Here is a 72,089-nt window from a genome sequence, read left to right on the forward strand (position 1 = left end):
CTAGCTTACACGTTTGCATCTGTAATGGAACTACCCATGGACCAATATCAAAAGTAGCAGATGCTATACTTAGACCTACTTGATGAGAAAAAATTGTGAGCAGAGGAACACACATAAGCATATTGGCAAAGGGTAGCCCAACATTATGTCAAATCAATAATCAAGTGAAGTTTCAAAATCAATGAGCTAGTGTTAAGATCAACTACCCCATGGAAGAATCGTCCTCGTGGGAAGTGGGCCCCAAATTGGGATGACCCATATATTGTCAAGAAAGTTTTGTCAAGCAATTCATATCGACTGATTGATGTTGATGGGGTTGAATTGTCTAATCCTATAAATGCTCTTCATTTGATGTCTAATGTAGTTGCATCAAAGTTTCTTTATCAACACAATTTGCTTTTATGGCTGTACTAGTCTCTGATTTTCTTTGATGCATGCATACTCTCCATGGCCCTTCATACTAGGGCATTATTTTTCAAAAGTATCACAAGTAGCAAGGAAATAGCCACAAAATGTTTTTAACAAATTTGAGAGTCTTCACATCTAGGTACATGTCAATTTTTTAGGTTTTTGTGAACTTTATATGTTACATTATTGTGCATACAAGTTCTTCAAATTTTACACAAGCTTTTCAAATTTTACGTACGACACTTAGACACACACATGCATTCAGATTTCACAAGTTTTCCAAAATTTGCACTTCGGTGCATATAGGTTTTGCCAATTTCGCACATTGATGCACACAAGTTTTTGTACCACGGTGCATACTCAATTTGAACTTCAATGCATATACGTTTTTCAATGCCTCACAAGCTTGTCCAAAGCTCACACTTTGATACACATAAGATTTCCAAATTTACAGATTTGTCAAATATGTACATCATACACACAAGTGTCCCAATTCCGAACAAGTTTCATGCTTTTACACTTGGTTTCACACCTAGGTGTACGAAATCCTCCACACATCAGTGCACACAAGTTTTCCATTCACACAAGGGTGCATACAAGTTTCAATTTTTTTGCTTTGGCACACTCAAATTTTCACAAGTTTCAAAAGTTTCCTACAAATTTTTTCACTTTCTTGTACATTTTCGCAATTCAATGCAACCAAATTTCACAAAATTTCAAAATTTCATGCTTTGGTATAGGATTTTGCACTTCAATACCCCCAAGTAAACATGCTTTGGCATATGATTTCGCACTTTGCTGCACCACTAGTTTACACAAGTTTTCAAACTCCTATGTCTTGGTATAACATTTCATGTTTCAGCGCCCCAAATAAATGTGCCTCGGCATAAGATTTTGTGGTTTGACACCCTTAGGTAAACTTACCAGTGCATAAATCATGTGTCTTGTTGCAAGGTTTCGTGCTTTGGTGCATATAAGCAAACATGCTTTAGTATACGATTGCTTCAGAATCCCGCAATTAAATGTGCATTGACATAAGATTTTGTGTTTTAGTGCACCCAAGGAAACATACTAGTATGCATAGGTTTTCAAATTTTTTTATTCTAGTATAAGACTTTCATGCCTTGGCATGCACAAGTACATGCACTTCAACATGTATTTCTGCCAATGCACATTTCTGCACTTCAGTGCATATTTATGCACTTCATTGTACATTTTCATACAAGCACTTCAAGTTTGATGAACATTTTGTACAAGCTATCATATTGTACCTTGCAGGGACTTAAGGATCTTAGTTTTCAAAAAGAACAAAAAAAATTTAGTCAATAATTTGATAATCATCAAGAGGCAAAAGTTTTGGCAAGACCATGTTATAAGACAAGAACAAAGCTCAAGGAAATAGAGGAAATAAAAAGTATAAAAAATGTAACTAACTTTATTCTCCTAGTAAAACAAGAGCTGATCGATAATTAATTAGATAACAAGTGACTAAGCTGACCCCAGCAAAATAGGCAAAACAAGCATTGAGAGATGGGCTCAAGGCAAATGTAGTTGTTCCACTGGTTAAGTAGTCGAAAGTGTCAAGTAGGCAAGAAGTTGATTTGCATCTATTCTGTGAAAATTGTAGGATTTATGAAGTGTTGTCTAGTTATATCTTCTAAAGCCTTTTGAGCTCAAGCAAGTAAGTCTGAGGGGTGTACTACACCTAGTACTATGCATTGAGAGATGGGCTCAGGGCAAATGTAGTTCTCCCTTGTCACTTGCATGGGGTTGTTCTAGCTTCATCTCCAATCTACTGTTTTGTTGGTTCCTTGTTTCCACCATAAAAAAGATGTTCACCTTGTGATAAGAAAAAATGAATATGTCAGAATTTAACATAATGGGATATAATCTACATAGATGATAAATTGAAGAAAATGACAAATTTGATTGCATATTGCTAGAAAATTAGCAAGATTTGACAAAACTTGACAAAATTTGACATGGTTGACTACATCATATGAACTAGACATGATGATTTAGGACAAAAGGATAGATCGACAGATTTCATTCTACCATTTTACATGTTTAGGACCAATGCCTGGACCAATGACAAAGTACAAGTGGGCAAATGATTCCTAATGTTGTTAGGCATGAGTGTATATTATAGACCACTCTTTGGTACACAGCTCACACTCCACAATGGCAAGACTAAGTGTATATTATAGAAACATACACTGGAATGTTGGGTACATGAGAGATACCATTGCGTTAGATAAACTCCACTTGGAATGATGCGAAGTTCGGATCGACCTTGACCTAATCCAAATAAGATATGACCATATGGGAAAATGCTTTCTGAGTCCATCTAGACAAAAAAGATGTTTTGATTAGATACTGACATGAGTTGAACCAATAAAAACTCGAGATGCATTTTGACATTGGATTTGGACATAGACTTGAAAGCATGGTAGGACATTCCATCTCATACATCCAGCGAGCAAGATAGATCAAGCAATTGATAATGCATTTCCTAGGTCTGGGTTGATTAGATCCCGATTTATCCAAAATTTGAGGTATGCATTTGTATCAAATCTATGGTACTAGCATAGACTCCTCCTCAGGTTTTCTAAATTTGGGATCTCCAATTCTTCTTGTTCACCCATCAATATACCAAAACTATTGTCCGTTTTGGTACTAATGAGAGAAATTTTCAGTTCAATTGGTTGGTCCAATTGTAAGGCTATATCTTGGACTAATGCCCTAGAAATAGCCTTGCAACATGATGACAGAGACATGATATAGGTAACAAATTGCTTTTGAAAATCCATGAGCAGATGCAGAAAATAGATGGCTCTATTGTATATATTCATAACAAATAGATTTGAAAATTTGAGATAGCATACGTGGTCTCCATACAACTCCTAAATTGAGAAGGGGCATGATAAATTATTCAACTAAAGGGAACATGGTTTCTCCTCAATTAATCCTAAATGCACACAAATATGATGCCAGTAGGTATGTTCATGAGAGGTTCATAAAATTGATGTCTGGCACTTGGATTCACTTGTACATGGTCTAAAAAATCCTTAGACGAATGATGATGGGTCCCACCAAGCATGCCATCTAATCAAACTCCTTCCCATAACTCTGTCTTTTGGTTGTAGAAACAGGGAGTTAAGCAAATCAGTAAATTTCAAATTGGGTTTTGGAAAAATTTCAAGTGAAAGGGATCCACCCATCAGTATGAGGTCCAACCGTTTTTTTCTCCTTTAACATGGGTAATGCGACCAAAGACTAAAGGTTTTTGGATCATGTACAAGTCATTTGGTTGATGCATATCCTATATGATTGTGCAAAGCTTTGGATTTGAAATTGAAAGTTTATTTTGAACTTAATTTTGAAGAAGTGATTTTAACTTGTTTGGGGCAAATTGGAGTAAAATTGGAACAAGTTGTTTGGAAAATTAACTTGTTTTGACAAATTTTTGAAAAATTAAACTTGTTTAAGGAAATTTGGATAAATTCTTTGGAAGATCGAAAATTGTTCAAATTGGAGACCGTTGTTTTGGTCGAAAATGTGCCATTTAAATTGAATTTAAAAATTTGCAAAGATATTGAAAATTGATTTGGACCGTGGCTTTAATTCACAATTTTGGATTGGCAATTTGCATTGGAAAATTAGATAGAACATTGGGAATTTGATTGGAAAGTTGTTGATTCTGTTTCATGATTTTTGTTGGAAATTGGATAAATTTAGATCAACTTGTGTTCAAATTTTGGAAAAAGGGGCTAAGTTAACTTAGCAAATTGAATTGATTTTGGACGAAAGATAGCTAAGTTTTTTTAGCAAATGATTGACTTTTGAAGTCTCTTTTTGCTACATCACATGATCAGATCTAAAAGACACGAATTTGATTTCAAATGGGTTCCCTTTTATGAGAAAAATTGTAATTGTTTAACTAAATATTACTTACTTTTTTTTATGAAATGTGGGTTCCAAAATATTAGAAAACATGTTACTTTCAAACAGATTTTGGCCAAATTGGTATCATGTTTTTGTTTTCTTTTGAAACTAAGTGAGATCTCCAAATTCTTGTTCCAATATAACGTGGTCACTTTTTGCAACTTGAACTTGGATCACTTAATTTTTAGAGAATGTCCATGTATGTGCAACTAATTTTGGTGTGTGTAAATGCATGAAAGAGAAGAAAAAGTACATGAGACATTTATTCTTCTCTCGCTTATAATCTCCCAACATTCATTCAACATAAACATAAACTCATGATTCACACGAAACCAAGATTGTTTTTAGTCAGAATGTGGGACTCTCGCTATGCATACTTAATATATTATTAAGCACAAGAGTAGAGATGCAGTTCAGAAGCTTGAGATTCAAATTAAAATATCAAAATAATAGAAAATCATATAAATGAAGTTAAAATCAATCTTCAAAATATAAGAGAATCATGGGCAATGTCCACTTTTGTCTCAAAATTACCACAAAATCAGATTTTATACTGATTTAAATGGCTGAAAATAAGAAATGTTCATTCTAAGAAAGCTTGATTCTTAGAAAATGATAATAAATTATTGAAAATTTGCTTAATTTTTAGTAAGTTAACCTCTTGCAAATATGTTCCCATCCATGTTATATATACACGTTGGGTCATGACGTGAGGTTTTTAGAAAACTTTATTTTATTAAACCAAATTTAATTTCAAATTTCAAATCAAGAAATTCATCCATTCCTTGGATGATTTCAACATATTGGATCTTCGCTTTTGGACAAATGAAAATTGAATTTTCAAATATTTTTTTTGCAACATTTTGGGATATTGGTTAATCCCATGCAAAACTAGAAATTGATGAATGAAATCAGCAACTCTCAAAAGTGTTCTTAAGGTGCCGATTTAGATAAAATTATAACTTCCTTCTAGTTCTATAAAAAGAAGCTGATTCATGGCTGACGTGATATTTCAAGAGCTCAATTTTTGAGATTTTAAGCTAGTTTTCATGAGATCATTTTTTTTTTCAGCGACATGCATGCATTTTTACGCATGTATTGTTGGAATGAATAAAATTTTGAGATGAAATATTGAATAATCTTGTAGTTTTAAACTATGAAGATCACAATGATGATTTTCTTTCTTTAAAGTCAGCTTGAAAATGTATCTTGCCTCTTAAAATGAGACAAGGGACCACTTATCTAATATTCACCACCACCCTTAATCAACTAAATCAAGAATGCATGAGTTCCAAATGACTCGAAATGGAAGAAATCAAGAAAATGCTCAAGCTTGTTTCTTAGTGTTGTTGCCATGCAAGGGTGGATCACATTCATGAGAATGCGTCTACCTTTAATGGGCTGCTAAATTATATATATTGCGACATCACTCTCTCATTGTGGAAGCCTCTCATGGTGGGGAGCTTAAAATAAGTTTAGACTAGCCATTTTGAAAGGGACATGGCCTTGGGGTCCTTTTCAAAATTTGATTCATGTGTTTTCTTTAAAAAAAAAACAATTTATTCATAAAGAATGCATTAAAATGTACATTTGACTGTAGTTCTCCCTAACTACACATCATTCCCAGCTATGAATAAGAGCAAAAATAAAACCCTCCCACAGATGTTGAACTTCAAAATAATTAGCAAGAAGCAGAGATAAATGAAGAGCAACCTGAAATCGCCCCTACCTTGTGGTCAGCTTTGGTGCTTGAAGCTTCTCTTTGCTTGTTCTCTGAATCAAGCAATCCTAAGAAATAACCCAAGCTTGGATTCAAGCTTAATAAAGCTAGAAGGAAAGAATCTTTTTGCTGAAAATTACAGAGATGAAGAGGGTTTCTTTACCATAAAAATCCTAAACAAGGTTCCACTAAAGTACCCAAGCTTAGCATGTTCGAGAGAAAGGGCTAGGAAATGAGAAAGAGAGAAAAAGAGAAAGAAGAAGGCTGGGCGATGGCTTTTTCTCCTCATTTCTTCTTCTCATCTGCTTCTTCTTGCTGGTCTTGGCAGTAACTTGGCTGCACTTTACTGCACTTGATCTTGGCTGCAACTAAGAGAAAATGTTAAAGAAATGGTTTATATAGGAATGTGATTGCATAGAGAAGGGGAGGAGGAGTCTGTGCACCTACCTTCTTAATTCCCTCTCGGGCACGCCCAAGCCTTGGGGAATCTACCCCCTTTTGATCTGGTGAATTAGAATAGGTCCAGCTAGGTGTCTATCTGGAATAAAAATTGATTTAATTTTTAGAAAAGAGGCTGAGGTGGCTGCCACCTCAACTAACCCCTAATTCGACCAATGAATTAGAGAAATCTGATTTTTCATTGGGCTTTGTCGATTCGCTTTGCTGGTGACGTGATTGCGCAAAGCACTGGTTATGAACGGGAGCTGCGGAGACTACACTAAGGTATAGAGTTGCGTCAGCTTAGGAATACACCATGAGTTGCTTTTGTAGACAAGGTAAATGAACTAACAAGTAAAGATATATAAGTGAAAAATGTTCATGAATATGATGTAGTCATAAATATAAAAATTAAAAGATAACCAAAATTTTTAAAAAAAAAGTCATCATGTTCTACAAAAGGATAAATGTATAAGCACTACCATGGCTAGAAGAAGTTTGAGAAAGCATAGAACCCCATAGCTTCAATGGCTTCTGCCTTGTGGATTTGACTTCGTCAAATAAGTCTTCCCCTCTTCCCACCACAATCGCTTCTGTTCGGGTGAGATAGCAAATCGGTGACAATTAAACAACAAATTACTAAATAAAAAATATTGCATACCAATCCCACAAAATAGGCCAACGCCAATATCTTCATAAATGCAGAAATCAAACTTCTTGAAGCATAAGTAGGTCTCAAAATGGTGTGAGGTAGCATCAACTAAGTTTGGAGGCAGAGTTTTATGTCTAACATCTAGTCATTTCTCAATATATCAATGTTCATATGTCTGCAACACAGTGTAGTCCATACAATGGTAGCATGGACAGTCTCTATGATAACAAAAAAATAGAATAAATCTTGTCACAGAAAAACAAAAGAAGTTGGGATATTCAAGGATTAACTTATTTACCTCTGTTCCACACCCTTTCAACTAGTCAATCCATCATCACTATTTGAAAGGTTATAATCGTATAGATTGGAAAAGACCTTTATTTACAAAGTATGGATAATATTCTACTCACTTTTTCCAATATTAAGATAAATTTCAGTTTGCATCAAACAGTATCAATTGGAATAAAAAGATTTCCACCTGCTTGCAAAGCCTTCAATATAGCATCTACATGTGAAACACAATGAATCAACACATCATGCAAGTTGCTAGAATTGACTATCAAGGCTTTGTACTTAGACGGCTAGACTTAGACACTCGTTAACCCACATTACCAACTTAACAACTTTTCCTTTCTTCTCTTTCCCTTCTGCTTCCCCTTCCCTTCTATGTCTCCCTCCTCCCTCCTGCATCTCCGCCTTTTCCATATGTCCCACCCTTCCCCTTCCACATCTCCCTCCCTTTGTGTCTCCCTCCTTCCCTTCCCCTTCTACATCTCCCTCCCTCTGTGTCTCCCTCCTTCCCTTCCCCTTCTACATCTCCCTCCCTCCCTTTCACCTTCCCCTTCCCTGTCGCCTTCCCCTTTCCCTTGAGTCTCCCTTTCCCCTTCCTCATTCCTGTCTCTTTCCCCTTTCCGTTTTGTGTCACCCTCCCTCCACACCTCCCTCCCTCTATGCCTCCCTCTACGCCTCCTTCCCTTCTCCGCCATCTTCTTGAGAAACCCACACTCTTCAATTCCCCTTGCCCCTCCTATCACCATTCTTCCACTCTATTACTACAATTCATCCCACTACTAATGTCTTGACTTGTAGTTCTTATTGCTTTCTCGTGTTCCCTTTCCAAGCATTTCACTACATGTCTTTCCACTAGGATCCTCTTCGAGTCTCTATGCCATCATTTTTTTTGGTTTTCTGCTCTCGTAATTGTTTATGTTATCAACTATCTTTTTGAAGTTGTTGTTGTTTCGAGAAGGTTTTTTCTCCATTTAATGGCCTTCTTTTTCACGTTTCATTCTAATTTGCAAGTCTATGTTATTAACCTCTACTTCGTTTGATGGTTGGATGGTCCTTGAGCTATTTAAGGACTAACCTTTATGGTTCATGCTATTTTCTTTTGCAGTTAGGATTCATGGGTGTTATATTGTTGCTGGTTACTCAAGAAAATTGGAATTTGACAATGTATTTGCAACAAAATCTGAAACAAGTAACTAACGCACAGAGTGGTTCTTGTAAAATCAAAATCTATGTATTGGATTTATGTACTAGATCTTAAAAACAGACAAGAAGGTTCATAAGTTGTACTTATTGGATCTGAATATCCAAAAGTCAAAGCATTAGACTCATTTGGTTACTGACTCGAATTCTGATCCATGTGGTTGGGTAATTGATGAACTGTATTTGCTTAATCAAGTATGAAATAAGATAGCTCTTCTTGAGCATCAGTTGAGGTGGGATTTTAGTTCTATTCATAAACAAACATGGAACTAAAAATACTTGGAACAAAAGTTTCAAGACATCAAACAAAATGGGGTACATGAAAGGTGAAACAAAACTTTCATCAAAAAGATACCCATTACTAAATAACGAGTTGATGCCTGAGTATTTAGTTCCAAGTATTCAAATGGGGCCTAAGGATTGATACATCTTTGTACCAACGCAAGCACGGTTGGAATCTTGATGACAGTAGGGGACATTATTGTATTCTTAAAGAATGATATTTTTATTTTTTGTATATATGGGTGCATTTATTGAAATAAAAATGGATTCAAAGAAAGAAATATATATCGCAAGCATGGAGACCCCTATCATGTGGTCGCATGTTAAGGGGTTGAATGTATGACCTGCTCCAGATATGCATAGTTTAACTTTAATGTAATCTAGTAGTTGTTAAAGGAAGACCCGACCTTGCACCCCTGAGAAAGCTACGAGCTTTCTGCTAATTGAAGATTTTCGAGGGCTGAAAACCATATTGTCTCTGGGCTGAAAACCATATAGAAAGTTACGAGCTTTCTAGCATTTTGTATTTGATCATACCTCTAAAAATATTGTCTCTAGTTTGTTCAAGTGTTATTTTAAAGATTTTGCATATATTTAACGTCATTAATAAGTTAAAAAATGGCAAATTCAAGGTACACTACCACAAGCCTGTCTATAGCGATTACATATTAAAATCTACCAAGGATAATGTCAAACAAAAAGAAAAAAATCTTCAATTCGACCATTCATGTAATCAAATAATAAGAAAAAAAAATCCTGAATAATGCTACACATGAGATCTTGGATAAATCACTTGCGAATGCTTAAGGCTATGATTAAAAATTTCAGGATCTTGTACCACAGATGGATCACTTCGTGCCACTAAACTGACCATAAAGAAAGAACATGCGGATTCCAACAGTTTCTCCACGAACATCTTTAGTTATGTAGGATATTCTGGCAAATCCTTGCTTGTGAAAAAAACTTGATGGTCACCCGACCTTGTGACAAAAAATCCATATCTTAGAAGATGTTTGATTACCTTAGACGAGAACCATATAAAGCCACGCATTAATGTAAAAAACTTTTGTATCCTGCAACTAGAAAATCTCAAGCCTACAAAGTACTAAGTAAATTATTTCTTTCGAGAGATCAATTCATTAACAATCCATCCAGTTGTTTATTAGCATTCTTACACGTACATTTAGGCTCCTTTCGTATTCAACACAATAATGCTGCCTGGGAGCGGCTGCAAATGAGAGCAGCCACTCTTTTCTAAGTTAAAAGAACGAAAGCATCAAAAGCTCGCACTTCGGGCAACGACATCGAGACGCAAACACTTCATTTCTTTTTTCGGATATTCATCCTTCACTTGCCGGCATTTGGCACACAAATTGGCTTTTTATTGCAATTGACAAACAGCACCTCTATCACTTGCGCACCTAAAAAAAACTATGTTCTTATTCCTTTAACTATATATAATGCACTGCTTATAATAATCAAATACCCGTATTTTTTCTTAAGAGGTGCATGTATTACCTTCTGGGTAAATAGAAGAGTAGAGGAAAGCAGAAGCTCTTATCCCATCATTCATTCTCTAAAATATTGATGTTGGATTTTCTTTCGGTGCTTTAAAGTGCCGCTTTAATCTATTTTCAACATGGATACATACATTACCTTGGAAAAGTGTCAATTGCTTACAAGAAAAGGATAAGTACGAAAAGATCCAAAAAAGTAATGTGATGTTATCGAACCAATCTATTCAGGGATGTGAACGACAATGACGATGGAGGGCCATGAAATAAAATGGTCAATCTACCCAAAGCTGAGGCTATAACAGTAAGATCATAATGACGCACCAGTACTTGGGACAGCAGCATGTGACCCACCTTCCAAATAATGCAGCCCTCTGGCCCCAGCAATCTCTAACAAACGGGAAAAAGAAGAGACTGAAATTTTACTTTCATAACTTCATGTTAAACAAAACAAGGAAACATGTGTTAAACAGAACAAGGAAATATGCGTGCTGAAGAAGCCGCCAGTCATCTTCTTGCTCACAGTTTACACTTTACTCTGCTCCCTCTCTCTCTCTCTTTCTCTGTACTTTCCTTTTGGCAGGGAGTAAGGAAGGAAAGGAGCCATTTTTCCAAAGGTTTGAGTCCTTAAATATTTTGGGTACATCTTTCTTTTGTGGGAGAGACAGATAAAGGAAAAGGGAGTGTGGGGAAGGAGGAAATATCTTCTTATTGGCACCTGATTTCAGTTTTTGATTTTTCTGAAGAAGTTCAAGATTTTGTTGTCTTTCTTTCCTTTGTTTTTTGGAAGGTTCAAGGGAGCCCTTTTCAAAAGAGAGGAGGAATTTGCATCTTTGCGTGGAAGTTATGAAGAAAAATGAGGATCTTCAGCCTTTTTGCAGACTAATGGTTAGATCTACACGTTTTGGAAGAACAGAAACTTAAAAGAAAGGCACCAATTGAATTTGGGGATTCATTTTAGCTTTATTCCTCCAAAGAACCCAGGTTCTTTGGAGTCAACTTAAGGAGAAATGCTTCCAATAATGATGCTCTTTCGGATCCCTTTTTGGTCCTGATTTCTGCATAGATCAGCTGGTGGCAGATGAAGTTGATGTTTCGCTGCTTCTGAATCATACTATTTTTGTTCAAATCTGCTAGTTCACTCGGTTTCTTGGTTTCCTTCGCAAAAAAGTGTTTTTTGAGTTGACGAGCTAGGAAACCCCAAAAAATGAGATCTCTGGGCCTTGTTTCAGTTGCCATTTTCTCCTTCATCCTGATCACTTCTGGAGAAGCCAAAATCAACCCTGTTCTGATAGCCTGTGGCCGGAATTCGAGCGTCACCATCGCTGGGAAAACATGGATTTCGGACTCGTCGATGCAGAATTTTACAGTAAGCTCCCAAGGTATTGCCGCTTCGACGCTTGCTCTTAGCGAGAATTCAAGTTATTTTGATCTGTACAGGACTGCTAGGATTTTCACTGTTCCTGCAAATTACACCATTAATGTTGTCGCTGGAAGTTATTTCCTTAGACTTCATTTTTCCCCCTTCACATTTCTGAACTTCAGTGCGAACGAGTCGTCTTTTGAAGTTACGTCAAACAATGTCAAGTTGGTTTCTAGATTTAGTCCTTCTGGGGAACTCAACAGAAGGAATTCATACTTGCAGAATGAGGGTAAGAGTTCAAACGTCACTTATTTGGTTAAGGAGTACGTTTTGACTGTGGAATCTTCCGAACTCTCTGTGGCTTTCGTTCCTGCAAGTGGGTCTTTTGTATTTGTAAATGCAATCGAGGTCATTTCAGTCATGACCGACCTCTTTAACCAGTCTGCTACTGAAGTAGCCAGTGGAACCACAAAGAACAGTTTATCGGAATTGAATGGTTTCAATCTAGAAACCATGTATAGGTTGAACGTGGGAGGGCCTGAGATTACACCATCACAAGACGCTGATCTTATGAGAGATTGGAAAACAGATTCAGACTACATGTTTTTGGCCAATGCTGCCTCTCCGGTGTTCAACTCTTCAAATATTAGCTACTCGAATCCAAATAATTCATTCATAGCACCATTACTGGTCTATGAATCAGCAAGAACAATGTCCAACAATGAAGTTGCACTGAAGAGGTTCAACATGTCATGGAAATTCCTGGTGGACACAGACTTTGATTACTTGATCAGATTGCACTTCTGTGAATTTAACTACAATATGTCACGGCAGAGGATCTTCAGAATATATATAAACAACAGAACTGCCTCTAACAATTTTGATGTGATTGCTCGAGCTGGCGGAGATAACAAGGCTTACCATGAAGACTATCTTGATTCATTGTCATCACAGACAAACACGATTTGGGTCCAGCTTGGTCCTGAAACAGCAGCTGGGGCTTTGGTTACTGATGCAATTCTTAATGGCCTTGAAATCTTCAAGTTAAGCCGAAATGGGAATCTGGCAAGGCCAATTGAGAAGAGTGGTGCAACTGCTGGAGACTCGGAAAACAAGAGTTCAAAAAGCAAAATACTCTGGGCAGCCACTGGATCAGGAATTGCAGCCATCACCATTTTATCAGCATTCTCTTCAATGTTTTTCTGTGTCTATTACCGAAGAAAAGCAGACCCAGTCAAGGACCCATCTCCTAATTGGCGGCCTCTTGTTCATTATAATCCTATTAGTAGCATTATGGATGTGAAACAACCAAGGACTCTAGCAAATCCAAATGGATCGAATAGCTTATCAAGGCTGGGGAAGAGGTTCTCAATCTTGGAGATCAGAACAGCAACTCAGAATTTTGATGAGTCACTTGTGATTGGAGTTGGTGGTTTCGGCAAGGTTTATAAGGGAAAGATCGATAGTGGAGCTCCTGTTGCTATAAAGAGAGCTAATTCACACTCTGAACAGGGCCTGAATGAGTTCGAAACAGAGATTGATATGTTATCCAAGCTCAGGCATAGGCACCTTGTTGCAATAATTGGATTTTGTGACGAACATGATGAGATGATTTTGGTTTATGAATACATGGCAAATGGAACTCTGAGAAATCATTTATTTGGAGGTGACCTTCCTGCATTATCATGGAAACAAAGAATTGATATTTGTATAGGAGCTGCTCGTGGACTTCATTACCTTCATACTGGTTTAGAGAGGAGTATAATTCATAGGGATGTTAAGACAACGAATATACTCCTGGATGAGAACTTTGAAGCAAAGGTTGCAGATTTTGGGCTTTCAAAAACAGGACCTTCGTTGGAGCATACACATGTTAGCACAGCTGTTAAAGGTAGTTTTGGTTATCTTGATCCTGAGTATTATCGGCGGCAACAGTTGACTGAGAAATCAGATGTGTATTCATTTGGTGTTGTACTATTTGAGGTTGTTTGTGCAAGGCCAGTTATAAATCCAACTTTGCCAAAAGAACAGATCAATCTTGCTGAATGGGCAATCCATTGCCAGCGGCAAGGGCTTCTCGAACAGATTGTTGACCCTCGGTTAAAAGGGAAGTTCAGGCCAGAATCCTTAAAGAAGTATGCTGAAATTGCTGAGAAATGCCTAGCTGATGAAGGGAAGAAGAGGCCCACAATGGGTGAGGTTTTATGCAGTTTGGAGAACGTTTTGCTACTGGAGCGATTGGCTGAAGTGGATGTGGACCCAACAATCCCTGCTGAAGCTCACGGCAAGGTAGATGAAGCAGAAAATGAAGACTAGAATCTATATGTAGGGTATCTTTTTCCTTTTCAGTTCCTTTTGTCGGTGTCTTTTTTTACGCCAATAGTTCCTAACTGGAAAATATACATAGGTCGACCATGTCTGGTGGTGATATCTAAAGAGCTCTATTGCTCAAAGATGGGATAACATGTATTGTCTAATTCATTTTGGTTGAATACCACTGTTATTCATTGTTTTGTGTATTACTAGTTTCCGAAATTCAAAGTAACATCTGTTCCATGACCTTTTTTTTTTTTTTATTAAAGTTTCATACTTAAAGCAGGATCCAGTGCTTAAACAAAAAAACTAGCGTCCTTCTCTTCCTTCGCTGTTTTATGTAATCAACCTTCCTGTTTTGCAGATAAATATCTTAGATGTGGTTTGATGTCATAATCTCTATTTTGCTATTAAGCACATTTATCTTTTCAGACATTCTTCTCAAATTGTCAATTTCTATGTCTTGGTATTTCCATTTCCATTTCATATGGCTTGATGCTTAACAATATCCTGAAAAGTGAGTTGATATGTAGGTACATCTTTTGGAATTTCATCTATATAAGCACATCAACAATTGATTGGGATATGTTGGCAATTTATGAGATATTTGGTTTCTAATTCAAAAAACATCTTATTCCTCCTTTTCTTTTCTCCTTTTATTACTGTGAATTAATGCTTTGCATCTCACTCTTTGTTTGTTTAATTGTGTTTGATCAGTTGGTTCATTTCACTTTTTATTTGTGTCCCTGCTGTAGTTTGAATGGAATGTGAAACCCATTTGGAGATACAGTTGTTCGCATGTACTTTTGCTTTCATCCGCTGTTCATTGCAGTGCGTCCCTGCTGTAGTTTGGATGAATGTGATTCCCAGAATCCCATTTGGAGATACAGTGGTTCCATGTACATTTGCTTTCATCAGTTGCATGGTTTTCATTTTCGTACATGTTAGCTCCTTTAAAGTTTTTTTTGTTTTTTGTTACTAGGCTTGCTTGTGGAGGGTTATGCTTGCTGCTCTGTGTGTGTGTGTGTCTGCGTGTGATGGGAAAGTGTGTATCATAATCCATATTGATCAAGCCAATAGATGTACTGTATTGTAACATACCATAAGCATAAATATATTTATTTTTTAATTCAAAATAATAAAAAATGAAAAATAGAAAAATAAATCAAGAAAAATGTATTTTATATAGAAAACATGTCGTACATAAATATAACATAATCATGATGTCATAAGCCATAACACATAAAGAAAAAAAAAAAATTAAAGTGTTATACATCACAAGATGAATTTATTCAATCATCAATGCAGACAACAAACAAAAATTATGAGTCAATATCCTCTTCATCTTTATTCTCATGATCATGATCATTTGCATTATCTTTTATCTTCACCGACATATGAAGGCTCTCCTACATGAGCATCCATTGCCCCCTTTAATATTCAACTGCTCAAGTTCTTTTTGTCAAATATAGCGGCTGGTTCTTCCTCAATCCATGAATCCAGCGCATTGAAGTTCTCAATGCTAATACAATAAAATTGAGGTCTATGCTTTCTTGCTGATTTTTTTATTTACCTAAAATAAATAGGAGAAAGATTGTGAATATATATTATAAAATGAGTGTATATAACTTATGAAAGAAGGTTATATTAGTTTATTACATTTGTCTCGGCCTCGTGTTATATTGTACATAAACAAGGTCATTCAACCTTTTATGTTTCAACATGTTCTTTTTGTTACAAATTTCTTGGAAATACTTTAATTCCTTCCATATCCACCACCACTGCACTTGGTTGATTGCAAAATTTCTAAGATTTGGGGAATCACTCTTAAATATATTGCAGGATTAATTTATCAGCAAATAAATATTTAAAAATGCTATGAAAATAATAAATGAATAGCAAATAAAAGGTAAATTGAAATTTTCTATGTAATACTTGATCACATGGCTGTTATGTTTCAAATTGTTATATTTCTTTCCATGTCACCTGCACAGTTATCATATGGTTCCATTTTATTATGGATAGCATTTTGTTCACTAGGTTCAATAACTAATATTTCATAGCAAACAAAGCATGATCTCTCTGTCCTTTTTAAATGTGGGAGAAAATATGATGACAAAATTTAAATAATAACCTGCCGCGTGAAAAGTTTGATGAAGACATGAAGTCGCCTAGTCCACATCTGGTCTATAATGTTCCATGCAAGAGTTTATAACTTTTCTTTTTCCCTTCATGTTGTCTTTAAACGCGTGGATTTCATCCTTATCTCAGATTTGAAATCTGAGGATTAGATATCTACCGTTTGCTAAAACTGTGGACCTCACCATGAAATCCAGCCTCGGATCGGCCTAATTTCTTCTTTTTGCTCTATTGACTGCTTCGCATATTTACCTCATGGAAAGCTTAGTCTTTCCAATCATCTCACTTGATGACTTTGATTAAAGATACAAATCTTAAACATCTTTATGCATGATTCCCAAAATTCTTTTCTTATTATAATATCCATAACTGCACAGGAATTTGTTTTGTGGGCATGTAAATATGCTGCCCATTCATCACTACAGAATATCTTCTTCAAATGATTTTTTTGCTTGACAACACTTTGCACAATCAAAACAATTGTACCAAATTTAGTTCGCGCATGTCAGGTCAATTCAATTCCATATATAAACATTTTCATGAGACTTAAAATATACGCATGTTTTTTAATATATTTTGAGATATCTTGCATTGTTTGACAGTTGATTTTGTTTCACACATATTGCCAAGATCTTAAAACATGAGGTTCGCAGAATCGGCAGAGATCGACTTATTATCGACTAAACATCTCATATATGGCTTTGCATTATTCATAATAAACTGTACAATATTCTCATTACTAACTTTCTGGACATCATCATAAAAAATATTACACAAAGTTTCAGCAGTGTTAGGAATGTTGACAAACTAAGAGCTTTCAAGAATATAATACCTTTAGTACAATATGCCAAAAAGTTCATTAATATTATTCAATGTGTATCAGTCCTTCCATCCACAATAATATTGCAGTGTTTTTTTCATCCTATTGTCAATCCATTACTATATGTCTTTACTTTTTCGTACGGTTGTATCAAGAATTTTACCTCTCAACTGATGATATGAAGACAGTTTATACCCAAAACCTATAGAAGTAATTATGTGTACCATAACTTGGACATAAAATGAGATAGTTGTATCAAAAGGAATACATACGTCATAAAATGATGTGACATGGATTATAAGGTTCTGATTGATGAACTTGAATTCTAAGATGATGTATCATGCATGCATCTTGTAAGAACTTGGCTTGATTATGTGCTTTGTGAAGCATTAGGTAGAATTTGGAACTTCAATTCTCAGGACTTGGGCGTTGCCGTTTGTAAATATTAATATGTTGTTTGTGGGTCCCTGAGGGGGTGGGCGCAACAGTCGGGGCAGGAGCTTGTAGGCAGTCAGTTCTCTTTTTAAATCCTTAAGGTGTCAAATCTCTGTGCTGCACAGAGCACCTATCTTAGTGAAATTAAAGAATTTGGGTCTGATTCTTATCATTGGACATAGTCAAGATGCAAAGTAGATTCAAACTTTCCTTAATCCTCAATGGTCTACATTTAATTTCCAAAGTCATTCCAGTGTATCAGGTCATTCATTTCAGGTTTTAGAATGAATTTTTCAAAAGTTGATTTTAAACCAATTCTCAAAGTAAAACTTAATTCCACTAATATCTTGAAACACCTTTTTTCAAATATGTTTTCAAATGCTCCATTTCAGGCTTAATGATGAAGTTCATACCCGAAGGTCTCAAACCAATTTTCATTTTCGAAAATATTTTCAAATTATTCATTTTCATGCCCTAATGATGAGGATCCAACCGTAGGATCCAGACTTGAAGGTCTAAATTCTAAACTTACTTACAAAATTAGTTGAGCCTTTTCCACATGCACTTCTGAAAATCTTCATTTATTTTCAAATAATCTTTTGACAAATTCCTCTTTATTCAAATATCTTTCTCAAATCAATTAGGAGTTTTTTGTGAAGTATATTACTTAAATCATCTTCAAATAATTTTCAAATGTTTCCTTTTCCATGAGTTAAGGGTTCTTTTAATAACTTAACAAAATCACTCGGAACTCTTCATTTAAACAAAAATTCTTTACAATTTTGTTACTGGAAGGGCTCTTTCTTCGGTTCCTTCAAATCATAATAAGGAGTTACCAAGATTTTCACTTGCATGTACTGTTTTCAAAATCCACAGCTTTCAAATAAGTCATGCTATTCCATTCTTGCACTTAGGTTTTAGGGCAATAATTAGATATTCATTTTTTTTTTAATCTAATATCTCCCTGTAAAGGCGTTAGAAACGGCTAAAACTCATATTAATACAGCATGTCTTACCACCTAATTTTTTCCTCCAAAGTTTAACAATAAAAGAGATTATAATACTAAAAAAATGGGAAATTGTCGAAATTTAGCCCCTGCAAACCGATCATGGCGACTGCAAAGGAACCTATCTTATTGTCAAAAAAAAAAAAAAAGGTAATTGTCAAAATATGGTATCATGATGACATCTGCAACATCTTGCAGTTCATCCTAGCAAGGTCTTATCACATATTTGCAAAGCTTGGATATCAGCAATTTAATACTTCAACCGCATTCAATTGCGCCATTCATCACCTTCTTACTGGGAATACAACCACTCAAGTTTCAGTTTCTCAATCCAAACAGTGTTATGCACTCCTCCTTGCAGCAACGCATAGGTTTCCTTCACCGGCCATATGCGGTGCTGCCCATACCCAATTTACATGCATAGGATATAAACACAGGACACTTTCGGGCATGGCGGACTTGACCTGCCAAGTAGATGCCATTTGTGCTTAACCAATAAGGATTGTACTGAACACCTTTTTTTGGACCTACCTTACCTCTTTCACTCAGTAAGTATAGTGCCCTGAACCAGTCTATCAACTGCATCTCATTGTTTCGAAATCTACCGCTCATTTTGAGGTGTGGCAAAGCTTGGATGATTGTTTGGAGCAACCTATCTAATTCATCTTAAGGTGACTTATTTGAGGTTTTTTTTTTATGCAGCCATCTAATGAAATCTTCCACCTGATCTAGTTTCTCCTCTCCACGCCGTGACTCATGTAACCTTGTGTTGGCTTTTCTTGCTACCCAGCTGTGGCATGGTTTTGACTTGCTCCACTTCTGGTGGTCCATGACTGCATGAAACGTTGTTATCCTCTCTCTCTCTCTCTCTCCTCTCTCTCCTCTCTCCTCTCTCTCTCTCTCTCTCTATATATATATATATATATATAATGCAACTAAACTAATCGGGCTAGTAGGTTATAGGATGGGTATGCTCCCTTTTCGATTCCAAGAACACTGACATCATTGAGAGCTGTTCTTTTTATTGTTAAATTTTCTTTCTTTGGAATGCACATCAATAAAAAATCATAAGAATTCATCATTCAATCCCTTGATGTCATGCAACTATTAATTTATGAGAGAGAAATTTTCTGGCATTCCATGTGCTTGTGGGTTCCACCCACATTGGCCGGTGGGACCCAACCTTTCATTTCGCTGCATTCTAAAGGCCGAGTAGCACAAAAAGCAGTCTTAATATACAGGTATCCCAAGTTTTAGGTTGTGTTTGATAGCCTTTCAGGTAAAGCAATTTACAATAGTGTAAACTTCAAGTAGGTTGCATTTAAATATTAAAACATGCTGGTTTGGATGCTATAGAGAACCTGATAGAATGTTCGGGTTGAACATGTGCCCTCCTGGTTCCTGGCTCACTTCAAAAAAAATTAAAAGGATTTACATGTAAGTTTTAAAAAATTTTATTTATTTTATATAAAAGTTTTAAAAAATAATATTTTATCTGGTATCAAAATTTAAAAACTTTAATTTAACCAAAAGCTTTTGACTCTGCCAATAAAACAGCAGATTGGGGTCAATACACATGTTCAGCCCGAACACATGTCGACTTAACTCAAGGGTCAGTACACATGTTCAGCCCAAACACATGGAGTGTGGACTTCATTCAAATTGGTTAAAGGTATTGAGTTGGGAGAACATAGCAGATCGACATGTTTCGATTTCAGATCAGTTGCACTTAAAGCGTTTGGACTGTTTGTCTAACAACTCTCATCGCTAGACAAGACCTTACGTCTGGTTTGAATTAACGTTGGGGAGATGGTGAGTGGCCTGACTTCAATTTTATGGGAAGTGCAATGTTCCTACATGCCAAATGTATGTAGCGTCCAACCTCTTCTTCTTTTGCCTCGCTCTGTTGCGTCCCTCTCTTCTTCCTTCTCTTCTCCCTCTCTCTCTCTCTCATTTGGACGTTTACAAGGTAGGAGGTTGGTTGGCTTAGCGTCTGCAGCCTCTGCAACTAAAACATAGGAATGGCGAGCTTAATCTTGCCTAGGGCGAGGGCATCCCTTCCTCTCTTCCTCCTTGTTGGCCATCTCAGCCGTCCGATTTCTTCTCCTTCGCCTTCCCGCTCTGCTTCAAACCGTAGGTTCTCTTCAGGTCCAGTGCCGCCGCAGTTGAAGGTGATCTCTCTCTCTCTCTCTCCCTCTCTCTCCCTCTCCCTCTCTTTCGTTCAATCAGTCACTTTTTAAGCTCTTATAAAGTTCTAGCTACATACTGAAAATGACACGATGTTTTTTATCGATGCCGATGTCTTTATACATGGATATCCCGGCCGTATGATTAGTTTCATGGAGGGAGGTTTCAATTTAAAGTCCGTGGTGTACCGGTGTGTACGCACATGTTCCCTTCAATTTAGCTTAAAGCCTGTTCTTCTACTATATTGGAGATGAAATTCGGGACATGTAATTGTTTTACTCTAATCTTTTCGAACATAAATTGTAAAGTCTCTGGGTTTCTTCTGTTATGAATCTCCAGTTTATGTGACGAATTTATTTACCGTAGAAAAGCGTATAATTTTCTATCTTTGCTCGCATTAATAGCTGATGGAAGAATGGGTCTTAGATGATCTTTATGTTTGCTGAGATCGTACTGCCCATAAATTTCCAGAGTAAGCATTTATTAGATGTTCTGCTTTTCGTGGAATGTGTCTTTTATTGGTTTCTGTTCATTTATAGGTGGTATCATTTTTTATATTCATTCTGGCTTTCCTTCTTAATCCAGTCAGTGATTTGTTGTCATGATTGCAGAATGTCGGGTTTATTGGAGTAGGGAATATGGGGTCTCATATGGCTAACAATCTTATTAAGGCTGGGTACACCCTCTCTGTACATGACATGTAAAGTATCTGCAACTTTCTTCGGGTGCTCCCTTCTCACTTTCGTTTTTCTTTTTGACCATCAGTATGAAAGTTCTCATCTTCTCATGAACGAGATACAAGTTCCTGACAATTTCTACACTTATTTTTGATGAAATGATTATGCACTTAGTACCATTCCTTTTTCCCACTAAATAGAAATACTGACGTTCTGTATATATGATGTATGAGATTTTCTCGCATAAACTTGGGTGTAAGAACTTTTTTGCATAATTTCTGCAGCCTGAGATCTGTTTGCAGTGGCCACGTCCATTTATTATTTTGTAATGTTTATGTAAGACTTAAGTTTATAAAATTTTGTAATATTTGGTCCTAAAAGGGATGCTAGGACTGTCAAGGTGGAGACTACTTGGTTTGTGCAAATGCACAGGCAACGTTGTTGGAAGCTATTGAGGCAAGGAAAGCATTATGACAATAATGAAGCCAGTACGAAATTATAGTACTTAATGTCCCTTGTGTTGCTTGAGGCAGATTACCCTTTATATCTGTGAGACAGGCTAGGTTTATAATGGAGTCTCACTGGAGCAAGTTAGGTAAGGAGGTCGAAATCCAACATCAAGGGCTCAAACTATTTTCTGAATATGATTTGTTGTCAACTTGACAAAGCTAGATCAGGTCCTACATCCATGCCTAGATGATAATGACTGCTTAGAGTTTTTAGCCACAAAACAACTAAAGTTCCTTCGAGATCAACATTTTCTGATGTAAAAAGAAAAAAGATACTTGTTATGGATTGGTGATATCACTGTATTTTTCTAATGATACTGGAGTCCAATTTTTTCCTTCAATTTTCTAATAAGGCCTGGGTGTGGGTTTGGTACTTTTATATCTTGTCTGGACCCAAATCTGAACTTGCCTGCCTAATTTTTATCTGTAGAAAACTAAGAAACCGAAGAGGCTTTGAGGGCCATTTGGTCTATTAGCTCATGCATTTAAAAAATTGAGAATCTGAATGAATATGTGATACTGTGGGCAGAACTTATGACACATAATGTATAAGTCAGTTTCTCCATTTGTTTAGATATACGTGAACCATATGCTTCATTCGCACTTTCCACCTCAAAGTAAGGCACAGGCTTCAGGTTTGAGTTGCTTGTTGCTGAAATTTTGCACACCAAATTCAATCCTTTTTGGTGTCCTTCACCCTGAAGTGTTTGCTTCACAATTCAAGGCACAGAAAACTATGTTCATACTGCCAGTCTGCTAGGACTCAGCTATATCATTGTTAATATCCTAAAGGCCCCTGCGGTAGCTTGATTACTGTCCAAGTTCTCAACTATATCATTATTAATATCCTAATGGCCCTCTGCTACAGCTTGATCATCCACAAAGGTCTTAGGACTCGTTTGTTCTAATAGTAAACTCTGAGTTGGTGAGGGGTGATTCATTGGCATCACTTTATGTAATGAGCTTAGCTGTGCATGTTTTACATTGTGGCAACTCTGATTTGTATATATGTTCAATACGAAGTGAAAAACATTCTATCTCTCAGGCCTTTCTTATTGCTGGGGATTTATGAGTGAAGATGAAATTTTATAAATATAATCCAGAAACTCAATTGTAGAAAATGAATTGCTGTTTCTTGATGTTTTTAGCAGAAAAGAAAATTGAGAAGTTGACATTGTCTGTTACTCTTGTACCATTTTATCTACGCTTCAAGGACAAGGAAAAAACTGAAATTATTTAAATTTTAAACTCATAAAATTTCAAATAGGAAAACTGAAGGATCATATCTTGATGCATAAGCTGAAAAAAGTTAACATTCTCTTTATTTAATATGCAATTATTAACAACATAACGAATGTGAACCCTCTAATATTTAGAGAATACACCAATTATGATGTTCCATTGCAATGCAATGTGGTGATTCAAGAGTTCAATAAAGGATATCTGGGTAGCAAATATAATTATTTGTGCATGTGTTTTGTACTATTAGACACTTGATGTTCAAATTTGACAGTTTTCAGTTGCTCGTGTTCTTGGCCTTTGGAACCATCTATGATTTCAGATGTGTCGTTAAGCTTCTGCCACTAGAGAAACATGACTTGAATATAGACTTTCCATGATCGTGTGGAGACATTATGTTTTGCAAACTAGAACTAGTACTTTGCAGTTATCTGAACTCACAATTTATATGAATAACTGAAATTTGTATTTGATTGGTAATCCAAGGTATTGTATAGTTACTGGGTAACATGGCATGCATATGACATAGGAAAAAAAGTTGGATCCACATCTTGCATGTAGCTGAATTCAATGTACATCTGACTAAAGCCTGGCTGTAAATTCACCTCCACATTGTAAGAAATGAATGAGGTTTTTGGATACTGCTTCCAATATAGTGTTTAAAATAATAATTTTATTCAGATCAATTTCTGTAAACAATTCAGTAAGCAGCAGATTTTGCTTTTGGTATAGAGACTCTAATGTACTGGAGAAGTTTTCAAAGATGGGAATCTGTACGGCCAAGACATCTTATGAAATCATAGAATCTTCTGATGTCGTGATTACTATGCTGCCATCCACTTCCCATGTACGTGCTTAATTAGTGCATTTTTGAATCTTCTTGCTTATTGGTTCTATTTTATAATTGAAATGCTAGTTTGAGAATTACATCTGGACTCAAGTGTTATAATGTGGATTGCTTGGAAAGCAGTCCACTCTTTTTCATATTATTGTGAAACACAAAAAAATAGAAAGTTCAGAGTGTAGCGATCATTATTTTACTTGTGTGAATGCTGGCATGTCTGCAGTTTGATGTTAAATTAATGCATGACTTTCAAAATGTCATTTGGATCAAGCTGTTATGCTAATGCAATAAATACAAGCATCGCACTGCGAAGCAATGTAAAAATTCATACAAATGCAAGCATCACACTTTATCAAAGAACACTTTTCTTTAGCCTTCCAAATGAAATACCTTTTTCGCTCTTATTTTTCTTCCTTTTGCAGCTTTATCTTTTGTTCCTCTGTGGAAGGGTTTGTTGCACTGAATTAGGTGTTCAATAATTTCCTTTGAGAGAATGATCATGCTGCATATCAATTTTTTACAATATGTCGTCAGTTTCACAAAATGGATTTAACATTCTCTTTGTGAACCTGCCCCATACAAGAGAAAGAAGATGAAGTTGACCATTCTTTCCAAATTATCATTGTCAATTTTTTCTGTTTTATGATATTCTGAATGGATATGAATTTTGTAGACAAGGATGATGTATGGCAAAATCTGGAAGGTTTCTTATTGATTGTGGATTATTATTCATTCAAGTTCCTGTTTTGTTCACTAACTGGCTGCTATGTCCGGCTTGAAACGTTTCCAAAATTTACTACTTGATATTTTCCCTAAACGAGTTGCATTTTATATTATCAATAAATATCACTATGTCAGTAACCATTATGCTTATTATCATACATTAGCATTGTTTCTTGAGAACTTTATATTTACTCTTTTCATTTTCTTACATCCTTTTGTCCTTGTAATTCATCATTGTCACAAAGTGTTCTTCATTCTTGAAACTTGCATCTTGTTTACACATTTTAACGACAGTGCTTCACAAATTGCTTTAAACATTTAACGTCTCTCTTGTAGTGAACAACTATAAGAGTTTGTTTTATTGTTTGTCACTTTTGTTAGCTTATGGAACCATGCACAGTGACTTTTTTTAAGCCGATAAATGGCCTTTTTGAGTTTGCATACCTTGGAACACTCTTCTTGTCGCTCAAAACCAGGTGGTTGTTGCATATAGACAGTTTTAAAAGTTTTCACATCAAGTTGAAATAAAAGCAAATTCTGCTGGACAACAAGAGATATAATTAGGCGAATAGTGTCTAACCGTGCCACAGGCGAAAATGTCTCAAAGAAGTCAACCCCATAAGTTTGTGTATAGCCTTTAGCTACAAGACGTGCTTTGAACTGATCTATTGAACCATCAGAATGATACTTGATGGTGAACACCTATTTGGAGTCAACAACATCGCAATTCATCGGTGGATCAACCAAGTCCCAAGTCTTCCTAGAAATAAGAGCATCCATTTTCTCCTACATGGCTTGCCTTCACCATGAATCTAATAATTCCTAGTGGTGAGAAAAAGGGATAATGTGACTAGACATAGCCCGATCAAACTGCACCAAATTTATACTCAGATAGTCAGTAGAAACAGAGTTAGAAATCGGATGCATAGTGCATTGTTGCTGGCCCTTGCAAATAGCAATAGGAAGATCAGCTGCAGAGTAGTCATCATTTATGTCTGAATCAGTCTTATCAGTAGAACTTATCCCTTGAGAAGATTCTAGTGGATGGTTTGGAGGGAGACCCTGACGACGAGAGTAGACTAATGGGGGATCAAGGAAACGGTCACATGACATAGGTGGAGATGAGGGAATAGACTCAAGTGACACTGGAGGAATAGGAAAAGGAATAGAAACTAGCATCTCAGACATAACGGGACTCGAAGAGGAGAAGTAAGGACGAGTCTTAAAGAATGTAACATCCGCACTAATAATTTCTTTCTTGGTTTGGGGATCAAAGCATCGATATCCTTTTTGATTGGCAGAATGTCCAATGAATACGTATTTGATTGCTTGGGCAACAAGTTCTTTTTTGTTTGGGCCTAAGATGTGTGCAAAACAAGTGCATCCAAATACTTTGGGAGGTATATGAAATCACGGTCGATCTGGATATAATATTTGAATGGGAATGCGTCCTTGGATGGCTAACGAGGGCAATCTGTTAATGAGGTAGCATGCGGTAAGAATAACATCACTCCAAAAATAGGTGGGCATATGAGTATGCTACATGAGAGTGCGGGCCACATTTAGGAGTTGCCAATGTTTGCATTCAGCGACACCATTTTGTTGTGACGTGTGGAGACAAGTATATTATGGTTGAATTCTATGATTGGCATTCAATTGAAGTAGGATCGGAGATTTGAATTCAAGAGCATTATCAGTGTGAATACTTTTGACAATGAAACCAAACTAAATTTTTTATTTCCTTGACAAATTTCTGAAGAATACAAATAACTTCAGGTCTCTCCCGTAACAAAAATATTCAACAAATCTAGTAAAATCATCAATCAAAACAAGATAATACCAAAAACGCGAACGAAAAGAAACCCTACTAAGACCCCAAACATCCACATGAAGGAGATCAAAAGGACTTTGACTAGATGGACTCAGACTCAAAGGAAAACTGCTTCGTGTATGTTTGCTTAATTGGCATGCATCACATAAGAAAGACTCGGATGCAGAAATATCTGAAAACATGCGACAAATTTTGGACACAGATTGATGACCCAGTTTGAGATGCCACTACAAATGAGAGGTCCTCTATGTGAAGGAAGATGCAGGAACATCTACTCTGATAGAAAAGAAATAGAGTCCCTCACGTTCATGGCCGCCACCAATCATCTTCCTAGTTTTTAAGTTCTGAAAAGAACATGAACCAGGATAAAAAATGACTCTACACTGTAAGTCATTCGTCAGTTGCTTAACAGATAACAGATTAATGAAAAAACGAGTAGCATATAGCACATGTGTAATGGTGGCCAAGTGTGGGAGATAGATATCACCGCTGCCCAAAATGGGGGACAACTAGCCATCAGCCAGTCTGACATGCTATGGTGTAGAGAACCTGATTAATGACGAAAAAATTTGTGGCTGATTACAAAAGTGTCTGGATACTTCTGAATCAATCATCCACATCATACCTGGGTCATTGGTAGGGGCACCAACAAAAAAGGCCGAGTCCATTACAGCAGTGGTTGCAGATGTCGAGGAGGATCTCTGAGCGAGAACAAGATCATATTCATCCTTGCTTAAGTTAAAAGAATATGATGTAGGTATAGGAGAACAAGTAGGAGGCTCAACCATAGATAATATTGCCTATGAGGAAGCTGCTTGGGATGAAAAAGACTCTGGTTCTATCTCTACCACGCCTTGGTGGACCAGCGGAACGGAGATGAGGATGCTTGTCTCAACATCGGTTCTCTAAATGACCTAATTTGCCACAATAGGTGTTGAAATCTATCATGACCTGCACCACGACCTATACCACACCCCCTAGCTCCAACATAAGAACTATGGCCACGTCTTCCACAACACACAACATAGGTTGTTCCACAAAAAACTACTCTAAACAGCATCCATGAACAGGTTTCATACCCACGATTGGCAGATCAACTTTGCTCCACACGATCCACTTGAGGATCTGATCATGCTTTCCACATAGGCGTAATTAGGTCCTCCTCCACGCAGCACGACCAGGTCCTATTCTCTTACCGCCTCCCTGTTGGTGGATTAAGAGGAAGAAGACAAGAAGAGGATAAGGAGAGAGAGGCGACGAGAAGAGGACGAGGAAAGATGAAAGGAAAGGAGTCGCCAGAGAAAAGAGAGTTGCCGGAGAACTTAGTTGGCTGTCAGCATTAGGGAACCCTCGGCTTTGATACCATGTTACGATCAGAGAGAGAGAGAGAGAGAGAACAAAAAACTTAATTAACTTTACCCTAATCTCAGAATTAAAAGAGATTAGGGCTGGCGGTAACAGGAATTACACTATAAGTCCAAATAAAATAAGATAACTTTAAAAGACACACACTTCAACTTCCTAATATTGCAGAAGGACTCTAACCGACAGTCAAAGATATTTAACAATTTGTTTGTCCTTTTCTCATTTCAAATTCTCAACGGCAAGTTACTTTTTCATCTGTTAGGTTGTTGAAAGCATTGCCACGGATATCAGTGACATATTCTAAATATCACAATAATATCTCACAAAAATTGGAATTATCATGGTAACTTGAAAAGTATTCCAAAATGAAAATATTATGATAATTTCACAAGATTTAAAACATTTCTTAATATATTTTAACCCTTTTTATATTTATTTTGCCATAATAAATATTTTGTACATTTATCAACGTTTTGTAAGAAAAATTAATGCTCATTTTATTTTTTTCCTGTTATTTTCTGTATGTTTTGACTTTTCGAAGTCTTGATATTTTTCCGAGAAAACAAACTTTCCAGTTATTACCCAATAAAAGCTGATAAAGCCTGATATGATATTTGTGGGCAGTAGTGATTAATGGTATTCTACTTATCCTCAACTATCCTGTCATTGCTATTTCCTACATCTTGTCATGGTTTGTTGCTTCCAATATGAAGTAATAAATAAAATTATTGCAGGTTATGGATGTATATACTGGGCCAAATGGTTTTCTTAATGGTCAGAATGCTTTGAGACCATGGTTATTCATAGATTCCTCCACTGTTGATCCTCTAACCTCTCGAAGCATTTCTGCAACTGTTTCGAAATCTATATTGAAAGAAAAAAAAGGTTTGTGCCAACATTCATGCAAGTACTTGATGTTCCATGCTAATGAGAAAGGGGGGTGGGGGGTGGGGTGGTGGTGGTGTGTGTTCATGTATGTCTAACTGCAGCCATTTGGCGCATTTTGAATATTTAAATATATGCACACACATATGCATGCTTGTTGAGGAAAAGCACTGACTAGGTACCATTGAACAACATACACCCATATGATGAGAAAATCTCAATTTAATCACCTATGGATGGACTTTTAGCTGAACAACGTTTCCAATAATGACTCTTATTTTGAACAAAAATTAAATGGTCATGAGTTATAGGTTTTTTCATTTCCCTTTAGGTAGTACTTGGCTGTTCCTCTTCAGCTGCATACTTTCAAACTAATTGGATCTGGCCAAAACTTATCCAGATCCAAACCCATCTAACATTGCGCATGTGCAGAATTTGTTGAAAGAAAATCTGTTAGTAGGTTGGGTAGTTATTTGAAATTTTAATAAGTTGTTCTTTTATTATTTCCTTTAGATATGTTGGACTATTTTGTAATTTCTGACTAATCTCTATTTAAGGGAGGTTAAGGTGAACGAAAAGAACCTTTTGTGGGTTTCTTTTCCACATGTTTCAACATTGTATTAGAGTATGATTGAGCCACTTCTATTTTTTTTTTTCTTCTTCTCTTCTTTTCCTTCCTCTCCCTTCAATCCATTGCATTGACAGGCCAGATTCTAGTCTGAGTTCTCTTGTCTTCCTTCATGCAAGGTCATGAACTAGAGTCAATTTGAGTCTTTCTGAAATATTAGAAAGTAGACAAAGGTCTACTTATTGTTTTAGTACATTTTAGTGGACTGAAATTGTAAATATGTAGTCAACACCCTAATCTCTTTAAATCTGAGATTAGGGTTACGTGAGAAACAACAGAAACCTTCTCTCTCTCTCTCTCGTGCAACATGGTATCAAAGCCACCACCGGTGGCAACAGCCAAGTAAGTTTTCTAGCGATCTCCGTCTCCAGCGACTTCTTCCTCCGGCGTCTTCCTTCTCTTTCCTCTTCTCGTTGCCCATCTATATTTCTTCTTACCCACCAACAGGGAAGCGGTAAAGAAATAAAGTTTGGGTGTGCTGCGTGGAGAAGGATTGGTCACGTCTATGTGGAAGGCGTGATCAGATCTTAAGGAGATATCGTGGCTGCTGTTTGATACGAGGAACAGTAGATCGTGTGGATATTTTTTTTAATGAGTAAGGCGTGATGATCGTGCAGTCCTTTTCTGAAAAAAAATAAAAAAAAAGGGAAACGTGGATGGTGTTCTGCCGATAGTGTAAGAGAAGACAGAAATCAACAGGTTTCTGCAGCTGTTCCTGTTTTCTTTCTCTCTGAAGGTGTAAACAGTCGGCAGAAGGCAGCAGAAATCAGCAAGTGGCAGCAGCCGTCTGAAGGTTTAAGCAGTCGACTGAAAGCATTAGTTTTTTCTTTCTCCCTGCAGGTGTAAACAGTCGGCTGAAAGCATCAGTTTTTCTTTGTCCCTGAAGGTGTAAACAGTCGGCTGAAAGCATCAGTTTTTTCTGGAACTGAAAATCCATTGCAGTCGACCAAAATTCAGTAACCTATCTTCTTCTTTCTGTCATGCTTTTCAGACGTGGGCAGTTTCTGTGATTACACGTGTTTGTTATCTGGCATGTGATATTCATATGATATTCTGATGATAGTAGAAAATTAGAAATATATTTCTCTGTGGTTTTTGATTGCTACATCCTACTAGTGTGTCGGTTTTTTCTATGGCTGAAAGTAGTAGATCAAAAAGTTTTCATGAATACAAGATGGCTGGTAACTCCTTTTCGTATGGAACCACAATTAAACTTGATGGTTCTAATTATGAAATCTGGTCGAGGGTATTTATGATGTCTGTGGCTGGTCATAGGAAGAAATATATTATTGAAGAAGATAAACCTTTTGAGAAAAAAGGAAAATATGCTGCGTGGGAGGAAGATAATAACATTGTACTGGCATGGATTATGAACAGTGGAGTCTCGCATAGCTCCAACAATTTTATACTACACTAAAGTTAAAGATATGTGGTCTTTCCTGTAGAAAACATATTCTCATTTTACTAATGTTATTAAAATTTTACAATTGGAAGAGGAGCTTTGTAACATACGGCAAGGAGATCAAGATCTGTCACAATATTTTGCCACATTGACTGTTGCATATGAATGGTTAAAAGCTCTTTGCCCACCTTGCAAGCACTGTTATGCATCACATTTTGAAACTGGTATGGTGGCAAAGTTTCTTTCTGGGTTATCTACAGAATATTCTATGGCGAAGTCTCAAATTCTCATAGGGAGTGATCTTCTAGACTTAGCAGATACTTATAATAGGCTGAGTCGTCTTGCAGTCACTCTTACTCAGCCTACGCATGACACACTAGTATGTACACTTGTGATGTCAGGAGGACGTGGCCATAGTTCTTTTGTTGGAATTAAGGGGCATGGTGCAGGACGCGACAGATTTCAGTGCTCCTATTGTGGTAAAATAGGTCATTTAGAGGACCGATGTTGGGATAAGCATCCTCATCTACGTTCTGCGGGTCAACCAGGACGTGGTGGAAGGAGGACAAATGCAGGGAAAGGGTCTTCTTCATCTAATGCAACTTCCTCACAGGCTACAGCTTCTCTGGTTGAGTCTCCTACCTGTTTTCCCCTACCCTCATCATACTCTCTCAACTTAAGCTAGGAGGAATATGATCTAGTTCTAGCTCAGAGGTCTATCCCTGCCTCGACTAGCAATGCAGCAATAGATGCGGCTTTCTCTATTGGTGCCCCGACTAGTGACCCAGGTATGATATGGATGATTGACTCAGGAGCATCTAGACATTGTTGTAATCAGCCACAGATGTTTTTATCATTTACCAACATGTCAGGTTGGCTGATGGCAAGTTGTCCCCTATTTTAGGTAGTGGTGATATCTACCTCACACCTTTGGGTACCATTACACATGTGCTATATGCTCATCACTTTCCTGTTAACCTGTTATCTGTTAAGCAATTGGCTAGAGATTTACAGTGTAGAGTCATTTTTTATCCTGGTTCATGTTCTTTTTAGGACTGACAAACTGGGAAGGTGATTGGTGGCAGCCATGAACGAGAGGGGCTCTATTTTCTTTCTGTCCTTGTAGATGTTGTTGCATCCTCCTTCACATGGAAGCCTTCTCCTTTGCAGTGGCATCTCAGACTGGGTCATCCCTCTGTGTCCAAGCTTCGTTGCATTTTTCCAGATATTCCTGCATCAGAGTCTTTCTTATGTGATGCATGCCAATTAGGCAAGCATACACGTAGTAGTTTCCCTTCCAGTCAGAGTCCATCGAGTCAAAGTCCTTTTGATCTTCTTCATGTTGATGTTTGAGGTCAAAGTCGAGTTCCCTTTCGTTCACGTTTCTGGTATTACCTTGTTCTGGTTGATAATTTTACTAGAGTTAGTTGGGTATTTTTGTTACGGGACATGTCTGAAGTCATCTGTATTCTTCATAAATTTATCAATGAAATAAAAACTCAGTTTGGTGTCATTGTCAAAAATATTCGCCTGATAATGCTCTTGAATTTAAGTCTTCTGTCCTACTTCAATTTTATGCTAGTCATGGGATTCAACCACAATATACATGTCCACATCCCAATAAAATGGTGTTGCGGAACGCAAACATCGACAACTTCTAAATGTGGCCCGTACCCTCATGTTGCATACTCATATGTCTGCCTACTTTTGGGGTGATGCTATTCTTACCGCATGCTATCTCACCAACAGATTGCCCTCGTCTGCTATCCAAGAACGCATCCCCATTCAAATACTATATCCAGATCGACCATTATTTCACATACCTTCCAAAGTATTTAGATGCACTTGTTTTGCACACATCTTGGGCCCAAACAAAAACAAACTTGCTGCCCAAGTTGTCAAATGTGTGTTCATTGGATACTTTGTCAATCAAAAAGGCTATCGATGTTTTGATCCTCATACCAAGAAAGAGATTGTCAGTGCGGATGTTACATTCTTTGAGTCTCGTCCTTATTTTTCTGCTCCAAGTACCACTGTGTCTGAGCTTCCCATGTCTGTTCCTCTTCCTATTCCCCCAGTATCACTTGAGTCTATCTCGTCCTCTCAACCAGTGTCAAGTGAACGTTTTCTTGATCCTCCAATAGTCTATACTCCGCGTCAAGGTCCCTCTCCAAACTGCCCACCAGAGTCTTCTCATGAGGTAAGTTCCAATGATAAGAATGACTCAGGAAGAAATGATGACTATTCTGCAGATGATCTACCTATTGCTATTCGCAAGGGCCAGCGGCAATGCACAGCATCTGATTTCTAACTCGGTTTCTATGGACCATTTGAGCACAAGTTTGGTGCAGTTTGATCGAGCTATGGCCAGTCACACTATTCCGACCTCTCACCACCAAGCCTTAGTAGATTCACGATGGAAACATGCTATGCAGGAGGAAATGGATGTTCTTCTTTCTAGGGAGACTTGGGACTTGGTGGACCCACTGATGAATTGTGATGTTGCCGGCTCCAAATGGGTATTCACCTTCAAATATCATTCTGATGGGTCCATAGAATGATTCAAAGCTCGTCTTGTTGCTAAAGGCTATACACAAACTTATGGGGTGGATTTCTTCGAGACGTTTTCTCATGTGGCACGATTAGATACTATTTGCCTAATTATATCTCTCGCAGTTCAGCAAGATTGGCCTCACAGGGGTAGTGTTTCAAGGTATGCAAACTCAAAAAGGCTATCTATGGATTTAAACAAAGTCCCCATGCATGGTTCCATAAGCTAAGTGAGGTTCTCTCTAAATATGGATTTCGAAGATCCCAACTTGATCACTTGTTGTTTATCAAGCGAGGGATTTCTGGTATAGTGATATTGATTGTATATGTTGATGATATTGTCTTCACTGGAGAAAGTACTCGAGAGATAGCTCAGACAAAGGAGTTTCTACAGAAACACTTTGTCACAAAAGATCTTGGTCAACTTCGTTATATCCTTGGTATTAAAGTGGCTTGTAGTAGTAAAGGGATTGTGATGTCTCAAAGGAAATATGTTCTTGACCTTCTGCAGGAAACAGGGTTATTGGGAGCCAAACTTGCTACACTTCTTATGAATCCTTGAATTCATATGCACGATGATGAATCAGAGATTTTTGACTCTCGTTCTTACAGATCTCTGATAGGAAAACTTTTATATTTGACCATCACTCGTCCAGACATCAGCTTTGTTGTAAATAAGCTTAGTCAATTCATGGAGAAACCTCGGAAAGTTCGTTGGGAGGCTGCTTTAATGGTGATAAAATATTTGAAATCAACCCCGAGAAAGGGGTTATGGTTCAAAAAATGAGAATGTTTGGACATAGAAGCATATAATGATGTTGATTATGTAGGGTCAGTAAATGACATGAGATCTATTACTGGTTTTTGCGTCTTTATTGGCGGGAATCTTATTTTTTGGAGGAGCAAGAAACAGAATGTGGTTGCTAGATCGAGTGCTGAGTCTGAATATAGGGCGATGACTCAAACAGCAGCTGAAATGTTATGGGTCAAATCAGTGCTTCTAGAATTGTGAATGTCAGTGAAACTTCCTATGAAGATGTATTGTGATAACAGAGCTGCTACATACATTGCAAATAACCTTGTCTTTCACGAGAGGACGAAACACATTGAAGTGGATTGCCATTTTGTTCGAGACTTGGTACAAGAAGGAGTCATTAGCACGATACTGTCTTTCACGAGAGGACGAAACACATTGAAGTGGATTACTATCAAGGAGGAGTCATTGGCACAATTCCTCTGAAGATCAAGCAGCTGATATGTTTACTAAGGCTCTTCCCATTGAAGATTTCTTGAAAGGATGTAACAAGCTGAGCATGATTGATATCTATGATCCAGCTTGAAGGGGAGTGTTAAAGTGTTTTAGAGTCAATTTGAGTCTTTCTGAAATATTAGAAAGTAGACAAGGGTCTACTTATTGTTTTAGTACATTTTAGTAGACTGAAATTGTAAATATGTAGTCAGCACCCTAATCTCTTTAAATCTGAGATTAGGGTTACGTGAGAAACAACAGAAACCTTTTCTTTCTCTCTCGTGCAACAACATCAATTTCAGTATGTGGATTTGATCAGAAACCCTTGGCCTTGTTCGTTCTTGCTGTTAGTGGAGACTCAGGCCTGTACAGATGGTGTCGGCATACATGAGAAAGCTGATAGGAAGATGTCAGAGTCTGCCCTAATGAAAAAGTTGTGTTATTAGTTGGTGGTGGTTGTTTGAGACGGCTGATTAAAAGTTGTTTCTGGTGCTGTTGATGTTGTTGTGGATCTCTGAGGATGCTGGTCTAGTTAGAATCATTGTTGATGCTGTTGATGTTGTCGTGAACCTATGAGGAAGTTGTGCAGTTCACATTATATAGATCTGATTGACACATCTTTTTTTGTGTTGGTTGGTGGATCAAGCCTGTTGCTGAAGTCATTGGGTCAGATCTGAGATTGGTCCAGGTCTGCTGTTGAAAACATTGAATCAGATCTGACATTGGTTGGGATTTGTCATTGAAGTCGTTGGATCTGCTATAAGATTGGTCCAGGTGATGTTGCCTAGAGCTACACTGCTTGATGCGTATTGTTCCCTTTTAATCTGATTGGGGTTGATGCTGTTGGATAAAGTTGTAACTTGTTATTCTAGAATGCACAATCTTGTTTATGTTCACTATGCAAAAAGGTGTTGTTGAAGTCTCCTGCTGTTAATTCCAGATTAAACTTCATGTGAATCTGATTATTTCAGAACTGATTTGATGTTTTAGTTCGATAAGGCCAAATGTGGAGCAAATTTTCTTGTATGTGAATTCAACTGACAATATTCTTCTTTGTTTAGCCTCTGGAAGATTATGGTTGGTATATATAAAAGGTATGAGAAAGAAGTTGCTGCAGGTGACATCTTGCGTAAAGACCAAAGTAGGGGCAGACGGAAGCTCCAATGCACATATTTGTGGATAGTTGGTCATCTAGAAAACAAATGTTGGGACATGATTGAATATTTTCCTTGTACAAAGTTTACTCTGACTAAAGCGATAATAGCTATTTCTCAAGCTGCTCCTCCTTCTGCAGAAACATCCTCATCACGGCTGGATAGTGATATCATCTCTCTAACTGGAGCAGAACAAATGAATTAGTGAATCATTATTCCTCTAATCCAGAAGTACATTCAGATATTGTACATAATTTCAGATGTGTAGATGGCCATGTGATGCGGACCCGCCTTGGGCTGAATCCATTTCATCACCCCTTGGCTCGGCCACTCTTTGCCGAACCCGGTAGGTGCTGACTCGTGCCCATGAAGAGGCTAGTGTAGAAAGCTACAAGGGCCCAAGCCCTTCTTGAACCCATCAGATTTTTGAAGTTGAGCCCAGATGAATCACCGCTATTTGCTGTGCCCAGAGAGTGAGAAAGAAGAGAAAGAGAGTTATGCTGAATGGTTAGGACAACAGCAACAAAAACCACTTGCTAACCCTAATAGTATACAAAAGGAAAGCTATGTCACACGGATACGGGTACGGGTATCCTATGGATACGGGTACGGGTACGGGGACACGGCATTTTCAAAATTTTAGGATACGCGGATACGGCGAATATTATATTCAAAAAAATTAAATGGTAACAGAAGCAGTTCGTTAAAGCCTAAAACTAAAAGAAACATGAACAATAGCGAAGGCTGAAGTGAATAGTGAACAGGAACATTCAAGAATGGTAAATTATATGTTAATGCCATCTAGATATCACGTATTCATCGTTGTCTATCTTCATGAACAACAGCGAAGGCAAAATCCCCAAATCGGTTATACACCCAAAACGGCAAAATCCCCAAATCCCAAAATCAAACAAAAAAAAGGAAACATCGCACATAGCATTGAAGAATAGGATTCTAAACCGTCCAATCTTCAAACCAAAACATCCCCAAATCAGATTTTAATACCCAATCTAAAAAATCCCCAAATAAAAGTTGAAACCCTAACTTCTATTATCGAAAATAATAGACAAAACACTTACCTGTCTGTCGCTGGCTGCCGCCGGACGCCACCGGAAGTCGCCGTCGATCGCCGGAGGTCGCCGTCGCCCGCCATTGCCTTACTGTGCTGCCAGCCTGCCGTGGAAGCCGTCGAGGGTAAACGAAGGTCGAGCGTCGAGGGTAAATGTCAATGCGTAAAACAAAACACGAGTTAAAAAATCGGTTATACAAGTGGTTTGGATCGGGTCTGACCCAGACCCGATCCAAAACGTATCCAGTCGTATCGCCGTGTCGGGATCCCCGTGTCCGCGTGTCGACACCGGTACTCAACCCAGTCTGCCGTATCCGTGTGACGTAGAAGGAAAGCCTTTACACCATGGACTAACAAGTCCTATTTAAACACCGAAATTTACAGCCATGCCATTAATAAGAAAACATAACCCTCATTAATTAGAAAACACCTAATATGACGTCTGGATCTGGATCCAGATCCAGGCGTCACAAGGGCCTAAGACAAGTGGACAACACTAGGAAAGGAGCAACTGCATCTGATTTGAACCGAGTCTTACTATTCTCTCCACCTGGAAAGTAAGAAAAGAAGGTTTCAATTCAAGGATTCTCTTGTCCTGCCTTATACTCTTGCTTCTTCTTTCACTTTCTTGCTTTTTGTCTTCAGCCTGACTTAAATAAGAGAAAATTTGTTGATAGATATTATAAAAACATGGTTATATTCGCTTATTACTTTTATCTCAAACTCATGTTTTTTTCAAACATAAACAAAGTTATTCAATTTGATTCAGCCTATCTCTCTTCTTATTGTGGATATGTTGGAAAACTTTTCAGTTTCTTCTACATCCACTAGCACTGCATGTATGGCTGAGGATTTTGATTGCAAATTTCTAAGGTCTGGGCAATCATTCTCAAACTTATTCCGTTGCAAATCTAAGCATCAAATACATATCAAATGAACACTATGAGAAACAAAAAATAAATGACAAATGAAAAGCAAATCAAAATTTTCTATGTAATACCTAGATGCATGGTTGTCTGTTTCGAATGGCTACAATTCAGCCACATTTTGGCAGCTGTGGACGATCGCCCACGCCAGCCCTGCAAAACTCTTATTTCCATGTTGATGCTTTAAAAAATTTACTCATTTATGTATAGCACTTCTCCTAAGGTGTAAGGGTTTTCTAATTAGTGGCCCTCAGCCTAAAATTCCTGGCTTCATCACTGTTTCCTTGTTCAACAAATTATCTTAGTTCTGTTGTTTTGTGATTTCTGCTTGTTTTCTTCTTAAGCACTTATAAATTACCTGTTATTTGTCTTGTTTATGTTTTAGTTTTTTTTTGAATTGCCCCTCACTCTATACTCACTTATTGTAATACTTCGGAATTTGGTTAGGTCATGGAGACCATCCTGTCATGTTGGATGCTCCTGTATCTGGAGGTGTGAATGGTGCTGAAGCTGGAACTCTTACTTTCATGGTACGTTTTTAACCTTATACAACCTGTAAAGAGATTCTTATCTTTCATGCACAGGTTATAAGTTGCCCATTTGTATAGTGCAAGATGAAAGTATGCCTTTTTTTTCTCACATCTAGGTTGGTGGTCCAGAAGAAGCTTATCTGGCTGCACAACCTTTATTTCTTTCGATGGGTAAAGTTTCCATCTATTGCGGAGGAAGTGGAAATGGTGTTGTATGGATTCGTCGCCCTACCCTTTCGACAATTCATTCCTGTTATTATGTTTTACTTTTCAAAGGATTCTTGTGTCATCTTGTTCTAATATTTGAGATCACAGAATTATTTCAAGCTTTCACTCCCGTATGGTACTTATTTGTTAAGGTAGATGAAGGGTTAGCAGTAGAATGTTAGAATGGGGATAAGAGAAGACCAACCAGAAATATAAGAATGCTGTCCAGGTAGATGAAGGGTTAGGAGTAGAATGTTAGAATGGGTATAAGTGAAAACCAACCAGGAGATTTCAAGTTTGTTCAGGCATTCTCTTTGGTAGAACCAGCCAAACCTTTCTTTGATACCATGATAGATTTTGGGTATTGAACTATAACCCACGATCAGTTTCAGTCAGCTAAGTAAAAGTTAAGAGAGAGAACATGGAAAGAGATGTGAGGTTTTACATTGTCACGCAGCCCATTTTTATAATATCATTCTACACAATTTACAAGAATCTAGAATGAAGCAATCACAATAATCTAGAGTCTAGAATGAAGCAAACACAATATTCTAGAGTCTAGAATGAAACAATTACAAAAAGTACAATCATGACCCTGCCTAGATAAATGTGATCAGACATAGTTAGACGTGTTGGATCTGGATCAGATTAGACCCAACATCTTATCAACTTAAACTTCTATGCCTCATAATTGTTCACCATGGTGAAAGTGATAGTGTGATGCTATAAGATGCATTTTTTGCACCCTGTAGTATGCTTTTGACAACACTGAGTTAATGAATATAGAAAATAAAGAACATGACTTAGCTAGAAGTTGCAAAGTTGCTTTGGGAATTATGAGTGTATGACCTTGGGCCTCTAGAACCATGAGCGGCTTTTGTTTCCAAGTGAACATCTTGTGATGTTTGTGAGTGTGTGCATGTGTGAGTTTGTCAGAGAGAGACAAAGGCACACACACACAGAGAGAGAGAGAGAGAGAGAGAGAGAGAGGAATCAGTCTTTTAGGAGGTTGAATGTCATTTAATGCCCTTAAATTTTCTTTAGAAACCATAAATAGTAGCAAGAAATTTAGTTTTGGTGAAATTCTGAAATTTTCATGAACTTTCTTACATTATTGAAAAAACCTAGTTAGAGTATACTAGACCTGAGATTTCCATGATAGAAAAGTATCCTCCTAACAATTGACTGATCACAGTACTCAAGGTTGAGGCTGGTGACTCAAAAAAAAAAAGGGTCATAGTAAGCATCGTTTACAAACAAGCACACGGTAAAAGCTATTATTGACATTGAAAATTCATTTTCTAATTCTGTATTCAGTTATAAATCAACCTGTTTGAGGATGAGGTTGGTTGATGTATCACATTCTCTGCTGCTTGTGGAACATTAAAGAAATGAAAATTTCTGTTTTGTTATTTTGGTGTTCCATACCTGTTTCAAGGTGTTGACATGCTAATTTGTGTGCCTTCAATCTCCCCCCTCCCCACAACACACACAAACACTTCCCCCACCAACAGGCAGCCAAAATTTGCAATAATTTAGCAATGGCAGTAAGCATGGCAGGAGTCTCTGAAGCATATGCTCTCGGCCAGTCCCTTGGAATTACTGCAAAAACATTAGCAAAGATATTTAATTCTTCAAGTGCCCGCTGCTGGAGCAGGTCCGTATGTTATCCTTTTTTCCCTTTGTCTAGCTGTTTTAAGTTGTACTTGATTTAAGATCTTATTTTCAAGCTGGGTAAAAAAGAAAAAGGAAATACTGCTATTAAGAGGTGATTATTTTTGGTACTTAGCAAAGCTAGTGAATACCTAGACCCAGAGGTAAACAGTAAGGATATACTATATGCCCATGGGCAATGCTGCAGAACAACAATTTATTCCATAGTCCATACTCTCATGGTCTATCCAAAGGCAGAGATGTCCTTTCAGCTGTTAATCCATTTACTATTTTATCAGTTTGATTTATTATATTAAGTGTATTGATTCTTATCTGAGTGAATGCATTTGATACTGTAAAGACGAAATGGTTCTGAATTTCCAATTGAACTTTAAGTTCTTTTAGCTCCATTGCGCAAGAGCAAGAATTGACAGTTCACTTGTTTTATAATTTCAGCTGCTATGGCATGAACTGAATGTTGAAAATGTTTTTCTGCATTGGAGAATTGAAAGAAGAGGTGGATAAAAGTTGTCAGTTATTGAACTGAATGTGGATGGGTATATATGCCTACTTCACAAGTCCATGTATGCTCTAAAGCAGACTCAGGGAATGTGATGATAAAGTTAAAACCGACCTTTGTATGAAATGTCTATTAATTTGTAAATTCTCCTCCAAATACACAACTCAGCAAATAACTTGATCAATGTTTTCAAGAAAAACTTGCAATAAGAGAGATCTAAAGGAAAACCAAGATAAGCACTCGCAAAATGAATAAGGCACAAAACAAACTGAATATCATTAAGAATGATAATCAAATTCCACCAAGGGATCATTATGCAAGGGTTTGACCCTATGTAACACGGGAGCAATACCCATACCCAATGTTGTAAAAAGCGTATCGTAAGCCGTATCGGTCTGGCTTTAAGATACGTTGTATCGTAAGATATCGTAACGTATTGTAACTGGATCGTATTTTTAAATAAAAAAAATCTGAAAAAATCATAAAAAATCAATGTATCGTAACGTATCTTAACTGTATCGTAAATCAATGTATCGTAACTGTATCATAACGTATTGTAACTGTATCATAACGTATCGTAAATCAATGTATCATAACATATCGTAAACATGTGGTGTATCTTGCTTGTATCACACGTATCGTACGGGCAGTGTTGTACGTACTGTATGACACAACCGCCCGTGCCATATTGGTACAATACCGAACAGGTACTGTATGTACTTGGGTACATCCCAAGTACGTGTCTGACTGTACTGGGTACGGTTAATGTACTTGAGTACGTATCTGGTATTTTTCAGACTTAATGAAAGCTGACTGAGTCCAAAAGTCCAAAGCCATATTTAGATTAGAGTTTTTCTTTTCTTTTTTTTAACTTTTAAAGAAAAAGCAGAGCCCTCGACTTTTGTCAAGGGCTCTGCGTATTACCCACAAAAGCAGCACGTCTCGTTCTCCGGCAACGTTGGCTGCTCCATCGACTGATTTAGGCAATGTCTCCGGCGAAGGGTGATGCAGCTGTTGTTCACCGACTTCTCCATACTGATTTGGGCGTTTTTTTGTTGAAGTTTCATATTTAAGCTTCTTTTTTCTCCGGCAGTCTATCCGTCCACTTTCAGCAGCAAGTTTAGACTCGTCTACCCTTCTTCTATGACTTGCATCAGCTATTCTTCTTTTTCTTCTTTGAAAATCATATTGTCTGCCTTTCTTTTTTACATTTACTTGCAACCATATTTTTTTCAGTTAACTGTGCATCCATGCCCTTTTTCTTGTTCGATTTGAACTGGTTTCTTCCTCTTTTTTTGCTTCATGTGTGCTCCTATATTACTTTTTGTAACTGACCCGTTCCATTTCAGCATTTAACACTTAGATTCTAGTTCCACGTGATTCATTTTTGACTTATCTAGGGGGCTACTCAATTGTTTGGTAGATGATTTTCCTCATTCCATTGTAACTTTGCAATATATGCAGGAGATGACTTTGAAATTGATATGTATTATGTCTATATGCATAAAGTTTTTCATAGGTTTCTTAAACACACTACTGCATGAGTTGTTGGTATATATTTTCTATGTTGTTTTATTTGACCCTTATTTGCTAGGAGTGCTGAATAGCCATTGGACCAGGTCCAATGGCTATAAGTTTGCTCTCAAAGTCCTTTGACCAAGACTTCATCCCAACAAAATAAAGAAAAAAAAATTACGTTTGTATGTATATTATATAGACTTGTACAAACACACACACACACTCACACCTATACATAGAGGCATATGGAGAATGTGGCTGCTTATGTAGCTTGTTCAGCCGCCATACAATTGGCTATTGTATGTCGTGCACACAGTGACCATGTTTATTTTACACTAAAAAGAAAAAAGAAAAGAAACAAGGTCAGGCATATGTCCGACTCTCCCTCACGAGGAAGGCAACGTAAGGAGAGGCGGACGTCTCCCCCATTTTTTTTTTTCTTTTTTCCAAATGAGGAGGGAAGGTGGTTGCCTCCGTCGCCTCCCCTTTACTGTTGGCAGCAGGAGGGGGAGGAGCGTCAGGCATCTGCCCGACACTGTTTTTTTTCCTTCTCTTTTTAATGTAAAATAACATAGGGAATCTGCATGGATGGCCCATAGTAGTCAACTGTCTCTCTCTCTCTCTCTCTCTCTCTCTCTCTCTCTCTCTCTCTCTCCATATATATATATATATATATATATATATATATATATATATATATATATAGGAGAGAGAGAGAGAGAGAGATCAGCCAACTGCTGAATGTTGCTGGATGTCAAACTTCTTTAAAACCGTTGCTAAAAACACCTTGCAATGGATGCATTAGCAATGGTTTATGATGTAGCCACAGTTTATGGTATTGTGGCAGATTTAAATATTTAGCGAACTAACTCAAAGGGTTTTCTTGTTATATAACTTTTATCTTCATATCAAATAGCATGCTTTTTCGCAAGCATGCATCCCTTACATGAAAATTTGACCAATGCTCAAGTCCTTGAAAAGATATAGAAGAAGGTTTTCTTACATTAAGATGGCTCAATACTTGGTGCCAACTTTGAACATCATTATTATAAATAATTATTTGAAACATACTAAAAATGCATATAGTAATGATCTCATTCTTTATGGTGTTGTCTGATCACTTTTCTAGTCTAATGATCTTGCATTTCGACAGTCATTTGATGAGAAAATAATATTATAGCAAAGATTGGATAATTGGGATGTAGAAAATGATTTGAACCTAGTTTTGAAATATGTCTTACTTTTGGACACAAAAGTTGTTTGTTTTTTCAAAATTTTCTAATGCACTTTATTTTGAGCTATTTGAGACTTTTACTATTGAAAATTGTAGCAAAAAAAAACCCTTGGATTTAGTTTGATGGTTAGATGATTGACTCATTTGGAGTCATGTGAAAAGAAGCACCAAAACCCAAGAGTATATCGGGTAGAGAGGATGTGAACACAGCTAACTGGATGTTCCTCCTTTAAGCAGTGGTCGGAGAGCTTCTACTAGTTGAACCAAAGACATTGCTTCAACAGTATTCTCTTCTTGCTCTTGATTAGAAAAAATGGCAGCAACTTTCTTGTCATTTGTCTTCTAATCCTTCTTCAACATAGGAAATTGTTGTTTGATATGTTCTGGTATATGGCAAGAATGGCATATAACTTTATATTCTCCTTTATCTTGAAATTTGTTGATGTCTTGTGGTCTAGAAACTACAATTGATAAACTTGACAATGCCTTGAATTAGATGAATGATGAGACCATCACACTATCAATATTCCTTGCTTTTTTGATGTTCATTCTTGTCTCTTCTCCACTAAGTTTAGTAAGAGTCTTATGTATTAAGGTAGAGTTGGAAGGGACAAGAGAGATGATCTCATTTATTCATATTTGGGTCTTAGTCATATAAAAAAAAAGTAATGAATCTATCTTTATCAATTTGGGTTCTTCTTTTCTCAAGGCAATTTACATGTTTCTCCTCCAAGTTTGCACTCTAGATCATCTATTTGATAGATGATAATTCCATAAAATATTTTATTACATTTGTTATCCCCTTATACAATATTTTTTAGCTTTTTCTTTCAAGCAATTTCTATGGGCCTTGTCTTTTTTAGTACGTTTCCTTAAGATACCCATAATGCTTTATATCCTTTTTATAAGAAATGAATTCTGAAGCAGAAGCTATTTTGGGTTCCACTTCACCAAGTATCCAAGATATAATTTTAGCGTTTTTATTTCCCCTCCATCAAATTTTTTTAATAATATTGTAGAGTTTTAGCTCTCTCATTTCCTTCAAGAGTCTTCTCAGCACCATTATCTTTCTTAACTAGTTTGGATGGTTTGAGTAGTAGTAACTCTTATGGTGTCCCACAATCTTTGCCCTTTAACACACACACACACACACATTTCCTTCAAGAGTCTTCTCAGCACCATTATCTTTCTTAACTAGTTTGAATGGTTTGAGTAGTAGTAACTCTTATGGTGAGTTACTGATTTATTCTTTCACCCTGAAAACACACACACACACACACACACTGCCATGGGATATTAGAGGTTATGCCACATATCTGTTCAGGGTGAAAGAATAAATCAGTAACAAAGCAAAGAATAAATCAGTAACAAAGCAATTGCCATGGGATATTAGAGGTTATGCCACATATCTGTTCAGGGTGAAAGAATAAATCAGTAACAAAGAAAGCTGGAATATTAAGTACCTCTCAGTTGATTGGAAAGCTTTGATTATTAGGCATGTTATAGCTTGTACTGCTAGCCTTCTTATGGATAATACGATCCTGCAGGGGTGGGGCCAGAAATTTTTCATAAGGGGGGCCGAATTAAAGTTTCTAAATTTTGACAGGGGCCGAAATATCATTTTTCAAAATTTTTATATAGGACAAGTGAAATTTTCTAAAATTTACATATAATTTTTTTTTTTACTTTTTTTTTTAGGGGGCCCCCCTTGGCTCCGCCCCTGCGATCGTGGAAGCAGCCCATAATTTTGCACCAGAAGAACCTCTATGTTTTGAAACCTTGGTTATTTTGTTGAAGGATTAAGCAGTGACCATTAAAGCTTGTTTAGTCTAAGCTAGTTTCTTTCAGGTATGCATGAGGTAAAAATAATTTAATGACAAAGTAAAATGTTGAGATACATTTTTGTATTGATGGTATTATAGTGCATGTGTAAAATTTGTCAAAGTGGATCTCATCCTTTGCTAGGGATTGACTTAAACTACAACAAATTTTTCAGGGTGGATGTCATCTTTTTCCAGGAATGAACTTAAGCTGTAAAAGCATGGAGTTGCCTTCAACTAACTTGCAGGCTGTAAATTTTTCCTAAAGTTACTGCATGCATGTAAATGAAAGCATTTTCGAGATCTTTCCCCATCTAAGATTGAGGACATCCATCAGTCAGATGTTAATTATTTCCCTATATAATTTTTAAGATATCCATCAGTCAGATGTTAATTCCATGCCTTCTTACAATTGTTGGTATTCTAGCAGTGACAGTTACAATCCTGTTCCTGGTATAATGGAAGGGGTTCCTTCTTCGAGAAATTATGAAGGTGGATTTTCGTGCAAGCTCATGGTATGCCATTTTTTTCATTCAACTTTTTGTAACTTTTTATTTGAATAAAGGTTTTAAATAATTTGGATAAACTTTCTGTTGCACTACAGTGAAAGAGCGTGATATACGTGAGCCTGCATGTATGTGTGGGCATGTGAGAGAGAGAGACCTATTTTCTGTCCCTACCTTTAGTATTTGCATCTTTACCTGATCCAGTCTCTTTGTGAACCCAAAAAACCTAACTTGTTTGCATGAGAATCAGTGCGTTGTTCACTCTGATATTATCTCCAAGGGAAACTGGAAGGACAAAAGTGTCTTTAGCAAATCTATTCAATTAAGCACCAAATATTTCTGCTAGCAGTCTGTCTTGAAAGTTGGGTACTTATGAGTCATGATAAAGGACAGCCAGAGATGATGTATATGTTTTCCAAGTTCTGAGCAACCAAGAGGGGCAAAGACCATCCCTATTAAGAAGAATTTTTGGCCAGTCGGGCACAACAAAATTGGCAAGTGTCAATGGCTTGACGGTGTTTCCATCTTATTCATGTAGTGCTTTGGTTTTCCAATATGAATTCCAGACCGCCATATAATTAGACAATTATTTTGATATCAACAAGCTTTCTATCCATCTTTTTTTTACCACTGAGGAAACTTCCATTATAGCAGCAATCCAACCATGTTATGTCACTCATTCCGATCTTTAAAACTGATATTTAGCATAAGTACATACGTGTAGTAGAATTTTTAAGCAACTTTGTCTTGTTAATCCTTTTTGTTGTTTCACCTCATTGAGTGATGAGTTATTATTCAATAATAACATGCAGCAATGTTTTTTGAGGTGTATTAGGATAAATTTAATGCATAATTGGAAATATCTCAGCGGCTAGTAGATGGCTTCTATGTTCAGAGGAATTTTGGTGAAAAATAATTATAATACTGTCTTATAAGTCTGCCGCATTCATTTTGTTTCCCAACTATCCTGTCTCTGGGAAACACTGTTGGTTATTGGTTTTCATAGGGTGCTTTGATGTCATTCCTCTGAACTAAAGTAGTTGGGTCAATGCAAGTTGAGAAGTGGTTGATTCCATGTCCTGCTGAATTGTACGTTGTCAACTGCAAGTTGGATGTAGAGCTTCCTTATTTTCTGGAACTGAGGAATAGCAATTTAGCATCTTACTTCAAGAAAAAGGATAGATCCTTAATATATCTTCAGCCAACTTATGTGCCAATAACGAGCAAATGTGAAACTGCCAATTATTTTCTTATGCAGGCTAAGGACTTAGGCCTAGCTTCAGCAGCGGCACAAGAGGTTGGCTTTAGATCTCCATTAACCTCGCAACTATATGAGATGTGAGTGCATTGAACCATGCTGGTGGGTTTCTTCAATAATTTACAAGCATTGAGATATAATTTTGGCCCTTAATTTGTTCTATTTGGCTTGAATATAGTTACATGGAGACGTGTGGGAAGGGCCACTCAGGCAAGGATTTTTCGTGCATCTTTCGCCACCATTATGCTGGAAAGGATGAGAAGTAGGAGAGCATTCACAAAGATTACACCAGGTTTCTGCAACACTTCATTCAACTTAAGAATTATTAGTGTTAATAGTAGGCTTTCCGATGTGCATTGTAATTATATGCTGAATGATACCATCTTCCTGTATGCCTTCATCCTATCTCATAAATGCGTGCAATGGCTATTTAAGGCAATGTTTCATGGACACCAATACGAGTTGCTTCTCGTGTCAGACACTTTATATGAATGTTAAACACGGCAGAAATAGTGTGAGGGAACGGTAGTAGCTCAGTCCCTGTTTTTTTTTTCATTATTTGATGAAAAAAGGAAGGGACGCCTTCGTTTTGTAAATTAAAAGGCATAAGAAATGTTAGTATTTGTATCAGTGTCCAAGTGAAGCACGAAAATTTCATGCCTGCATCTAACGGTTCTTTTAGCATGTAATAAAAACTCATTTGCAGCATAGCTCCATATAGATCTATCAGAAACCTAACTTCTCTGAGTTAGGTTAATGCATGTAAACCTAGTCATCAAGCCTTATTTGAACCTGACCTATTTACATCTTTATGTCCCTAAACGGATGAAAGGAAATGTGTCCAATCTAGAACTCCTCAGCCACGGGGAACGATGAAAAGGAGGATGAGAATGGTGGTGAGTCTCGGGTGTGCCCGGTACCTAGAAATGAGTGGGAACGAATTCAGAAGCATGAATTTGAGTAGAAACATCTTCAACCACAAATGGAGAATGTCGAGGTATTCACCATCTACTCCACTTCTCATTAATTTCATCTCCATCTCAGCCTAGGATAAATCCTTGAAAATAAAACTGCTCAAAGAAGAGGCACTTCTCCATCTCCAGCGAAAAGATGACCGTCAAGGTTGAGAATAGGTCAGGCATTTAAAAACAAACTGCCGGCACTAAAGGATAGGATCTCTGGCGCTAGCAGATGTAGAACTCAGGATGTTTATCGCTGTTGTAAATCTCTGGTCGCTCCTTATTTACTCTCGGTTGTCTCATCTCCAGGGAACAAAATAGTAAAAACAAAAGGGAACATGAATATCCCCACTGGGATCACTCTTTTGGCTGCCAACATAAGAACAGAGACAAGGAGTGACGTGAAGGGCGTCAATGAAGCCCAATAGTGGCTTATAACACCTTGAGTACCATCAACTGGCTGAAACAAGTTAAAATTTTCACCTGAAACTAACAGGATACAAACCACAATTGCCCAGTTGCTCAAGAGGAGGGTTTCACAAAACGTGTAAAACCTTTTTCAAGACAGTCCAAACCAGCAGTTTGACCTGTATAAAGATTATATAGATTTAGTTGCCAATCTCACCAAAGTAGGAAAAAAATACGGGCTGTCGGAAAGCATTTCCTTTCTAAAAGGATTTCAAGCAATAACTGGATTACTTTTTTAAAATTTCAGAACATTTCGGGCTGTGACGCCCACACATTCTCATTTCCTGTTAAATAGATTAGCAGAAAGATCGGTGAATCAAACTTCACCTGATTCCATGCCTAGTTTCAATCGTGATATTGAACAAAAACTGGCCTCCCATATTCCATATTCTTTTCACCATATTCACAATCTTAAAACATCGATGCTGTCTAATTCTCAGGAGGCCCATTGATCTTTGCTTCACAACCATCAATGACGATAACTGCAGACAAATTAAACTTACAGAAAGATTGAACTAAACTACACACTACACATGTTCATAAAGATGCTCATCTAGATGGAGGAAAGATCCTCGTAAACAGATTTAATTCCCGGTCTTTCAGACACTGGACGGATGCATCTCAATGCTATTCCCAACATTTCCTGCATACCTTTTCCAGCAGCTGAGTTCCCACTTTCAGTGACAATTGCAGGGTCAAAACACTCTGTGAAACGTTCGTTTTCTGCTCGAGACCGAACCCAGTCAGTGAGATCCACCCCACCTTGGTCACTGGAGACCACATCCCCAGCACATCTTCCTGTTAGAAGCTCCAAAAGCAACACCCCAAAGGAGTAAACATCTGATTTGAATGAAGGCACTGGCTTCTTGGCAGCTGCCAACTCTGGAGCTCGATATCCAAGGACTCCAGCATCCAGTATTTGTTCAGCAGTGCCAGACTGGGTCATAAGGCGATGGAGACAATAATCAGCAACTCGTGCATTCAGATCTGGCCCTTCTAACAAAATGTTGGTTGACTTAAGGTTGCCATGTGGAAGTGCGCGATCAAAATGTAGGTAATTCAAGCCACGAGCTACGTCCACAGCTACTTTCAGCCGCTGGTTCCAAGTTAATGGGGGGCCTTTTCGAGTTGGCCGGTCTAAACAACAAGAAAAGAAGATGTTAGTATCTAGGCAAAAGGAAGCCACAAGGTCAAAAATGCAGTCACATGCAGCAGTGTACTGGAGTAGTCATCATGCCATGACTAATATGGTCTATATCAGTTCATAAACGGAGTATATATAATAGGTTATTTGAAAGCTGGAAATCAGACACAATTTGCAGTGAGTTGTGTATGAAGAGGTATGGATCATCCCCACACTGAATGTGGTACGTTTCTTGCAGTAGTAAGGATGCCATGCTAGCAAGGTTCAGATTTCTGAGGCATGTATGGGAGTATTTGTATGAAACTCCACCGCTTCAAAAATACAGGTCATGCACATCCCTTCCACAACCATCCTACTAAAAGCAAATAGAACAATGCCCATTGCAGATATTGACTAAACAGGCACATTAGGTAAAAACTTATCTGCACGGCAGGCCATATTGGAATGCCATAGAAAGATGGTAGAATCTACAATCTCAAACTAAACCATGAACAGACCAAACCACATTTATTAAGATGGAAGAAAATGCAAAAGAACATTCTGCAAGTTGCTCTTTATAACACCAAAAGGCCTTGGGAAATATTTGTGCTCACCATACAGAAAGCTTGCAAGGCTTCCAGGAACAACATAGTCAGAAAGAATAAGCTTCTCATGCTGACTGGGACCCCAATAGTACCCTCTTAATCCCACAACATTAGGATGCCTAATATTACTGAACTTCTTTGCCTCTTTTGCAAACTCCTTCCTTGGTTTTGCAACCCCTTCTCTCAACCACTTAACAGTTAAGAACACTCCATTGTCCAAAGCAGCTCTATAAGATGTTCCATGGCTGCTTCTCCCCAGTACTTCTGCTGGTGCCCTTGACAACTCTTCAGGTGTAAAGGTCAATGAATCATCCAAAAAATATAGTTCTCCAGCAAGTCTATCAGGGGAATGCACTTTCAACTTCCCCAAATGTTCTGGAGTGGAGGAACCACCTGAACCTGGTGACCAAGAGAATTGACTGTTCTTTGAAGGTGAATAAAAACCTACAATGTCACCACCACTGGCAGCAGATTTTTTCTCATCAGGGCTCAAGATACCAGGAGGAGGTGAACCCTTTCTGCTTCTAGATGCAACAAGTTCATCAGCAGATACAACCAAAGAAGCAGGACCTGAAACAGCTGAAGACCGAAGAACTTTGCTGCCTTCTGCAGTATGCCTTGTCTTTGAGATCCTTTTATAATGTATGACAATTGCCAGAAGGACTATAATGGTGAATGCAACCACACACGCTATGATAACCACAGCTTTAGTAAGAGCATTAATTTGTTTATGGTGGCCCCTCCTGCCAGGGTTTGGATTAGGGCCAGATGAGGAATAAGGCAGCTCAAGATTTTCATTGCCAGGGTGAAATGAAGAATCAGGAAATTTCCTGAGGTTCACTGGAACAACCCCTGTGAAGTCATTATAAGAAACATTGAAGCTTTGGAGCGTCTGTGGAAATGAATCCGGCAAGGGGCCAGTAAATTGGTTAGAAGACATATCAAGAGAAACAAGTGAAGAAAGTTTAGTTACAGAAGCAGGCAAATTTCCAGAAAATGTGTTTCCAGCGATGTTGAGTTCTTTCAAATTTGTTAGAACATCAATTTCCAAAGGAAGGGCACCACTTAGACGATTCATAGACAAGTCAAGGACTTGAAGGTGAGTATTGTTCATTGATGAGGATGTGAAGGGAATACCTCCAATGAATAAATTGTTGTGAAGATGAATCTCTTGCAGCGTAGGTGATGACAACAAGTCATAAAGAACTGGCCCATCAAACCGGTTATCACTCAGGTCTAGAATACTGAGCTTAGGATACTCAGAAAGAACAGATGGAAGTGATCCAATCAACAGATTATGCGAAACATTTAGGTAATTCAGCCTCAAGAATTGAGAAGTTAACTCAGGGAAGGGTCCAGAGAGCTTGTTCTCACTCAGATCAACAAATTCAAGATTGTTTCCCCATTTTGCTATGACAGATAAGTTTCCAGTGAACTGATTGTTTGACAGATCCAAAATGGTGCAGATCCCAGTCAGCAGTGGAAGTTCACCAGAAATGGCATTTGATGATAGGTTAAGAATCTGTAATGTTGTTGAAGTGATCATGCTGATTGGGCCTAAAACACAAAAATATACGAGTACTAATGGTGAATCAATGAGGAAGAATATAATATCAAGGCAAGTTACTAACAGATCATGCAAGTAATAGCAAAAATATGTCATGCTGGAAATGAACAAAGGTCTCCATGATTAAGAAACAAAAACCAGTAACAGGAAAAAAAATACAAACTGAAATGTAATGAACTGAGACAACCATAATACACCTCTATAGTCCTTCATTATAGCAAATAAATTATAAGTGAAAAGGCACATAATGTTCCAACTTCTAATATATCAAACAGAATATAGACAACCAGGATTGCTAAAGAAACACAGATGGAAAAAAAGTCCTCATGTTCATCAAAGATAATGTTTAAAACATTTTTTTCCCTTCAAAACTTTAAGCAAAAGGAAGCATATAACAAGAAAAATAAAAAAAAACTATAAATAATGACCTAATGATTGGTGATATAAAAATATGCCCCTCAGGTCAGGTCTAGTGTTAAAGAAAGACAAGTAGCGATTAGTTCATTCAAAGGGTACAGCAATAAAAAATGCTCTCTCTCTCTCTCTCTCTCTCTCTCTCTCTCTCTCTCTCTGTGTGTGTGTGTGTGTGTGTGTGTGTGCACATAACTGAACAAGTGCCTTAAACTTGTTTTTTTCCTCCCTACTACTGTTGTTTATCATTCACCACTAATATTGGCAATATGAGGGCTAAGGTGGGTTATGAGTAATCAAGAGACTGAGAGTGTACTAGTGATAAAAGATACTGGTGTGCTGGCACGATGCCATTGTTTTGGCAACATAAATGAAGCCCATCTATCCTTCAATAATGGCACAATAGGTAATTTTTTCTAAAGGTAAAATGTCAAATTGTTAACAATAAGTAGTTTCTACCATTTATCATCAAAAAGTGGTCAGAATCTTCAGATGTGCATTTTTAACCAAGTGGATAAATGAAAAGCCTTGAACTTAGCATGATTTTGTTATGTAGCCAGCTGCTATGTGGGATCTTTCTAACTTCCATTTAAAGAAAAAAGAAAGTACCCACAAGAAAGGGAATGTAGGAACGAAAAGCTTCCCTAGCTTAGCTGGTGAAGAAAGAAGGGGGAAAAACATGAACACTAAACTTCAACATTTCCCTCGTGTTTGTCTTTGACTCTGTGCTCTCTAACTGATACTTTCTTTTGAAGATCACCACCGCAGCAGTAGTAGGCACGCAAAATGCACACCCTAATGGAAATAATCTGTACTGCACTTTCTTAATTTCCATTCTATCTCCAGTACCAGACAAATGAGAACAGGTGGCAAGTGGTAAGAGCAGAAATGTGAAGGGTGTTACTTGTAAACCTTAAAACAAGTTCCACTCAGCCACTTTGCAATGGTGTCCCTGTAAAGCATGGAACTCAGGGCTCACCCCAGGGTTTCCCCTCAGGAAGCAGGCCATTGAGTTGTCTGGTCCTTGCAGGTTCCTTTCTAGACCATCTGGAATCAAGGCTTTTAAGTCCATATTTACATCCAATCAACAATGGAGAGAACAATCAAATACTAAATGTGTTATCAGTTAGAAAAAATATGCAATAAGGAAGCTGGACCCTTTCACTGCAGAAAAGTCTAGATGTAAAGTAACAGAAAAAGTACCTGAAAGATTATTGCTGCTTAGATCCAGCTCTGTCAACACCAAAGAATCACCTTTGATAAGCCCACTTGGTAAAGATCCAGAAAACCCATTGCCTCGAAGTCGCAGCACCTCAAGTGCATATGCAAATTGAAATGCTGGAAGCTCTCCAGACAACTGATTATGGCTCAGATCCAAAACCTTCAGTTCACCCATAAGCGGCAGATCACCAGGCTCTATCAATGACCCAGTTATCTTGTTCTTGCTGAGGTTCAAATACTGAAGAGAACCTGATAAACCTGACAGAAATCCTTTACTGGAGCTTGATCTTGAAAGCAAATTGTCACTGAGGTCAATATATGTAGCAGTTGACAGGAGAAAAAATCCTTCAGTGATCACATTGCTGAACTGGTTTTGATGGAAGTCAACCATTTTTAAATTCTGAAGGCGAATTAAGCCGGCAGGAATGTTCCCAGTAAGATTGTTACATGAAAGATCCAGAGAGACCAACTGAATCAACTTAGTTGGGCTCATAGTGAGTGCACCAGAAAAAGAGTTACTACTCAAATCTATAGACTGAATAGATGTCAAACCACCAAGTGAGCCAGGAATTGGACCAGAGAAAGCATTCCCAGACAAAGAAAGGTTCTTTAGGCTATGCAAGTGCCCAATTTCTGAAGGCAAGGACCCTGAAAAGAGATTGTTTGAGACATCTAGGTATTGGAGCTTGCGGAGGCTTCCAATGCTTGAGGAGAGTTGTCCACTAATAGAGTTGTTGGAGAGAGACAAAGTTATCAACATTGTAAGATTTGCAAATACACTCAAATCAGAATTAGCAGATAAGTTCAAATTGTTGAGTACAATGCCTGCAACGCTGTTGCCACTGCAGATAATGCCGTACCAGGAAGAAGGACATCCATTAAAATCAATAGACTCCTCATTCCATGAGTTGAAGATGGAGCCAGATGGATCAATCTTTATTTCCTTTTTAAATTGGAGGAGCGAGAGAATGTCTTGTGACGGAAGTTGGGCCAAAGTTGAAAGGTAAGGAACAAACAACAGAACCAGCAAAATAATCCTCATGGTAGGTGGAGAAGCTGCACAAGGTATGCAACACTGAAACTGACTTGTTGAGCTCAACCACATCCGATGGCACAGTAGAACAGCTGAGTAACTTCCAAGAGCTATATCCCAATCAATCCAGGAGAAACAGCACTAGATGTCAACCAAGAAGACCCACTTCAGAAGAATGAAGCATCCCATAATATCAGTTCAGTGTCATTCTTCAAACTTGGAAACTTGCAGGCTTGCAGCTAGTCCAAATATAAGAATATCTTCACTTCCTATCAACAGTTGAAGGTTCTGAGTCATCATTAACCCAAAAAAACTTCTTGAAAGAAAATGTCCATTCTCTAAATCAGAAGGCTCATGGATCATGTTGTTCTAAACAACAGTATGATAATTTTAGATGTGACAGCTGGCCGCAACATCCACAACCGGGAAGTGTGGTTGTCAGCTTTCAACTGCAAACAAGACAATAATAAAGCAAAAATGCTAGAAGATAATCCTCTAGCTCCAGAAAAGAAGTCACATTTCCAACAGGCCCACCCGAGGATGAGGTTCTCAGAAAGGAGAGGAAGAAATTGACTACCAACGATATCTACCAATGAGCGGCACTACTAAGCTTTCGAAAATGCAAAAGTGAAGCAAAATGAAAACCTTTGCAGTCTTCTATGGTGTGCGTCTACAAGTGCGGCCAGGCCATAGCAGCTCCAAATAAATGAAAAGCATCGACCAGGAACGCTTTCCACCACCCTTCTGGGGCAATTCTGCAGAAGAACAGAACGCATCCACATAATTTTCAAAGACTAGACTGTCGATATTTCAGTTGCTACATTTCGTTACCAACTTCGGCAAAAGACAAAAGCGACAGAGGAATATACACAAAATTCAAATAATAAAATGTCAATATTCTCATCTCTTCTTCACAAAAAGACAACCACCTAAGGGCTTCCCAAATACTGAACATCTACTCTCAGATGCTTTAAGAAAAGACGAACATTGAAAACTTTTAACTTCCCGCTTTACTTCTTCAGCTATTAATAAAGGATGAACCACCACGAGTTTCTCGTTTTCATTCATTTATCTGTGTAATCCTCCCTCTTCATCTTCCCCACCACCACACCCCCCCCCCAACCCCCCGAGGCAAATGCAAACCGTATGAATGGATGGAGTAACCATCTTCTTCTTTTTACCGTATCCCAACTTCTAAAATCGCCCCTTATCTACTACGCACTTTCATTAGCCTCCATAGACAGAACAACGCCTGCCTGAGGAAAAGAGAACGATACAGACATTGATGAAAAAGAAGAAGAAGAGGACATTTACAATGATCAATTCTGCCGTAACAATACATCTCAGAACATTTACTAATTTACTATATACAAATTCCTTTTTTAGACATACTAATTTACTTATTGATTACTTTTAGACAGTAGAAAACTGTTTTATTGCCTTTTCCGCATCCACTTTCAGGCCTAATGTCCAGCTACATTTGGTACTTTACGAATCTGTTGCAGCAGCCAACCATTGGCAACAACAATCCTTTAAAACTTGCATTTTATCCAACTTGGAAAAGGCAAAAAGTATGATAAGATGAAACTCTATGAAAACCCGAAAAAGAACAGCCATGACCGAAGTAGCCTCAGCTGTGAAATCAGATGAAGCTTCAACGCTTCTTCTACTTTGCACCAAAGATTTATTATCTATAAATCGAGGATTTTTGACGCAGCGACTTTGGGAAAGGGGAAAAGTCGCCTTCTACTCTTCAACGGCTGATAAAAAAATTGTGGGAACCTTTGACCGAGTTGAGGCAACAGCGACCCCCCACAAGTCCAATTCTATTCACATCCTCAGTGGTTAGCTGGAAAAACCGCCGACTTTTCTTACAGCACGAGAGATCTAAGCTAGGTAGAATAACTCCGCCTCCGAGGCAACCTAACCGTCATGCGGTGGAAGTTCCAGCCTAACAAATCGGCGACTTTTTCAGAAGGGAAAAATAGCTTGTAACTAAAACAAGCATGAGAGAGGGAAAAATCCTTACAGCTCTGCCGGAGATGTAAGCCTTTTGTGGCTGCAAGCCCGAGGCTCTGCAGCATACGAACACAACAATCTTGCAGATGCAAGAGAGCAGAAGAAAAGCAGAGAAAATGATCTCCCTTCAACAAAAAACTTCGGCTCTGATTTCAACCTACATTGTCTAGAAGCAGCTCCGTCTCCAAAGAAATTCGTCCAAGACTTCACCGCCGGCGCCGGACTAGCTTCTACGGCAAAGAAATGGAGGCTTTGCCGCGAGAAGCTCGGCTGCCCAACCCTGTTCAACTTCGACAGAACGCTAAATCCAGACACTAAGCGTTATTGCATGCACGCGAAGCTCCAAATGCCGCCAAAAGACTTAAGAAGAACTAATCATAAACACAGGGAAACGCTATCTTCAGTCGTCAAACGGTCGACTGCAAGCTCAAAACAGCGATCCGCTTAAAGGAAATCACCAGCTACTCCCTCCGCACACTATCTCTACCTCAAAACTCAGCGAGCTTTTAGGAGTGAACTTCACTTCAGTTTGCTCTGCAGCTAAAAGCTCCAAACTCGAAAAGGAACGGCAGCGTCTCTCCTCCAGACAGGATGTCTAGCCGAAGCAAGGCGATTGTTCAGGAGAAGAAGATTCGACCAGTCCCCCTAAGCTTCTCTCCTCCAGATAAGATATTGTGTCTAGACCGAATCACGGCCACGCTAGAGGGACAGAAATTTATTCTTAGAGCGGGAAAGGTTCTTCGAGCTTCACTCCTCCACCAGGTACGCCGCGACTCGTGAGAAGAGAAGCAAAGCCTTGACCAGCGAGTCTCGGAGTGTCCGCTCCGGAGACGACTGGCTATATATCCCGGAGATCACCAGAAAAAAGGAAGAGCTAGAAATCTCGGTCCCTTCGTCTGTCGGCCCGCAACGCCGGGAAGCGTTCTTCTTGAGTGAGATAGAGAGAGGGAGCTGCGTCTGTGGGAAATGGCGGGATAGAACGGGCGCGGGGAGAACGAGACGGTTTTTCCTAGGGCTCCTCAACCGCGCCTGTCTTACCGCGTCTCGCGCGATGCTCGAGGAAATTGAAGGGTATTCGGGTAATTTCGTTCTCGCTAAAGCTGCGGTTACATTTGGTGAGCGGGGTGTTTTCCCTCCCCCGCCAAAAGAACAGGCGCGCGCTTTCCTTTCTTCGTAGCGCGGGCGAGTGCGTCTTGGTGTGGAGTGCTTAAGAAGATTACGTTTACGGCCCTCTGCTTTGACAGGATACCACCATATTGCCACTGTCCTTCCCGACTGACGGAAAAAGGCCCCGTGGCGCGTTTTGCTCTGTCCTAAAGTGAAATGGCGAGAACGCCCTTGAGCTCGAATCCCCGCTGGCTCCTGCCATCCTCCCTCCCTCCGGTCAAAGCAAAAGTTACCATCGAGTCGGACTTAAATAGAAGTGACTTTTTTAACGCCGACTTCCGGACCGGTTTCCTTTATAAGATGCGATTACTCGAATTTCTTTGTCAAATTGAGGCCCGGACCAGCAGAGCGGTTTTCATTTGGACAATATTCTGTCAAATTTATTATTAAAGAAAAAAAAAACTGCCGGATTAGCAAAGGACTCTAAAATTAGATGAAGAAAAAAACTATTCTCAAATCCAGATCAGCTACTTAGTTTAGTTAGACTTAGATGGGCTTTTTCCATTAGTGATTTAGTGGGGCAGTAGTTTTATCTTATTTACGTATTGGTACTTTGTCCATTCTTATCTTATTTATATAGAGAACCCCCTTAAGATTAAAATTTAAAACATCAAATGCCCTTTATATAGAGAACAAGCCCTAGATAAATGTGTTTTTTAAAACTTTTTCCCTTTCTAGATAGATGTATGTGGTGTTGGCCCGAAAAATCAAATCACGAGCTTAACCAACCACGTCAACCCAGCAAGGCTGTTCACATTAACGGTGTTTGATTTTGTAACCTTATGTTACTCATCCGTGATAAACATGATGCTATATCAAATCTGTTAATGTCTTAAAACAAGTCAATACTTTAAAGGCATAAGGATAGAATTTTATGGGTTGTTTTGCCTGAGAATAAAATAATAAGAAACTCTTCAATCAACCAAGCTTATGCCTAACTTTTGCTTAATTTAAAAGTTAAAAGTAAAACTGCCTATCCAACATCAAGTATTATGATAAATGACTTACGTGTCCATATAACCTGAGCATCGGTTAGTTTGCTTTAGGGTGATCTCAAGCATTTTAATGAAAATCCAGCGGGCCGCTTCATCTCTCAAATGTTGGTAACCTTCTAGTAGTTAATGATATTCACAGGAGATGAGATGATGGGGGTAAGCCGTTTCAAATATCTAATGTGCTAACTACTTTTCCCAAGGCACCAAATGAATGCTTGAACCCTGAGGATGGAGAGCTTTGGCCCTATGTTGTGTTGGGTGGTGGTATGATACTACTCTCTCAAACCATATAATAGTTAATAAAAAAAACAAAAAATCCATACCACTCAGAAATGGGTTGCACTTAATTTCAATGATGGCATATGTAAAAAACTTTGGGCTAAAGATGCATTATAGATTTTTTTTGTTGGGTTCTTCAAGTAAGGGAGTTTAGATCTTTGCTGAAATCCAAGATGCAATAATGGATTTATATATTGATCCCATCTAACTAAAGATCTTAACATTTATGAAGGTCCCCCATCCATTTATATCTCTAGTTCCGTCAGTCATACAAAAAATGGGATTTTCGTTCCATTTTTACTTGCTTGCCTTGACTGCTACAAAAAGAAACGCCATAAATTCATTGGTCGCGAGGAGAAAGAAATCGAGTGGCTCTACAGACTACAAGGAACGCAAATTAAACAAAGATTTGAACTCTTCTTTTCTTGTTTAAAGTAGTAGCGCCATAAACAGGAATGTTGCACTCTTTGTTGCGTGAGTGTTATAAATGATGCAACATTCCGGTTACCAAACTCGTCATAAACTGAATGCTAGAAACCAAAGTTTTGAGCACCAAAACTCGTATATTAAAATATTAATAAACTTGTCTTATAGTAAATCATGACACGTACCGATAGTTCTGATCACATCACAGGGTGGATGAAGTAAACTTGGGCACCGAGTGGGGCCCGTCGGACTTTCGGGCCTTCAGCCCGGTTCGAGCCAAACGAGGCTGTGAAAAACAAGGGCTCAGATCGGTCCGAGTCCAACTTTGAATCGGCTCGAACCCTATAAAATGTATTAACTATTGTTATTTTTAATATAAGAACTTTGGTTATTTTATTAAAATCGAGCAGGACCCGATCCATGATGACAGGACCCCGTTGAGAAGGCCGGAGAGGTCAAAGAGGCTACGTTCGTCCTTCCCACACTTACCAGGGGTAAATCCCGTAATTAGGGCAGTGCCTCCCCAGTCGTCGTCGAGGCAACTCTGCGTTCAAAACTTGGGAATGTAGCATGTGGGTGGGGACCACAGCCTGCAGCCTTGCCCTGCCCTGCCCTGCACTGCACGGCGGACGCCATCCACAATTTGACGTCCCACATGTCCATGGCTCTGCTGGGCGTGGAGGGAGTGGGACCCACCACCGTCTCTTTCCTCCTGGCTCTCCGGGAAACGATCCTCTCTTTCCCCCGCCTCGTGCCCTTCTTCAGGTCCTGACTGGGCCCACCCCACGCAATGATTCCCCACCCACTCTTTACCCAAACCCTGCTTTTCAATAAAATCACCAAGAAGCCATCGCTTTCTTTTTATTTTTTTTTTCCCTTTCCTTCTCTCCCTTTACCCACGTCCACCTCTCAACGGCATGTGGCTCCGTGGTGTCCTTCACTCTCGGGGCACTAGTATTTAATTAGTTACGGGGTGAATTTTCATTACTCAGCTGTCACAGCCCCCTGCCGTTTAAATGGAACAATTAAAATAGAAAAAGACGCGTACATTTTTACTGGCACGGTCCTCTCCTGGTGTTATTATTTAAACAGAAAAATTTTTACAAGAGGGTGCTTGACTTTAGTGCTGTTAAGCAGGGGAATTAAAAGAAAGTGTTTGTAGTTGGATGGCCTTTTTTTTTTTTTATTCTCACTAAAAATCGTCAAAAAAAAAAAAAAAAAAACATTTGCCAAAATGCACTTGTTGGGCCATAGTTGTTAAAGGATAAAATGTACTAATTATAACAGTTTTTAATAACTTAAAAATAAAATATGAAAAACAATCCGACGACCATATAAGTAGCCAAGTGTTTTCAATTTTCCTCTTTTAAGTATAGTGCAAGAACCAAGCTGCAAGTTTAAAAGTAGAAGGAAAAATAGCAAAAACAAGCATTTTACAGGCATCGTTTGTCATCTAAGCAAAATTAAATGATTTTTTTTACTCTTTCACGCATCCAATGCACGGTTTATGTCGGTGATGAGGGGCAGTAATTACACGCTTAACACCTGCTTTCTTCTCCTTACTTCGTACATATGATTTTCAATTGATATAATTGACAAAAAATAAGAAGAATATGCTTTTTAATCCATATGATTGACAAAGAAGAAGAAAATACAGAACGACATTGAGGGCAATGTGGATCTTTTTTTTTTTGACAATTTGCATTTAACCATGGACATGGACAATTGCAGTTAAGAAAATGCCTACTGGAGATACGAATGAATGCAATTTTTTTTCATTATATATATATGTTTGTGGGGCCAGCTCTGGATGCTGTATAATTTGTGCAGAACTGAGATGGAGCAGCATTCAATCTTGTCGCTTCACATGATGCCTAGACCTTCAACTCAGTGCCATTAATTAGCCGGTGCCCATTGTTGGTAGCTCTTTATGGAATCCAGCATTTAGCTCAATGGATGATGGTGGAGACCGTGAGAGCTCAGCACTGGGCTGGCTTTATAAAGAGCAGTATTATTCTTAGATAATGTGTGCATTTTAGGAGTAAATATTGTTCCAAGCCTGATTATGTGTTAAAACTCCATTAAGACTTGCATGAATTGATCTTCTTCACTAAGAGGGCATTTTGCAGCTGGAGTGCTGCATTTTCTGTAACACTCACAATTGAAGTTTACTACTAAATGTTAGATAAAAGAAGACGAAGAACAATTTGCTTTTGCATTTTGAAAGAACAAAAATCAGTGCGTTTCCTTAGACCTCTCCACTCAAGCGTTCATTCATCCTATGCTTCATCATCCTACATGAGGTTCTATCTCATTCTCTCTGTCTCCCCCTTGCACTTTCATCCCTCCTTTAAGGCATGTTTGATAGGCCGGAAATATCTTCTAACACTGGAAATAAAATTCGAATTTTTAAAATTTTTTTTGTTGGGTCGGTTTTCAGAAACATCTTTCTACAAATTTAGTCCCACGCTGAGGGGTGTGGAAAAAAAAATTTCCAGAAGGAAAAAGTAAGGCTTCTTCTTCTCCAACGATTTTGTTTTTCATCTTTCATTCATATCCAGCTGAGAAATTTATTTCCTTAAACATAAACGCAAGTCCAGCAAACACAAAGGGGTTTTAAAAATCTAGATTTTGATTTCATTTCTTCAATTGCTGAAATAAGTTTTTAAAAACTTCTTTCCAATTCCATATTTTCAATGTATCAAATTGCCTGTTCGGTAACTCTAATCTTTCTTCATTCTTCTCCATTTGAATTTGAAAAGAGTGTGTGGTAGGCTTAGGGCTGCAATACCGGCCCCTTTCTCTCTCTTTAGGTAATTGCCCACTAAAACCTCAAAAAATTTATATTTTTATATTGATATTTTTGAGTAAATTTTTTATTTTATATGTTGGTGTAGACTAGTAATATCATCCCTTCCTCTCTCTTTCTCTTTTGGCCGATCGTCAAAGTGCATGACCTTCCATTTTTTTTTTATATGTAGAAGTACGTGATCGATACACTTTTCAACATTTAATGGTTTGAGTAAACATGGGTGCAAGTGCAAGGCTGGGTTCGCCAGAGCAACGGTGGGCCATATTGACTCGGTTCGACAGAATAAATGGCAGGGTTGGACTTGGACCAGCGATCGACAAACTTGCTGGTGCCGACACAGGCCTGCAACTGCTGTACCTACACTCTCTCTCTTTGGCAATCGTGGTGGAATATTGATGCTTTAGTTGGCTTGGGTGTGCGCTGCTGGTTTGTATTCAGGCCAGTCTGGTCAGTGGCATAGCCACATGTGGGCCGGTGTGGATAACCAGCTCTTTAAAATTCCTTTATTTTTACATTGAAAAATTTAATATTTACTTTTATACACATATCTCTAACTAGTTTTTTCTGGCTCTGCTACTGTGTCCTGCCCTAGGGCTTAGATAAAATTTTGAAGAAATTGGTATCATCGTATTTTTTCAGTGATGGTGTCTAGCGTTTTTTTGTTTTTTTTGCCTTATTTCGAGAGAGAGTTTGTTTATGCGAAGGTTTAAATATTTTTAGTAAACATCGACATGGTAGCATTTGTCTTGAATGAATGGTCATTTCTATTGAGGCAACAGATCATGTTGACGGCTCGGACAGACAGGCAAAGTATAGTTGGTTCAGCTCGGACAGGCGAAAATGAGCTGCTGGTTCAGCTCGTTTAGTTATTGAGTCGAGTTTGAGTTTGTTTAGCGAAGCTCGATTAACACAACTAGGCTCGTTAGCTCGAGTTCCATCGATGCGTCACTTTCCTCTTTTTTTCTTTCTTGCCTTCTCCTTCCATCGATACTACGTCACTTTCCCATCTTTCTCTATCTCTTCACTGGTTATCCCACCGCCACCAGCCACCGATTCTTTATCCTTCAAAGGTTACTGCATAACGCTAAGGTACTCTCTCTCTCTCCCTCTACTCTCCCCTTCTCTCTTGTTTTGCCAAGCCTCTCCCTCTACTCTCCCCTTTTCTTTCTCCCTCTCTGATCTCACACTCTCCCTCTTTTTGCCTCCCCCTCCGACCTCACATTCTGGGCAAAGGCAAAGGTTTTGCCCAAGCAACGGTTCACTCACTCCCTCGCTTGGGCAGGTGAGGGTTTCAGAAACCCTCACATGAAAACCTTGTGTTGGGTGAGGGTTCCTGGCTTGGTGGCCGAGGGCTTTCGAAACCCTTGTCATGGGTTTTGGGTGGGCAAGAAGCAGGTGACACCGGCAGTGGTTGAGCAAGCAAAGCGAAGCACAAAACAGAGAGACGAGTTTGTCGAGCCTTCGAGTCGAGCTCGAGCTCAACAAATTCTGTCGAGTCGAGCTGGAACTACGTTAGTCGAGCTATTCTCGAGCTCGAGCCGAGCTCGAGCTCAAGGTTTCATTAGCCGAGCCGAGCTCGAGCTTAGTGAACTCGGGCTCGACTCGGCTCGTGTTCACCCCTAGCTAAACCAAGAAAACTTTGAATCTTGCTAATAGTCTTTGGTTGCCGTCATTACCAAACTATTTCAACTTTAGTTGGATCCACTACCACACCTTTATTAGAGACAACATGCCATAAGAATACTACCTCCTTTAACCAAAATGTGCATTTTGAAAACTTAGTATAAAGTTGGTTTTATTTTAAGATTTCTAACACTATTATAAGGTGTTTGTGATGCTACTTCGCATCATGAGAATCAACTAAAGTATCATCAATAAATACAATCACAAATTGGTTTAGTTGTTCCTTGAATATGCAATTCATCAAATCTATAAAGGTAGTTGGAACATTAGTCATTCCAAATGGCATAACTATGAATTCATAATATCCAATAACAAGTTCTAAAACCAATGGTACCTCAATCGTAAGTCTATCATTAAAAAAACATTTTCTTCTCTTAATTGATCAAATAAGTTATCAATTTGGGGTAAAGGATAGTTATTTTTTTGCTGTCATTTGATTGAGCATTCTCTAGTCAACATAAAGCCTCATTGATCCATCTTTATTTTTAACATATAATACTGGTGCTCAACATGGTGATACGCATGGTTTTATATCACCTTGCTCTAAAAATTCTTGAAGTTGTTTCTTTAGCTTCAATAATTCTGCAGAGTATGGAGCCTTGAATATTGGTGTAGTACCAGGTATAAGGTCAATAGTAAAGTTAATTACTATTTTCGATGGCAACCCAAGCAATTCATGAGGAAATACATCTGCAAATTCTCGAAAGAATTTGAATATACCTTTTCCATGACCACTGTAGCTAGAAAAGCTTGGCACCTTTTCATCAGACTCCTTGATGTATGAAGTGTTGATATGATCTTTGTAGCTAGAAAAGCTTGGCACCCTTTCATCAGACTCCTTGATGCATGAAGTGTTGATATGATCTTTGTTCTTTCACCAAGTTGGCTAGTTTGATAAATGTTTTTCGGTTCTCTAAGCATTGCAACTACAACTCTTTTTTTTTTGTCTACAATCTATATATGCATAATTTGCATACAACCAATCCATGCCCAATTTTACAACATACTCAGTCATTTCTATCAGGACAAGTTGTTATGTATTCTGTGCGGTCTTCTCAAGAGTTTGTCACCCCAAATTCATATTTTAATGACACTATCATTGTATTAAAAAACCCCACAAGTTCAATAGAAAAGAAAGAATGAGTTGCTCATAAATTAGACATAACCTTAGCATTGTAGCTCTTAGTATGACCACTATTAGTAATAAGAAGTGTACCTTCCACCAAGTCATTAGCTTTTAACTCTACTATGGTGGCATAAACCCATCATTGTACTTTCTTTTGTGAAGATTCAAGTTGTGAAGGACTAGCATATTCTTTCTCATTTCATCTTCATCATAAGATTTACTGCAATACAAGCATGCCCTTGTTTCTCAATAATCTTCACCACAAGATTTTGAAGGAGTCTTGAGTCTTTTGCTTCTTAAATGGTGGTTGGTTCTTTTTCTCTTTAAATTTTTTCTTTGTTCGATCCTGTTTAAAATTGCCACTTTTTGTTACTTCTTTGAAATTCTTTTGAGATCTCATCTAATTTTCTTCTAATTTGATAACGATTTCAATAGCCTTCTCAAAATTAGTAGGCCGACTACCAATTACTCATCCTGTCAATCCATCACAAATTGCACGTACAAACTTATTGGCTCTTAATACATTAGTTTGGTAGGTGTTTGGGCAATATCTTTCTAAGCTCCAAAATTAATTAATATACTCGTCAAGTGTAGAGTCATTTTGTTGTAAATCCAGAAATTCTTGCATTTTGCACCTTTGAACATGAGGGAATAAATAGATGTCATGAAATGCTTTTAAGAAGTATTCCCATGAAATAACTTCTGTATTTTGAAATCTTAGTTGCATCGAGGTCTCCCACCAAAGTTCAGCATCACTTTTCAGCATATAAGCACCAAAATATACTTTTTGCTCATCAAGAACACTTAGAAATTGAATTATTTTTTCCATCTCTTGAATTCAGCTTTCTGCTGCATCAGGGTCCGACTTTCTTTTGAATCTATGTGTGTTCATTCTGACAAACCTTTTACAATGAACTTTTTCACTTGCACCACCAACCTGGTTTTCTCTACTAATTTGATTGGATTAGTTGGTTTGATTGCTTTGGCCATTCGATTGCCCAAGATTCAACTGTCCATTCATCATATTTTGCATAAATGTTGCCATAGCATGTAGAGTTTGCATAATAAAATTCTATTGATTTGCCAATTTTCATGGCCTTCATTTAGATATTAAGATTAACATTTTCACCAATATGCGTCATCTGTCATAATAATTTCTTATGTCAATATCAAACTAGATACTTATAATCCATAAAAAAAGATGACAAAAATACTCGAACTTTATTCATTAAGAAACACTAAGTCAATACATTCATCATATAAAAGATTCTATTTCTCTAGATTTAGATAAGTTAGAGAAACTAGGACCCCATGTACAACTATGGCCTTAACAATAGGCTTTGGATAGATAGACTGAGTAAAAGTATCATCATCAGCTTCTAATGAGCATAGAGTAGATCCAGTTGATTCTATTGAACTAAAGTCCATGTCTTTGAATTTGAGCATTACCTTATTCATTAGGCCCACACAGAAAATGAGGAATATGTAGCATTACTGAAGTTAGTAATTGTTGATGAGGGACAAAGTTTGTCACAGTAAAATGTTTAAGGTAAGCTCGTCGATTTTCACAATGTCTACGACTGGGGACAAGGATTGGTTCTTCTTTATCTATCACAAGTGGTTCCGTATGCTTTGATTTCTTTATCTTGAGGATCACCTTACACAATCCATTGCTAGTTTGCTCATTTTCTTGTGCCATTTAGTTTGTTAATCAAAAAAATAAAAAGAACTTGAACTTCGAAGCATAAGAATATTAGATGTTACCTCTCGGCCATTGCAGGTAGACTATATTGTGCATCATTCTTCTGTATTGGATGGCTTTGATACTAAATTGTAACCCCAATTTTTTTTGAAATTCTTAAAATAAAAGAGTTTGGAGTGTTATAATTTTTTTCATTTCCGAGTCTTTCTTTTCACAGTGGAAATTTATTCAATTGAAAGCAAAGGATTCTAGAAGCCAATGTCCAATAGATGAGATGACCTAGATCAGCTCTTGATCTGATCCATATCATTATTTCTTGAGTATAACAAGAATGAGGTGGGAATCGTGATGCTCCCCCAATACAACCACCAATAGGATAGTAAAACAATGTAACATAAATGGAAAATTTGCAAACACACACACACACACACACACACACACACACACACATATATATATACATATATATATATATATAAGTTTTATAAAATACATTGCAAGTATGCACAATCAAACCAATCAAACAATACCCGTAGGTATACATAGTTAAATTTTCTTTTATCATACAACATTATGAGATCTCACCACTTACTCGAGAAGTTTAAGGCCATACCACCTAAGACACATGGTAGGTCCGGTCCCCATAAGAATCTGGGTTGGGTGGAACAAAAATAGATACCCTGCTCTCCAAAATATATAGCAATGGTCCCGAAACATTTGTACCACCTACACTCCAAGTCGGCTGAAGAATCCTTTGTCCAAGTATTCAAAACATTAAGGTGTGTGAACAAATAGCAGTCATCATACAACTTTAATAAATTATATAACACACAAGCATTAGTAGTGTTTTTCTCAAAATAAAAACAATTCATGTAACTTTTCTTTCATTTCTTTTAATATGGAAATATGGTGAAAAACCCATGTATGTGCTCAAACATCTTTGCGCACAAGCATTCTTTATAAGAAACATGTGAGTTGTTGGGCCTCTACATATACTATGTTTGTAAATCACAATTCATTTCCAGTAAAAAACATTCAAAAGGAGAAATATATTTAACCAAGCCTTGATCATAATTTAGACTTAGTCATTTTCAGATATGAGCCTCAGAAAAAGTTCATGATTTAATTAAGTTAGAAGACAAGTCTAAACACTATGTCTGGAAGGGAATTAAAGGAGTTAAATTTTGTGGAGTGTTGTTAAGATGTCAGAACAGATGTTCAATTTTCATTGAAGAGTCCCTTAAAAATGATTTTTCAAAATTCGTTTCTTAAACAAGGGTCGAATTGGACAGAACCCTTCTTAGAAAAAGTTTAGTATAATTGAATATTTATTTGAAATCCAATTTAAAATCAAACATAATATTTTTGTCTTTGTATTTTTTTTAGCAACATAAATCTAGTAAGAAGAAAATGCTGAAAACTCAATTTGATTTGACTAAATGATGATTTATTAAAAATTCAGCAACCCAACAACATTCAAAGTAGAGTAGAATTTTGTAGGATAAAATTTTGTCCGTTTTGTAAACCATATAAAACAATAATGGGAAAACCAATAACTGAGATTTTTAGGGAGAGCATGCATGAAGATGTTAGCTCTCAATCTCAATAGGTCTCATTAACTTTTCCCTTATAGATTTCGAGAAATAAATTTTCCTCCACTTTCTATCAGAAAATAGGACCTACACAAATTTCAAAATGGGGTCTACTTTGAGGAATTTTTTAAGAACAAACCATAAATCCAATTTCCTCGAGAATAATAATGTATGTCAAAAGTTCCATAATATCTTTTTTTGCCATAAATTGTTTCAAAATAAATTTATACAACTATTAAAACAATTGTGTAGCAACAATACATTTAACTTAGTCTCTTGATCAAACTCTCATTTCTTCCAAATCATAAAGCAATTTGAACATGATTTACAAGCTAATAAAGTAATCAAATAATCTAGTCTAGCATGCAATCTTGTTTAACTACCAATATAGGTTAGTTGTCGTATGTTAGCTTTTCTAGTGGATCTACCTCTCGCTACAACAATTGGGATCAGCTCTAGCATTATTTTAACGCTAGTGAAAATGATCACTGACACTATTCCAGCACCAATGAGCACTCTAGAGCTGTAACCGCCACTACCATTTTCAATGGCGAAAAATGCTAGCGACAGAGCTGACAACTACACTGCTACTACTTTAGCACCAGAAAAATTTTTGCTTACTGGCTCTTCTTTAGCACTAGAGACATAGAATAGCATCACAAATATATATGGCATATTATTAAATGCCAGTACTAACATGTTCACAGGCACTAACTCTCTGTCATTTACTTGAATCTGATGTCTTTTCAAAAAGTGCAAGAGATGAAGGCTTTTGATGCATCTTTAGTTAATACCAGTGATGATATTAAATTTTTTAAATAATATTAATAATATTTTGTACATGTAGTACAATTGAAATACCCAAAACACTAAAATGGAGTACAATAGAATCCCGTTTGACAATCTTAGAAGATGAACAAGATTGGATCCATGCTCTGTTGGAGAATGGTTTGCTGATCTGCTACTACCTATTGATCCGGAATCAAGTCTATGATAGAAGATTTCTGAGCAGCTAACCTACTGCTTGACACAGCTTTTATTCTTGCTGCATCTGCTTTAGATCGAATTTCACCCTGTGAGACACCAGCTTTCAATTGACATGACCATCTTCACTATGCATTTTGTCCAAATGTTATGATCAACTTGTTCTCGTCAACCTGTGCAAAATTCAGTAACAATTTGCAGATCAAAATATATGGTCCCTTGTTTCTTAAGTTAGAAAAATAGCTGAATGAAGGACTAAGGAATTGACTTTCTATGCATAGTAAGAGTTGGTGAAATGATTTGAAAATCTCATAAAGCCAAGAAAGAAATGTTCAGCCAGCTTTATTCTTTAATATTTTTCATATGCTTTTCCAAGACGATTCCCAACTCTCATACATTTAAGGCAGCTCTACTCAGCCATGTCTGGCTCAGAAAATTTAGTCAACTTGCATGGAGCGTAGAGAAGGTTGTCCAAGAAAAACATCCCACACGGGCACTGGCAAGGTGCCATAGCATGGAAGATATAGCCAACAACAAACACTAGGTCAACTCTTATTTGAGCTGGCCTATAAGTGATTTTAGTAGAGCATGGTTGACCTAGATATTTTCTCATGGTTAAGCAAATAGCTGATCTAATCTACTTTATGTTGAAATATGACATGAGAAATTCAACTGTTAGAAAAAAACTAACTTTCATAGATGGTTCTAAGTTCTAACATAACTTACATAATCAGGAACAAGTTGTTTGTTAATTATGCCTCTAGGGTGAGCATCAATAACCTCCAGGACACCTACACATAGAGAAGTGCCACATTGACATTCACATATGCATCAAATTATGAAAAAATTAGGTCATTGCTTATGCAAAGTTCAGTTAATCTTCATTCAACATAATGCCATTGGGTTGCAATCTTAATGTGAAGTTGACAATATCACATTCTCATTTATTCTAGGAAGAACAAAGAGGGCAGCAACCTTTTCCTTTTTGAAAACGATTCACTTTAACTAGTTGACAAAGAGTCATATGAGGCAGTATCAGAAAACAAATGGTTTTTCCATGTGTAAACTAGGTAGATGTGGTTACTTGCATAAACCAATCACAGAAAGACAAGATTCACCTAGGGCAACCCATGGAGTACATTTGCTTTCACCAAGCAATGGTGCCAACCACAAAATATTTCTAAAATTCATCGGCTTATCATATCTCACATCACATCCTGAAGGGGTAAAGGAAAAGAAGCAAAAGAAAATAAGTCAACATGGCTAGCCAAACAAAACTAAAGTAGTACCTATTAGACAATATCCCATATGGTATGAGAATATGTTCTTTTCATATGCAGGATATTCTCTAGCATGGAACCTTCAACATTGACCAAAATTAAGAAAATTAGGTACAAAAAACAAGTGTGATGTAAAGTAAAGAATAATATCCAAAATACGATGATTATTGCAGCATTGGCAATGTTGTTATTGGTGCCATATCTGTTTGCTCATTGATATGGTGTGTTGGCTGATATGCACCTAAACAACCTTGTTTATAAATCATCTTCCATAGGTAGTCCTTGTTAACTGGCAATTATCTTTCTTGCTTCCTTCAACATTTGGGACCTATTGCTACAAAAAGGAAAAATCCAGTGAATCATTGACTTGCCATATGAGTTTGAAAAACAAAAGCAACAATATCTTCAACATTTGGGACCTATTGTATACCTTTGTTGATTATTCTAAATTACATTTCTTGTCCATTTGAAACTTTAAACAATGAATTCAAATATTGAAAATAGCAGAAGAAAAAATAGGCATGAGGCCACATATCATTTCAACTGTGCAAATGTCTACATATGTACATTTTTTAAGAACAAAATATAGGAAATGATCAACTTGACAAAAGTTTCTACCATATTTACAACAATACTTTAAAAGGTATTGTAAAGTTCATTTTCAAAAAACAGTTATATATGCGGTTTTCAATATGTAAATAACTCAGTAGGACCACAATGCTCCAGCATAACTGAAAACTGCAAAGGTAGTTCAATGGTGTAAATTGCACCATTGATCCTTTGAAACATAAGCAATGTATAGTATGTTATATAGATGTTGAAGTGAAATTATAAACTATATTGATAATTAATGATTTGTTGATATGCTTACCTATGAAGGAAATTGCTGGCTTTCACCTCTGAGTGAGAAAAGCTAATCGATGCTGGCCTCTATAGCAAGAAGTCTTTTTATTTTCTCTTCCAAAACTGGGATCATGGCAGCCTCTTTTTGAAGAGATTCGACGTTTCCTTTTTTGTTTATTGACTTCTGCCTCTAAAGTTGCATTGTTTGCTAATAGTTCATGATGAGTAGGCATTCTTTCCAATGCTTCTAATGCTTTCACACCAATTCCACATTTATGAACACGTCCATATTTGTCCAGACCAAGGTCTTGACTCAACACAACTATCCTTGAGTGTGGATCTATATGACTATCTGGCTTTTGAACAAGTATTACCTTAATCTTGTCCTACACATAGTAAAAACCTAATTATATAGATGACTTAAAAAAATGATATTATTAGAAACATAAACATGTTAATTTATTAAAAACATAATAAAATTGCTCTTACAATAATTGCTTGTGTCTCAAAATTACGAAACAATTCATTTTGTGACATACGTGTCTGCACCTAGAACTGAGCTCTTGAAGGCTCAGTTCCGCCTCCTAGGACCTAATTCATAAAAAGCAAATGCAACTTCTCATTATCTGCCAACGTAATATGAGTAAGAGAAAATAACCTAGACAACTACTTCCAACTTACTATTTCGTTTTTAAAAGCGAGTATAAGTTTTGGTTCATGTGGTATGTATGTACGTTTGTTTGGACCAATTCTTAATATTTTTGTAGCTTACTACTTGTAATT

At 37.6% G+C, this 72,089-nt stretch overlaps 3 protein-coding genes across 9 annotated transcripts; 2 read left to right on the forward strand and 1 right to left on the reverse strand.

Moving 5' to 3' along the window:
• The first annotated feature begins 10,908 nt into the window (after positions 1-10,908).
• Positions 10,909-14,369, forward strand: LOC116267576 (probable receptor-like protein kinase At1g30570). The gene is made up of 2 exons (XM_031649388.2): positions 10,909-11,067; positions 11,241-14,369. Exon 2 carries the CDS (start codon positions 11,658-11,660, stop codon positions 14,127-14,129), a length of 2,472 nt encoding a protein of 823 aa, XP_031505248.1. The 5' UTR covers positions 10,909-11,067; positions 11,241-11,657; the 3' UTR covers positions 14,130-14,369.
• Positions 14,370-20,292: 5,923 nt separating this feature from the next.
• LOC116267445 (probable 3-hydroxyisobutyrate dehydrogenase, mitochondrial) lies at positions 20,293-47,445 on the forward strand. 5 transcript variants are annotated; one of them, XM_031649165.2, is made up of 10 exons: positions 20,294-20,698; positions 21,326-21,414; positions 23,821-23,986; positions 28,637-28,787; positions 38,213-38,295; positions 38,412-38,507; positions 40,017-40,159; positions 45,675-45,762; positions 47,012-47,091; positions 47,190-47,445. In XM_031649165.2, the coding sequence occupies exons 1-10, from the start codon at positions 20,549-20,551 to the stop codon at positions 47,275-47,277; spliced, it is 1,134 nt and encodes a 377-aa protein (XP_031505025.1). In that variant the 5' UTR covers positions 20,294-20,548; the 3' UTR covers positions 47,278-47,445. The 5 variants fall into 5 exon arrangements, with proteins under 5 accessions (XP_031505030.1, XP_031505025.1, XP_031505026.1 ...); XM_031649166.2 differs by having other exon boundaries at positions 20,298-20,698; positions 45,678-45,762; XM_031649167.2 differs by having other exon boundaries at positions 20,301-20,698; positions 23,872-23,986.
• A 1,350-nt stretch (positions 47,446-48,795) lies between these two features.
• LOC116267551 (LRR receptor-like serine/threonine-protein kinase GHR1) lies at positions 48,796-57,547 on the reverse strand. Of its 3 annotated transcripts, none has more exons than XM_050075228.1 (5): positions 56,905-57,547; positions 55,044-55,153; positions 53,348-54,667; positions 50,176-51,723; positions 48,796-49,575 (listed from the first exon to the last, which is right to left on the reverse strand). In XM_050075228.1, exons 3-5 carry the CDS (start codon positions 54,468-54,470, stop codon positions 48,992-48,994), a joined length of 3,255 nt encoding a protein of 1,084 aa, XP_049931185.1. In that variant the 5' UTR covers positions 54,471-54,667; positions 55,044-55,153; positions 56,905-57,547; the 3' UTR covers positions 48,796-48,991. The 3 variants fall into 3 exon arrangements, with proteins under 3 accessions (XP_049931185.1, XP_031505203.1, XP_031505201.1); XM_031649343.2 differs by having other exon boundaries at positions 56,579-57,547; XM_031649341.2 differs by having other exon boundaries at positions 56,428-57,547.
• Between the last annotated feature and the right edge of the window lie 14,542 nt (positions 57,548-72,089).

The sequence above is a fragment of the Nymphaea colorata genome, chromosome 14 (genome assembly GCF_008831285.2).
Source record: "Nymphaea colorata isolate Beijing-Zhang1983 chromosome 14, ASM883128v2, whole genome shotgun sequence".
In the NCBI taxonomy this organism is placed as follows: Eukaryota; Viridiplantae; Streptophyta; class Magnoliopsida; order Nymphaeales; family Nymphaeaceae; genus Nymphaea; species Nymphaea colorata.

Coding starts and splice junctions, on each gene's coding strand:
- LOC116267576 (XM_031649388.2), top strand. CDS start 11,658: ATGAGATCTCTGGGCCTTGTTTCAGTTGCCATTTTCTCCTTCATCCTG.
- LOC116267445 (XM_031649165.2), top strand. CDS start 20,549: ATGGCGAGCTTAATCTTGCCTAGGGCGAGGGCATCCCTTCCTCTCTTC. Junction 23,987..28,636: donor TGCTGCCATCCACTTCCCAT/GTACGTGCTTAA, acceptor AAATTATTGCAG/GTTATGGATGTATATACTGG. Junction 40,160..45,674: donor AGTGCCCGCTGCTGGAGCAG/GTCCGTATGTTA, acceptor TTGGTATTCTAG/CAGTGACAGTTACAATCCTG.
- LOC116267551 (XM_050075228.1), bottom strand. CDS start 54,470: ATGTGGTTGAGCTCAACAAGTCAGTTTCAGTGTTGCATACCTTGTGCA. Junction 51,724..53,347: donor AAGCAGCAATAATCTTTCAG/GTACTTTTTCTG, acceptor TTTGTGTTTTAG/GCCCAATCAGCATGATCACT. Junction 49,576..50,175: donor CCTTGCAAGCTTTCTGTATG/GTGAGCACAAAT, acceptor CTTGTTGTTTAG/ACCGGCCAACTCGAAAAGGC.